This window comes from Papaver somniferum, chromosome 7 (assembly GCF_003573695.1).
Source record: "Papaver somniferum cultivar HN1 chromosome 7, ASM357369v1, whole genome shotgun sequence".
In the NCBI taxonomy this organism is placed as follows: Eukaryota; Viridiplantae; Streptophyta; class Magnoliopsida; order Ranunculales; family Papaveraceae; genus Papaver; species Papaver somniferum.
In genome coordinates, this window is record NC_039364.1 from 100,179,166 (window position 1) to 100,250,705 (window position 71,540).

Sequence of the window (71,540 nt, forward strand, 5' to 3'; positions counted from 1 at the left end):
CTGAAGAACGTGAAGACGTATCGACTACAATGAAGATATCACTTGAGGTTAGTGATACCGACTTGACTTGTTTCCATTCCTATCATTGCTTTCAAGTCGTTTAAAATTGGAAACATAATATGCGAGGTTATATTTAATACTCTAGTATTAGACTTGGTCATTTTATTATGATCAAAGTGTCAAGGAAGAATATTTGATTACGAAGTATAACGTTTATCTTTTGAACTTTGTATATGTGACATCGACATAATCTATGTAACTCGTTACTTGATTTGTACCAGATATAAGTGTGGTTTCATCCTAGGAAACTATGTTTAATTACATATGTTTAAAGGAAGTGCATATACAAAACGTATTTCATAATCGAAAAGAAATCAATTGGCGTTTTGGTCTGATTTTCAATGAAGATCTATTGGATGAACGATTCGAACCTAGGTAAAAACTTGGGTAGAACCGATCTTGACTTATATTGAGAGTTATGATAGAACTGATCTTTACCAATTTGGGATACATGGTAAGAACCGATCTTGACTTATGTTGAGAATCTTGGTAGAAACGATCCTCACCTATGTTGGGATATATATGGTAGAACCGATCTTAGCTTATGTTGAGAGTCTTGATAAAATCGATCCTTACCTATATCTAGAATCATGGTAGAACCGGTCCTAGATTTTGTTGGGATTCATGGTAGGACCGATCCCTACCTATATTTGGAGACTTGGTAGAACCGATCTTAACCTATGTTAGGAGTCATGGTGGAACCGATCCCAAGAGAAAAAACAATCTTTTAATTCACATATTACTTTATGGTTTTGTGTGAGTTTGGAATTAGGGTTTGCTAAATAGGAAAGTTCCAGATGTCGACATAATTTGAACATGAATATAATTCTTATCTTTTATTGTTTAAAGATATTCCTTAATACTCAAGTTGATCCCAAACCGAAATATTGAGAATCTTTTATTTAAGATTTTTGATTATATGTTTTTGATTTTCCAGCAATCAAAACATATATCTTAGAAAATTATATTAGTTAAGTGTTAAACTAATATAGATATTTTCTAATGACATATTTTGAAATCATATATTGGAAATTAGTTGGAAATATGAAAACCGAAATTAGGTACTTATTGCATATCTTGAGAATATTTTCAGTTTTGGAATTTCCTTGTGGTCCAAACAACCTTGGTCTATAAATAATTGAGTTTGAATTTCTTGCAAACTATCCTAAGAGCCAGGAAAACTTCATTCGTGTTGTTTATGGTTGAGCCGTCTATCCGGAGAGGAAAACACCCTAATTAGGCGAAATCTCTTACGACCGGTCGTTTAAAGACTTTTGTGGGATCAAGAATCTCTACGAGTACGGTTGGTGGGAAACCAGATAATTGCATTGTTATGTTAGTTTTTTATTATTGATTTGATTAACTAACAACTGTTTAAACTTTGATTTCCCCTAGTTTGATTATTCTTGAGAGCCTTTCTTCTGACATAAGGTCACTCAAATTAGATCGAAGTGTTGACGGGATCTTCAAAACTGTTTTTAGATCTGAAAATAACTTGTGATAATCCATTGTTAACAGACTCCGTTACGTGCGTGATCGATCATAAGTGGATTCAAGTTGTGTTGTGCAGGTACAATAGAAGGCAATTGAAGAATTAAAGACAATAAGATTTTTATTATTGGTTTTCGTATCTCGTGATTTGTGCACGCATATTGATCGGATGGGATCTGACTTAGATATATTTTATCTTTGATAGACTTGATCATATATTCGTTTAAATCGACAACTATCATTTGGTAGTATTTTTCAATATCGGAATCCGATGGTAATGAATCTGAATCTAAGTTATTGATTTGAATTGATCCTACCCGACAAAGAAGTTTACTAGTTAAAACGGAAGAACCTTTTCAAAACTCAATGAATCTTTTCTAAAAGATTATTGGGTAGTTACCAAACAACTTTGTTCCTTTACTATTTGGAAGATGATCAAAAGGAGTTGACTACTTAAGACTTTACATCGGTTAAGCAACTTAAGATAATGATTTATGTCTTGGGATTCACGTGTGCGACCAAACAGTCGTAGACGCAAGGATACCGAGGGAACTAAGTAAGTAGGGATAGATTACTTGGTCTCAACTATACGAAGTTGGATTTGTACTTTGTATAGCAAGTTAATTCTGATAGTATTCAAAACTAGACTAGGTCCCGGGGTTTTTCTACATTTGCGGTTTCTTCGTTAACAAAATCTTGTTGTGTGATTTACTTTTACTTTCCACATTACAATTGTTTTATTATAATAAAGTAAACCACACTTGTACGTCAAATCATAATCACTTGACATTGATCCTATAGTTAATTGGTCTTGTACCATAACTATTGTCAAGTGAATATCTTGAAGTTGTATTGTCTCGACTTTGTCCATAGACGGTCACTTAAGATATCGTATTTATAGGTTGAAACGAAAAGATTGTGGTGTACTTGGGTACCCTCGTCATTTCAGGTACGTTAGCTAAATCAATTATAGGTTCCGAAAAAACCTTTTTAGATTCAAGTCTTATAGGTTGGATCGCACCAAACACAGATTGTTAGATCTTTTCGTGTTTGCCTGCTCTGATACCAATGAAATGACGAGGGTACCCAGGTACCCCATAATTTTTTCATTTCAACCTATAAGTACGATATCTTAAGTGAACGTCTATGGACAAAGTCAAAATAATACAACTTCAAGATATTCGCTTGATGATAGTTGTGAGTCTTGTGACTACTAATTTTCCCGTAGTCTACGTAATATGAGCATCTCGTAGGATCATATATTAAGTAGTATGGATACCTTAGTTGATCTGATATTGTTGAGTAAGTAAAAGGTATGTTCGAAATGAGATCTACCCAGAAGATCAAACTGTACAAGCTTCTTCCAAAGCATACGGCTTTCTGGATGTATATAATGATATCTAGACAGATGGATCTTATATGAATCGTATGATGAAGTACCACATATACTAAGTAAGTAAAGATACTTCGCAAGAGCAAATGCTAAGAAAACAAAGATATCTTTGTAAAACAGAGATAAGTAAGCAAATGAGCTAAATAAAGAGATATCTCAGATGAACAGATAACTCATAAAACAGAGATAGATCATAATACAAAGATAACTCAGAAAACAGAGATAACTCAGTAAGTAAATCTCTAAGATAAAAGATAATGTAAGTGCATCTAAGTTACCAACACACAAGAGATTACGTGGTTCAGTTAATCTTAACCTACATCCATGGGTAAAGATGATATGTTTATTATTGATCTTGTTACATTTGAGTGGAAGAACTCACTTATAGAAAGTATGAAGCTCTAGAAGTAAGAGTACAGATATAGACTTTTCCCTAATTCCTAACTGTAGATGGAGAAAAACGATTTGCTGGTTTTTAAGGAATTGAGGAGACGACCGTACGGAGGAGACTCCTCGAACCGAGCGAAATGTTAAACCTCACACAGATGCACCGCTGCAAAGGGGGTGCTTTAGATTCGAGATATCAATCTGTAGTACTCTGGCCTAAATCAAGACAATGACCGTTCAAGAGTAAATTCGGTCACAAGAGAGGATGGGTTGATCTGTAGGAGGAAAGCTGAGAAATGTGTGGAATCAATGGTAATCAAAGATTGTGGGTGTGTGAATTCCGAATACGATAAGCTCTAAGTGATTGATATTTCTCAATTGAGAGTAGTTGCTCAATTGATGAGTTTATGATCTCGTTTTGTCGATGAGACGTGAGACTGATTATATTGTTGATGATTCAATCATGATTCAGAGACTTATTTATATTGTTGGAATTTTAGACACCATGATTCCATGAAGTGTGACAGTTGATGGAATCAAGGAGTGGGGAAGTGGAGATCGTGTTTGAAACCAGTTGTTCAACGTGTGGATACTTGGTCGATTTTCCACCCGGTACCTCGTGAATTCCTTCAACTGATTGCACGACTTGCTCACATTCCATCGTGTGTTTGAACACACGTGTCGTAGATCGCCAGACCAAAACCCTAAGTGATATCCCCCCAAAGTGACACGATTGACGTCTCGTGGTATGTTAGTCAATTGATGACTTCGTGGTTTGATGGGACGATTAGTCCATGTAGTTGCTGAGTTGAACATGATGTTCTGAAACTTATGAATTGAACATGTCATGAGACAGAGGTATAGTTCTTACGATGAAGTGAGCAAGTATTTCTCATTTGATGGATCGTTGAATGTTGATTGTTGAACCAATATTCCTTGGTTTGAGCAAATATTTATCATCTGAGTAAGTGTTGCTCGTGTGATGAATTGTGGAATATTTGATCGTCTGAGCATGTGTTGCTCATCTGATGGATTATTGGCAGCGTACCAAAAATATTAATTAGAATACTGGTCGTTGAACCGAGCATAATTAATAAAATTAATGACCATGAGGTCGTCGTAAAATTATTAAGGTTGGAATCTGGAATGATGATCCTTGGAATCAGAAACCCTAATTTGATCAATTGATGATCAATTCATGGTTCGTCAGAAGTTTAACCATGGGACGAAGGAGGGAGCGACTACATGGGACCGTGGATCAACCATGTAGTGTCCATATTCTCACGTGAGCAAATACAAAGAACTCCTAAAGATTTGACGATTTGTTGGTGAAAGAATGATTAAATGCTGGTTTAATCATTTATTCGAAAATGCTCGTCTGAGCCTTAGGTGAGAAATCCTAATTAGTTATGACGGAGTGAGGGACCGACCATGGGGTCATGAAACCGGCCCTGAGTAGTCACGTGACCTCCTGATGATCACTTCATGAAAATCCAAAGTGTTTGGAAGAGTCTTGGACCTAATACGTGCAATTGTGAAAATTAGGTCAAAACTGTGAAATTTGATGGGACCGGCTTCTGTAAGCCAAAGAGCCAATCTTGGTCGGTCAAGATAGCGCGCTCGTGTTCCCAAGGCGTCCGCGTCTCATTCCTGAGAATTTTGATACTTTCTGGCGTGCAATTGAGCATCCATTCGAGAAAATATGCCAAAATTAGGGTTTCGACGAAACTGAGGAAAACACCATGAGATGATGAAAAATAATTATAAAATAAGGAATGAGGAGGCGTGGGACCGCCGTGGTCAAGGCATGGTCGGCCGGTCATGACCACGGTCCCGTGGTGCCTTTTCCTTAATTTTATAATATTTTGATGATTTTATGAAAAATTCATGAATTTTGAGAAATTTGATGAATTTAGGGAGTTTCCATGAATTGAAGGAGTTTTCATGAGTTCATGGAAGAAAAAAATATTAAAATAATAAAAACAAGGGCGTGTGGGACCGTGAGAGGCATGGCCGGCCGGCTTGGGCTCGGTCCCACGAGTTTCCCTAATTTTTGTGTATTTTTTATGTATTTTTGATGAATTGAGGGAATTTTTCCTAATTTGAGAGAAATACCATGAAATCAAGGAATTTGATGAATTCAAGGAAAATTAATAATAAAATAATAAAACAAAGGGGCGTGTGGGACCGGCTAGGGCATGGCCGGCCGGCCAAGGCTCAGTCCCATAAGTTTTCATAATTTATTTTATTTTATTATTATTTGATAATTTGTGTAAAAATACCATGAAATCAAAGAGTTTTTTCATGAAATTAGAGAAATAATAATAATAATAATAAAATAACAAGGAACCGTGGGGTGTGGGGCCGGTTGGCCAATGGTCACACCCCACACTCCTTTTCTTAATTTTATATTATTTTTTATGGATTTATGAAAGTACCAAATGATGAACCTATGGTCGCACCCCATACACCTTTCCTTAATTTTTAATTATTTATTATTTTCTTCTCTATTTTGCATAGGTTTATCGTTTCGTTGTATTTTTGAAATACTCGTTCCTGCGGTGACTGTTAGTGTATCGTCGTTGAATACACCTTCACCATTTGAATCGGGGCTTACTTAGAGGTAGCTCAGACGCCCGGTTGTTGATTATTTACTACTAATTATGGAATCCAGTGGAGAATAATTCACAAAACTGAGTAATAAGATGTTTATTATTAATTCATAGGATCAGCTGAGGATTCGACTACGAATTCAGAATAATAAAGTGAGCATTACTATTCCATGGGATCGTAGATTCGACCATAGAATCGGAATAATTAAGATTTATCGATTACCATTTATGAGACCAGTTGTGGATTCGATCATGAAATCGGAGTAATGAGATAATATAGTTATTTCTATTCTATGAGATCAAGCCGTGGATTCTCTCATAAAATCAGAACAATTGTTATTGACATTTCATGGGACCAGCCGTGGATTCGACCGTGGAATAAGAGCGATTGTAATTAGGAATAATTAACTTTGTGGCTCTATACTAGCAGAGCAAGCTGTCTAGGAGCATTAATTATCCTGATACGAGCTAGTCGGTAAGTCATATCCTTTATATAGTCAAGGTAAACTCATTGTTTGTTCCTGAAGATGTTATCGCTCTATACTAGCAGAGCAAGCTGTCTAGGAGTCGTCCATCTCGTGATACTATATAGAAATAATCGCTGAAAGTATTCAGTATTCATGAGATATGTCGTTGTCCAGTCGTGAGACTACATATCCACACATACTCTGAGAGAAGGTACTCTCTGTTGAGAATTCGATGAGAGACCCGTGTCTCGATACTCACGTCTGATTGCTGAATCAGAGCTTCGTATAATTATGAGTTTGCGAATTTAGCCTTTGTCGAAAATCCACCATCTACACTAACCAAACCAATTATTCTTCCTTTCTCTTGATATGAGGATGGGTATTTATTGCTCCACATGCATCATGGATATCTTTGATGTCTCATGTTCCATCGAGATCTGATGGTCCTTGGTCAATATAGTACCTTCGTTGGGCGCCCACCATCTCCAATCAGACAATGCCACCTTAGCTTCCTCCATGTGCCATCGTGAACTGTGAAACCTCTGTACAAGTTGTACCTTCATTGGACGCGTACCTTCGCCAGTCATAGGATATCATGTACTCTGATCCCACATGGTTGACGACTGCGCCTTCGTACTAAAAGCTGTGCAGACTGCTCAGCTACCTCTGACAGACAGACACACCCACGTGCCTATGCTACAACCTATTGCTTAATAACTAAGCAATCTTGGTAGTGATTTGGTGTACTCCGTTGTAGCGTACTTTGATACTCCAACCTTTAACATTGCGCCACACGTTGATAGAGATAACTTCATAACTTAGCATCCGAAGGAGAGATGTAATGTGCGTTGTTGTAACATAATAAGTTACTCTACCTTTAATGTTGTGCCACGTGGCACAATAGATTTTTGGTACTCACGGTTTGCCCCTTTTCTTGAGGGTTGTTCGAAGAATGACCTTTAAGAAAAAATATTGATCCTCCTTCGTTTATTTTGTTGAAGATTTTCATCGGAGTATCAAATAAGTTTGCTGAGATACCTTCTAAGAATCTTGTTGGGGTATGCTTCAAGTAAATTCGCCAAGGTACCATTGAAGTATATTCGCTGAGTTACGATTGTAGTATTGAAGTAAATTGTCGAGGTACCCTCGAAGTGTCGAAGTAATTTGCTGAGGTACCCTCGAAGTATCGAAATAAATTTCCGATGAAGTATCAGAGACTCGAAGTATATTACTGAGGTACGTTCGAAGTATAGAACTATCGAAGTATATTACTGAGGTACCTTCGAAATATAGAAGTATCAAAGTATATTACTGAGATACCTTCTAAGTATTGAAGTAGTTTGTCGATGTAGAGAAATATCGAAGTAGTTTACTGAGGTACCCTCGAAGTACTGAAGTAGTTTACTGAGGTACCATAGAAGTATCGAACAAGGTTTTGATGCTAATATTATCACAAAAATATATGTATGTTTGTATGTATGCAAGCATGTATATATATATGTGTGTGTATATATGTATGCATGTATGTATGTAGGTATTTGTTTACGAAGTCCACGCCTTCGTTAATGAAAGCTGAGACTGGGATAGTGGTTTTCACCCGTTTTTTAAAGCGGAGCCTCCGCTTGCTGCTTAGGTATTTTTGCTACCTTTTGGACTAGCCGTCGCATGAGCAAGATATAATGAGGCTAGAAGGTACCCCCTCATAGCATGCAGCTAAGTTTTAGCTGAGTTTGAGATTACTGCTTAGGCATATACCTTTTAGTTTTTTTCTTTTGGCTAAGGTGTATTTCAGATGTCTCTTTGTTTACCTAGTATGGAGTTATTTCCTGGTGTACCTTCGTTGTTGTAACTTCACTCTTTGCAATGGAAGTATACCTTTTGGAACCTTTGTCGTTGGTTAAGCTTTTTGCTGTATTGTTATACCTACGTAAATAAAATGCGTACATACGCCATTTGGTATTTGTCACCTTTTTTGTAATGTGTGTTACAACATTTTCTTACTTTGTTGCACAATATTTATGACATAGTATGTCTAGTTTATTGCGCAATCAATCCATCGCTCGGTGCTAAGGTATGATTAAACTTGGTGGAACATTCAACATCCTAGAAGGATATCTTTGGCCAGAAGGTACCGTGGTGGCGAGGGTCCCTACGTGGGCAATAATTTTCCTGTAACCCTACGCGTTCAGCACGAAGGCTGCTTTACTTCGACAAGGTATCTCTATTTGTGGGATATATTGCTTATTATTTGCCTCTTAGTGGGATTCATTTTCCCCGAGGATCCGAGATTGACATATGTGCAGTTATTCATAGGATCAGCTGAGGATTCGACTACGAATTCAAAATAATAAAGTGAGCATTACCATTCCATGGGATCGTAGATTCTACCATAGAATCGGAGTAATTAAGATTTATCTATTACCATTTATGAGACCACTTGTGGATTCGATCATGAAATCGGAGTAATGAGATAATATAGTTATTTTTATTCTATGAGATCAAGCCGTGGATTCGATCATAGAATCAGAACAATTTTTATTGCCATTCCATGAGACCAGTCGTGGATTCGACCATGGAGTAGGAGCGATTGTAATTATGAATAATTAACTTTGTGGCTCTATACTAGAAGAGCAAGCTGTCTAGGAGCATTAATTATCCTGATACGAGCTTGTCGGTAAGTCATATCCTTTATATAGTCTGGGTAAACTCATTGTTTGTTCCTGGAGACGTTATCGCTATATACTAGCAGAGCAAGCTGTCTAGGAGCCGTCCGTCTCGTGATACTATATAGAAATAATCGTTGAAAGTATTCAGTATTCATGAGATATGCCGTTGTCCAGTCGTGAGACTACATATCCACACGTACTCTGAGAGAAGGTACTCTCCGTTGAGAATTCGATGAGAGACCTGTGTCTCGATACTCACATCTGATTGCTGAATCAGAGCTTCGTATAATTATGAGTTTGCGAATTTAGCCTTTGTCGAAAATCCACCATCTACATTAAGTCCCCTGCTTACTGAGGAAAGTTGTGTTCCTCAATCAGCATTAAATGGTGATTTTTCGTCCATAAATAATAATACCAGTAATTGAACTTAGTCGTAAGTTGAGACGTTACCTGATTTAGAGAGCATGAGCAAGCCACGACTTGATGAAGGCTTCAATGTCATGATTGGAGCGTCGTTTGATGAGCATAAATTGGTGTTGAACCGCTGGTTTGGACGACGAGTCCGTGGTCGGTTAGGATTCGCCGGTCGGGCCCAATAAGGAAATCCTTAGAAAATTAGGTTTTGGAAATAAAATTGATATAAAAGGGATTAATCCCCTTTTTTTTTTTTTCCTCACACACGACCAGCACCTTCATCACCTTCACGCCAGGGAAGGAGAGTTTTTCCGCCGGAGCCGATCGCCGCCGACCGTCGCCGCCACCGTCCGACCAGTTTCCGGCCGGCGCCGACCAGGTGAGCGAATGTTTTTTTTTGATGTTTGCTGTTGTTTACATGAAGTGATCATGCTAAAATCATATACATGTGTATACAATTGGTGTGAGTTTTATGAAAAACCCTAGTTTTTGTAAACGTATGTTCGTTCGATCGTTAGTTTTGCAAACTAACTATAATCCCTGATTTAGGAGAGATTTTTTTTAGTATATGAACCTAGGTTCAGTGATAAAACTTAGTTTATGAGCTTTCATGTGTACCAAGGTTCTATCATAAAAGAAGTGAATTTTCATGAAATCGGAATAATCCTTCGTTTTAAAGACAAATAACGATGACACGAAGGAAAATATGTATGATGAACTTGTGTCCAGTGATAAAATTTTGCTTATGAGCTTTCATGTAATACAAAACTTTATCATATGTATGAGATGTGAGCTTTCACAATATTTTTGAAATAAACCCTCGTTTTAAAGACAAATAATGACGATACGAAGGAAAAATAGTTTTTTTATATATATATATGCAGCCGTGACATATATTGTGCAAAATATGATGATATATTTTATTTGCATGAGTTTGTTTTCGTTAGATAAAATCCTTGAGAATTTATGTATGCAAGTTGCATTAATTGTTGTTTTCTTCGAAAAATCAAAACGTGGGTTTTGAGGATTCTTCAAAGATAGACAATATATTTATGATAGAATATTGTATTGTTATGAACTTCATAGGTCAGTCGTGTGAATGTTCACATTATGAAAATTGTGTCCGTGATTTCATGAAAAATCAGTTTCAGAAACTAAATAAAGTTTCGTTCGTTTTTGCAGTTTTCGAAGAGACGAACGATTTTGAGGTGTTAACTCTAGCATTACTATCACTATTGTTAGTGGAAGTATAAAAGGTAAGAGTTACCATTTTCTGTTGATGTTGTTTTGTTTACATAGTAGTAATCTTTGATCTTCCGGTTCCAGAAAATGTCGACCAACAATAACAGCAATTACGATTACTGGTATTCCTCTTCTTCCTCTGGCTCTTCTAATGAGGATTCGGACGCTCCTATAGCGAAATCAAAGGATAGGGTTACCCAGGAAGAGGCGAAGCCTAATGTTCCGTTGGGTGAGGGAAGAGTCTCTTTTGCTGAACTCAAAAAGAAAAGAGCTGAAGACAAAAAGGAGGATGCCCGTCAACGTGAAAAAGATCGCACCCGATGTAAGAGACAGAGGGTTGAGGAGAAGCGTCAATTCTTGGATGGGGTGCCTTCTGATTCTGATGTTGATGCTTCTGAAGGAGAGATCACATGGGAACCATCCGAGCATTACATTAAGCCTGATCGATATGAAAGAGAGCATCAGAGGACGATGAAGAAAATTGAAGCTGAAGCTGCAGCGGAAGATAACTCGGATTCAAATGATGACGTTATCTTCCGTCCACCGGACTTCACCAATGATCCTGACAGTGACTCTGAAGAAGATGATTCCGAGAAGGACAGTGACGATGAAGCTGAAAATTCGGATGAGTCCGACGAGTAGTTTTACTTTCATCTTCTTTAGACCTTAGAGCATTCCCTTCTTAGTCTTCATAGTGGATATCTTTCTTTTGACTGTTTAAGCGACTTTACTTCAATTAGACTTTTCTTCTGAATGATGAACATTTTGTTAACATCGATTTCTTCTAATCCATGACATGGACCAATGTCCATATATCCAAATTTATCATGACTTGTCGATCTTCATGAGAAGTAACATACCACACATATGAGAATTCATGATATGTACAAGGCCGCGTGGCCTATCCTTTGACCCGTGATGTTCAGTCCCCAGTGTGTTATTTTCCTCCGCGTCTCAGGTATCGATCTTTGAAGCCTAGGGTTTCAGTGAAACTCGTAACTGAGTTGACTATATGACTATCTCCTGATATATATATCTTCAAGACTCCAAATCTATGATCCACGCAAATATTTATTCCATTCCTGAGTCAGTTTCATCGTGCCGAGAAGTTTTGATCCTACCCTCTTGCCGTCATGTTGAGAAATAGCATTTGTTCTCAAGATGATCTTCAGTCAAAGCGTGAAATAGCAACGTCTATCTCAGTAAGTTGTACACTTCTTCTTCTTCTCGTTTCTTGTCTCTGTTCAATCGAGATTGTTGATCACAAGATAATGATTTGTCGTAGGACTGTAAGAAGAATGCTACTCCTCATAATGCAAGGCCTAAGCGGATTGTTAGAGCTCCTGCCCGGTATGGATCGGCTCGTGTTGAAGCTGGATCGTCTGTAAGTAAACCTGTGATTCTTGAGACTGTACTGAGTCGCGGGATTAACACTCCTTCGTTTCATCGTAGGCGGATGTATGTGTCGTCGTCGATGCTAGACGAAGAAAGAGTGGAAAGTCCGTGACCGTGGTTGAGGTTGAGGAAAGCAGTAACCAAGCATGTGAAGATTCTGTAGGATCTGTGGAGACCGGAGACGGTGTCCATGCTCGTGAATACCCAACCGCTGGACTTTTATTCGAAGCCCCATTGATTAATACCTTCCCAGACAACGAAATGGTCGGCGGATTCGTGATCCCCAAATGTCATGCGTCCCTGTACACCAAGATCTGGAAGAAGTATGGTCACATTGCTACCACAGAAGTGTGGAAAGGTTTTCTTCCAACCCTTTTAACCACGGTAGCGGGGCTATTGACGATCATCGAGGAAATTAATCATATGTACTCGCGTGACGTCAAAAACCATGAACTGCACCAATGGGATGAAATGATCTCGAATTGTGAGATATTGCGATTCAATGTAAGCTGGCTCCGTCGTCGTCTTGATATAATCAAAGTTCATAAGGCGCTAGAGGTTGTTGATGCAATTTCCATGAATGCAGCTTTACTGGATGAGGATAGGGGTGTAAATAATACCCTAAAATACTCGGCCTGCCTGTATCCCCCCGAGCCCGCCTGTACCCGAAGTAGCCCAAAGCCTGTTATGGCCCGTCATGGACCACCCGACCTGGCCTGGATTAATTTATTGGGAGGTCTCGGGCTTTGCGATTAATTATGATGCCCGGCCTGATACCCGACCTGGTGCCCGGCCTGAAAGCCTTCTATGTGCCATTAATCATTTAATATCCTCTTAAAAGACTTAAAAGTTACAATTTTATAATTGTCAATTTTGTGTCAAGAAAAATAAAATTTATAATTTCTTTTTTACTTATAATTAACCTTTTTAAAACATTAATGGTAATATATTTTCTTATTAGAAAGTTTATTGTACTCTAATTAATTATTTATTATAGGCTAAAATTAAATATTTGTCAGTGTAATTTAAATATAAAATAATACTATCACTTATGATATGCGATGTTGGAAAGGAAAGGATATTGTATTTATACCGTTCATTTGAAAATTTAAACTTAAAAAAAAAAAATCAAAATAGTGGCCTGTCCGGCCCGATCTGGCCTGCCCGTATAAAAAGCGGGCTTTGGGTAGCAAATTATCTACTTGTGCCCGGCCTGTCCGGCCTGAATTTGTTTACGGGCTCACAAATATCAAGCCTGGCCTGCCCGGAATGTCTTAGTTTTTGGGTCGGGCGGCCCGGCCTGCCCGAATTTACACCCCTAGATGAGGAGAGGATACTGGCTCTGGAGTCAGCAAGGGTTGAGAAAGCGGTCGAAGATTTGAAGGCAAAGGCCAAGATCTTTCAGAAGAAGCTTGACGAGGCTTCTTACAGGGATTATCCGTTGCTGGATGGTTTGCTCTGAGTGAGCGTTTGTGGTTGTTGTTTTTGAGTAAATCTGAGTTTCTAGTTAGGTGAAACAGTTGATCATGGTATGAACGAATTTTGCTCATTTATGAAATATTTAATGAACAAAGGAGCATTCGCATGCTCTTTGGAGGAATGAAATTACATTTTTGAAAATGCTTGAAATGATGAAGAGGTAGTTTGTTTCATGGATCATGCATAATAATCTTTGAGCCATTTGCCATTGATGATGTTTCATTCCTTTCCTCCATTGATTGCTAAAATTTTGTAGTATCTGCTAGACACTGCTTTGATAACAACATATGGCCCTTCCCATTTAGGAGAGAACTTAGGAGCGGACATGTCTTGTTGAATGTGCTTTGCCGTCTTTAATACCAAATCTCCTACTTGAAATGTTCTAGGTCTTACCATTTTGTTGTAGGCTCTGGAGATCCTCTGCTTGTAATCTTCCACATATTTTTCCGCCTTGGTTCTCCTTGATTCCATCATATCTAGCTTAGCGATTCTTGATCTGGAGATTTCAACCTCATCCCATTGTACACCACTGGATGCTGCAATCCTGGCTGAGGGAACTTTGATTTCTGCTGGAAGTATGGCGTCGGCTCCATAGACAAGGGAATATGGCGAAGTACCGATCGAGCTCCTTGGTGCAGTTCTGTAAGCCCATAGAGCCATGGGTAATTGCTCATGCCATGATCGAGGATTGTCATGAATCGTCCGACTGATAATCCTGACCAAAGTCTTGTTGGTACTTTCTGCTTGACCATTTCCTTGTGGATAGTAAGGTGTGGAGAAGATTTGTTTGATCCCATATTTATTGAGCAGATTCTCAACATCTTGATTGGCAAAAGGAGTTCCGTTATCTGTGATGATATGCTTAGGAACTCCGAATCTGCATATTATGTGCTCTTTGATGAAGGCGGCAATCGTAACTCCAGTGGTGCTTCGAAGAGGAATATCTTCGACCCACTTGGTGAAGTACTATGTCGCAGTGATGATGTATTCATGTTGTTTTGAAGATGATGGATTGATCCTCCCAATGATATCTAGTCCCCAGCTGTAGAAAGGCCACAGACTATTCACAGAATTCAACGGGAGACAGGGAGTGTGGATGAGATTACCATGGGTTTGGCATTGGTGACACCTCTGAACGTGTGCGGCTGCATCATCTTCCATGGTTGGCCAATAATATTTTTCATGAATTTGAAGAAATAGTTTCCTCTTTCCTTGATGTTCTCCATCATGTACTTCCTTCAGGATTGTAGGGATTTCATGTTCGGCTAAGCACCTCGGTAAATTTCCACCAAAGCTTTTGCGGTGTAAGATCCCATCGAGATAAACGAATCTCTTAGATTTCTTAATGAGTTTGACTGCTTGCTTCTTTTCCAGTGGTAGTTCATTGTCCCGGAGGTATTTGATGTAAGGCTCTCTCCAGTCCCCAGTGTGGTGGACCGTCAAAACCTCCAAGTGATGAGGAGGTGTTTGGCAATCAGGACAAGATCCTTGTAAAGCTCTTGACTGAGTCTCCATGGATGGCCAGTAGTACCCCATTCTTTGAAGCTTTCTGTAAAGTGTTACCACTAACGTTTGCCCACAGACTTCCTCATGTATGCGCTTGAGTTTTTCTTCCGCTTCGTCGCTCCCAAGACATCGTGATAGAGATCCATCAGGGTTTCGATAGTATAGACCTCCATGAAGCAAGAAGTAGTTCTTCAATTCCTTGAGGATGACTTGGCCTTCTGAAATAGAGCTTCTCAATTCATGAATGATGGGTGCTCGCCAATCGTTCGCTGGAATGTCTTCGATCTGAGTGAGCCAAGTCGAAGATATTGTACGCATCTGTACAGTGATCGTTTTCTGTGCTCCTTCAAATTGCAGCTTGGAGGCGAGAGTTGCTAGGAAATCAGCATGCCTATTGTTAGTCCGTCCAGTATGGATGATCGTTGCGTCAGAAAAATAGGTCAACAGTCGCTGAGCTTCGAATCTGAATGGAGCAAGTGTAATTTCTTTGAGAGAATATGTTCCATTCATCTGGTTGACCAATAATTTTGAATCTCCCTTTATCTCGAGGTGTGTTGCTCCTGCTTGCTTGGCCAAAGATAATCCTAATAGGAAGGCTTCATATTCCGCTGAGTTGTTGGTGCAGTGGAAATCCAACCTTGAACGAATGTGAGAAAACTTCACCAGATGGAGACACCAGCACTACGCCCGCTCCTCCGGTGTCACTACTATGGGTGGCAGATCCATCAAAGTATAGAAGCCATGTTTCTTCCTTGATGACCAAGATGTCTGGGAATTCGCCGGGCACTTTTTCATGTAGTGTTGTTGTGTCTTCCCTTGGAAAAAGCAGCGAGCAAGTATGCGACCGCTTGACCTTTGATGGCTTTAGGTGGCGTGCAAGCTATGTCAAATTCTGACATCTGGAGTAGCCACTTCGCTGGTTTCCCTATCAAGGATGGCTTTGATAGCAAGAACTTTATGGGATCAGCTTTGGAGATGAGTACGACCCTGTTAGATAGTAAGTAATGTCTGAACTTCTGGATTACATGTACCAATGCCAGGCATGCCCTTTAGGTCTTTGTATATCGGAGTTGAGCATCTATCATTGTGCGGCTAAAGTAGTAAATCGGTCGTTCGACGCCTTCGTCGTCTTCCTGAGCAAGGAGTGCGCCGATGGCGACGTCACTGGAGGCTGTGTAAAGAATCAGAGGTCTTACCTGCACTGGAGACCTCATGACGGCCGGTGACAATAATATCTGTTTATTTTATGGAAAGCTTCTTGTGGAAAAACTGTCCAGGTGAAGCTTGATCCTTTCTTCAGCAGAGGTGTGAACGAAGCAATAAGTTGAGCTAATCCAGTAATGAAGCGTCGAATATAATTTACCTTGCCCATAAAGCTCTGTAGTTCCTTCACGGTACGTGGAGGAGGCATGGTGGTAATATCTTTTGCCTTGTCTGGGTCGACTTTGATCCCTTCAGCCGTGACCAGGAATCCTAAGAACTTTCCGGAAGAAACTTTGAATGCGCACTTTAAATGATTCATTTTTAATTTGTATTCTCTGCACCTTTCAAACACCTGCCTTAGAACTTCGAGATGAGATGCTCGAGTCTTTGATTTTACCACCACATCATCAACATAGTCTTCTACTTTCTTGTACATCATGTCGTTGAATATGGCAGTCATGGCTCGTTGATAGGTGGCACCAACATTCTTTAATCCAAAGGGCATCACAGTGTAGTGAAAATTCCCAATGGGAGTACGGAACGCAGTCTTATTGGCGTCATGTTCATACATATTGATCTGGTTGTACCCACTATAGCCGTCCATGAATGAGAACATACCGTGACCACTGGTTGCATCGACGAGCATGTCAATGTTGGGTAGAGGAAAATCATCCTTTGGACAACATTTATTCAAGTTCCTGAAGTCGACACAATATCTGATTTGACCATTTTTTTTCTTAACAGGTACCACATTTGCTAGCCACGTTGGATGAAGAATAGGCTTGATGAACCCTGCTGCCAACATTTTTTGGATCTCGACCTTGATTTGCTCCTCGACTTCGTGTCTAAATTGTCTGGGCGGTTGTTTGACAACTTTGGAACCAGGGACGATGTGCAGGTGATGGGTGACGAGTTTGTCATCCAGACCCGACATTTCTTCGTACGTCCAGGCGAAGACATCTTGATATTCTTTCAATAATTTTACCAGCTCGGTCCGCTCCTCTGGTGATAGCGCTGAACTGATCAGGATTGTCCTTGGATCGTCTTCAGTCCCAATGTTGATTGTTTCAAGATCGTCAGTGGTAGAGTCAGTGTCGTCCTGTAGTTATCGTGGGGGATCTTGGACTTCTTCTTCAAGTGATAGCTCACTCTGACACGATTCTTCATGGTGGGGAGACTTTTCATCGTTCTCCCCGATTAATTTCTAATCTTTCCGTCGACGATAAATGACTTTCCCTTCTACGTCTCGATCGGTCGTGAAGTTTGTCCCTGGAGTTGAGACTTAATCATTATGGCGTTTAGTCGGTGTAGTAGGTGACTTGATCATTTTAGCAGCTGAGGATGACGGATCGTTATCAGCCTTCTCGATAGTCTTCCAGCTTGGAAGTGGAGTACTGCGAATCCTGCTTGGAGGTTCCGGGACGCCTTTTTGAGATTCAAGGAACTCAGTATCATAGACGGGAGCATAAGGAGATGACGAAGCCGGAATGCGAACGATCTTGTTGTCGAGCAGGGCCTTCATGCATTGATGGTATTTTGAAGGAACCACCTTGTTATCATGGAGCCATGGGCGTCCCAGTATTATGTGGTAGTCAGGTTCTTGCTCCATCACATGAAACTTTGCTTTCGATCGAATCGGCCCCACCCTCAAATCTATGTATGCATATCCATATGTATGGCTTTGACTTCCTTCAAATCCTGTCATTAGAATGGGATAGCGAACAATTTTACCTTTTGGGAATCTTGCCATCCTGAGAGTCTTCATAGTGACAATGTTGGTAAAAGCACCAGTATCAACAAGAGCTCTTCTAAATTCGATGCCTTTGATGAAACCAGTGACATACAATGCTAGGTTGTGTCCTTCATCCGTCATGCGATCTTCTTCTCCAAAAGAGATGTTGTCGATCGAATTCCCATGCACTAGGGAGACTTCTTCAACTGATGGTGTTGGTGGCGTTATTTGCACGCTGGATGATATCTGGTTGAGTGCTGAAAATGTGTCTGTGCGCTGATCCCTGGAAAAGTGTAGGAGTTCACATAGATTTTCAATCAAATGTGTGACCTCTTGTTCCACCGGCTTCTCGTATGTGGTGAAGCTGTTGATTTGAGGGTCAGATGACGTTTCAGTCCCCTGTGTTGAGGCTTCTGGAGCGGAGATACCGCCTAACTCGGATGTTAATCTGATGAGAAAGTCGAGGATGTGGTTTATCGTCTCCTTCATCAGGTCCATGTTCCTGGTATGGACCTCTAGGATTTGAGCCAACTCTGCCAAAGTCGGGATCCCTCTGCCTTCCATGACGCCAGGTGTAACATGAGGAATGTTGCCGTTTGAAATATTCTGATCTGAATTAGTTGAATTAGTCCTAAGACCAACCATCTTGTGAGATTGTTAGATTGCAACCGATAGAATGATCTCCCACTGTGGTGGCCAATCTGTAGATGGGGAAAAACGATTTGCTGGTTTTTAAGGAATTGAGGAGACGACCGTACGGAGGAGACTACTCGAACCGAGAAAAATGTTAAACCTCACACAGATGCACCGCTGCAAAGGGGGTTCTTTAGATTCGAGAGATCAATATGTAGTACTCTATCCTAAATCAAGACAATGATCGTTCCAGAGTAAATTCGGTCACAAGAGAGGATGGGTTGATCTGTAGGAGGGAAGCTGAGAAATGTGTGGAATCAATGGTAATCAAAGATTGTGGGTGTGTGAATTCCGAATACGATAAGCTCTGAGTGATTGAAATTGCTCAATTGAGAGTAGTTGCTCAATTGATGAGTTGATGATCTCGTGTTGTCGATGAGACGTGAGATTGATGATATTAATGATGATTCAATCATGATTCAGAGACTTATTTATATTGCTGGAATTTTAAACACCATGACTCCATGAAGTGTGACAGTTGATGGAATCAAGGAGTGGGGAAGTGGAGATCGTGTTTGAAACCAGTTGCTCAACGTGTGGCGACTTGGTCGATTTTCCACCCACTACCTCGTGAATTCTTTCAACTGATTGCACGACTTTCTCACATTCCATCGTGTGTTTGAACACACGTGCCGTAGACCGCCAGACCAAAACCCTAAATGATATCCCCCCAAAGTGACACGATTGACGTCTCGTGGTATGTTAGTCAATTGATGACTTCGTGGTTTGATGGGACGATGAGTCCATGTAGTTGCTGAGTTGAACATGATGTTCCGAAACTCATGAATTGAACATGTCATGAGACAGAGGTATAGTTCTTACGATGAAGTGAGCAAGTATTGCTCATTTCATGGATCGTTGAATATTGACTGTTGAACCAATATTCCTTGGTTTGAGCAAATATTTATCATCTGAGAAAGTGTTGCTCGTGTGATGAATTGTGGAATATTTGATCGTCTGAGCATGTGTTGCTCATCTGATGGATTATTGGCAGCGTACCAAAAATATTAATTAGAATATTGGTCGTTGAACCGAGCATAATTAATAAAATTAATGACCATGAGGTCGTCGTAAAATTATTAAGGTTGGAATCTGGAATGATGATCCTTGGATTCAGAAACCATAATTTGATCAATTGATGATCAATTCATGGTTCGTCAGAAGTTTAACCATGGGACGAAGAAGGGAGCAACTACATGGGACCTTGGATCAACCATGTGGTGTCCATATGCTCACGTGAGAAAATACAAAGAACTCCTGAAGAGTTGACGATTTGTTGGTGAAAGAATGATTAAATGCTGGTTTAATCATTTATTCGAAAATGCTCGTCTGAGCCTTAGGTGAGAAAACCTAATTAGTTATGACGGAGTGAGGGACCGACCATGAGGTCATGAAACCGGCCCTGGGTAGTCACGTGACCGTATGATGATCACTTCATGAAAATCCAAAGTGTTTGGAAGAGTCTTGGACCTAATACGTGCAATTGTGCAAATTAGGTGAAAACTGTGAAATTTGATGGGACCGGCTTCTGTAAGCCAAAGAGCCAATCTTGGTTGGTAAAGATAGTGCGCTCGTGTCCCCAAGGCTTCTGCGTCTCAGTCCTGAGAATTTTGATATTTTCTGGCGTGCAATTGAGCATCCATTCGAGAAAATATGCCAAAATTAGGGTTTCGACGAAACTGAGGAAAACACCATGAGATGATGAAAAATAATTATAAAATAAGGAATGAGGAGGCATGGGACCGCCGTGGTCAAGGCATGGTCGGCCGGTCGTGACCACGGACCCGTGGTGCCTTTTCCTTAATTTTATAATATTTTGATGATTTTATGAAAAAATCATGAATTTTGAGAAATTTGATGAATTTAGGGAGTTTCCATGAATTGAAGGAGTTTTCATGAGTTCAGGGAAGCAAAAAATATTAAAATAATAAAAACAAGGGCGTGTGTGACCGTGGGAGGCATGGTCGGCCGGATTGGGCCCGGTCCCACGAGTTTCCCTAATTTGTGTGTATTTTTTATGTATTTTTGATGAATTGAGGGAATTTTTCCTAATTTGAGAGAAATACCATGAAATCAAGGAAATTGATGAATTAAAGGAAAACTAATAATAAAATAATAAAACAAAGTGGTGTGTGGGACCGGCTAGGGCATGGCCGGCCGGCCAAGGCCCGGTCCCACAAGTTTTCATAATTTATTTTATTTTATTATTTGATGATTTGTGCAAAAATACCATGAAATCAAGGAGTTTTTTCATGAAATTAGAGAAATAATAATAATATAAAATAATAAGGAACCGTGGGGTGTGGGGCCGGTTGGGACCAAGGCATGGCCGGTTGGCCAATGGTCACGCCCCACACTCCTTTCCTTAATTTTATATTATTTTTTATGGATTTATGGAAGTACCATGAAACCGAGGAGTTTCCTCGAGACGAAGGAGATTTGATAAAATGAGAGAATTTTCATCAAATCATGGAAAATAATAAAAATGCATTAAAAATATAAAACTGGCGTGGGATTGACCATGACACGGTCGGTTGGTCGTGTGTCCTTGCTCCCAGCACCCTGGTCGATATTTTTAATTATTTATTATTTTCTTCTCTATTATGCATAGGTTCATCGTTTCGTTGTATTTTTGAAATACTCGTTCGTGCGGTGACTGTTAGTGTATCGTCGTTGAATACACCTTCACCATTTGAATCGGGGCTTACTTAGAGGTAGCTCAGACCCCCGGTTGTTGATTATTTATTACTAATTGTGGAATTCAGTGGAAAATAATTCACAAAACTGAGTAATAAGATGTTTCTTATTAATTCATAGGATCAGCTGAGGATTCGACTACGAATTCAGAATAATAATGTGAGCATTACCATTCCATGGGATCGTAAATTCGACCATAGAATCGGAGTAATTAAGATTTATCTATTACCATTTATGAGACCAGTTGTGGATTCGATCATGAAATCGGAGTAATGAGATAATATAGTTATTGTTATTCTATGAGATCAAGCCGTGGATTCGATCATAGAATCAGAACAATTGTTATTGCCATTCCATGGGACCAGTCGTGGATTCGACCGTGGAATATGAGCGATTGTAATTAGGAATAATTAACTTGCGCTATAAGGGATAGGCCGCTAGTTCTCTCATGTGGCTCTATACTAGCAGAGCAAGCTGTCTAGGAGCATTAATTATCCTGATACGAGCTTGTCGGTAAGTCATATCCTTTATATAGTCAGGGTAAACTCATTGTTTGTTCCTGAAGACGTTATCGCTCTATACTAGCAGAGCAAGCTGTCTAGGAGCCGTCCATCTCGTGATACTATATAGAAATAATCGCTGAAAGTACTCAGTATTCATGAGATATGACGTTGTCCAGTCGTGAGACTACATATCCACACGTACTCTGAGAGAAGGTACTCTCCGTTGAGAGTTCGATGAGAGACCCATGTCTCGATACTCACGTCTTATTGCTGAATCAGAGATTCGTATAATTATGAGTTTGCGAATTTAGCCTTTGTCGAAAATCCACCATCTACACTAACCAACCCAATTATTCTTCCTTTCTCTTGAGATGAGGATGGGTATTTATAGCTCCACATGCATCATGGATATCTTTGATGTCTCATGTTTCATCGAGATCTGATGGTCCTTTGATCAATCTAGTACCTTCGTTGGGCGCCCACCATCTTCAATCATACAATGCCACCTTAGATTCCTCCATGTGCCATCGTGAACTGGGAAACCTCCGTACAAGTTGTACCTTCGTTGGACTCGTACCTTCGCCAGTCATAGGATGCCATGTACTCTGATGCCACATGGTTGACGACTGCGCCTTCGTACTAAAAGTTGTGCAGACTGCTCAGCTACCTCTGACAGACAGACACACCCACGTGCCTATGCTACAACCTATTGCTTAATAACTAAGCAATCTTGGTAGTGATTTAGTGTACTCCGTTGTAGAATACTTTAATACTCCAACCTTTAACATTACGCCACACGTTGATAGAGATAACTTCATAACTTAGCATCCGAAGGAGAGATGTAATGTGCGTTGTTGTAACATAATAAGTTACTCCACCTTTAATGTTGTGCCACATGGCACAATAGATTTTTAGTTCTCATGGTTTGCCCCTTTTCTTGAGGGTTGTTCGAAGAATGACCTTTAAGAAAAAATATTGATCCTCCTTCGTTTATTTTTTTGAAGATTTTCATCGGAGTATCAAATAAGTTTGCTGAGATACATTCTAAGAAGCTTGCTGGGGTATCCTTCAAGTAAATTCGCCAAGGTACCATTGAAGTAAATTCGCTGAAGTACGATTGAAGTATTGAAGTAAATTGTTGAGGTACCCTCGAAGTATAGAAGTGTCGAAGTAATTTGCTGAGGTACCCTCGAAGTATCGAAATAAATTTCCGATGAAGTACCAGAGACTCGAAGTATATTACTGAGGTACGTTCGAAGTATAGAAGTATCGAAGTATATTACTGAGGTACCTTCGAAATATAGAAGTATCAAAGTATATTACTGAGATACCTTCTAAGTATTGAAGTAGTTTGTCGATGTAGAGAAATATCGAAGTAGTTTACTGAGGTACCCTCGAAGTACTGAAGTAGTTTACTGAGGTACCATAGAAGTATCGAACAAGGTTTTGATGCTAATATTATCACAAAAATATATGTATGTTTGTATGTATGTATGCAAGCATGTATATATGTATGTGTGTATATATGTATGCATGTATGTATATAGGTATTTGTTTACGAAGTCCACGCCTTCGTTAATGAAAGCTGAGACTGGGATAGTGGTTTTCACCCCTTTTTTAAAGCGGAGCCTCCGCTTGTTGCTTAGGTATTTTTGCTACCTTTTGGACTAGCCGTCGCCTGAGCAAGATATAATGAGGCTAGAAGGTACCCCTTCATAGCATGCAGCTAAGTTTTAGCTGAGTTTGAGCTTATTGCTTAGGCGTATACCTTTTATTTTTTCTTTTGGCTAAGGTGTATTTCAGATGTCTCTTTGTTTACCTAGTATGGAGTTATTTCCTGGTGTACCTTCGTTGTTGTAACTTCACTCTTTGCAATGGAAGTATACCTTTTGGAACCTTTGTCGTTGGTTAAACTTTTCGTTGTATTGTTATACCTGCGTAAATAAAATACGTACATACGCCATTTGGTATTTGTCACCTTTTGGTAATGTGTGTTACAATATTTTCTTACTTTGTTGCACAATATTTATGACATAGTATGTCTAGTTTTTTGCACAATCAAGCCATCGCTCGGTGCTAAGGTATGATTAACCTTGGTGGAACATTCAACATCCTAGCAAGATATCCTTTGGCCATAAGGTACCATGGTGGCGAGGGTCCCTACGTGAGCAATAATTTTCCTGTAACCCTACGCGTTCAGCGCGAAGGCTGCTTTACTTCGACAAGGTATCTCTATTTGTGGGATATATTGCTTACTATTTTCCTCTTAGTGGGATTCATTTTCCCCGAGGATCCGAGATTGACATATGTGCAATTATGCCTTGGCTTGCCTCATCATCAATTCTGACGGTGGGTGTCATTTCTAACCCTTCGTTTTTGTCGTCAATTCTGACAATGGGTGTCAGTTCTAACCCTTTGTTTTTGCATCCTCGGGTGGATGTATTGCTTATTATTTGCCTCTTAGTGGGATTCATTTGCCCCGAGGATCCGAGATTGACATATTGCAGTTATGTCGTTCCTTGCTTCATCATCAATTCTGACGGTGGGTGTCATTTCTAACCCTTCGTTTTTGTCTTCAATTCTGACGATGGGTGTCAGTTCTAACCCTTTGTTTTTGCATGTTTGTTTCATTTCACACGCATTAAAAGCTATATTCCAAATCCAAGTTTTATATTGATTTCTATGTATATAAGCATACCTTAAAATTGTATTACCTTCACTATGTATTTGTTGTTTTTAATTGATGTTGTGGAGGCGCCATGATTGTTGTATGTTTGCCCCCTTTTTCTTTTGAAAGCTGGTTCTTGCAACTTTTGAAAGGAAAATTATTTGCATTTATGGAGCCTTCATCCATGTAATTTGAGGTTTCCTCCTCGTCTTTGTCAGCTACATGTTCGTGTTGGGTACCACAGGGTACTTTGCTTGTAGTGAGATGCCCCTTGTAGGCTTCGTTATGGTTGTAGTGAGTTGCTCTTGTAGGCTTCGTTCCTGCTTAGAAATACAAATTTCTTTGGCGCCCTGTGTATTCGAAGGGTACCCTCTAGGATTGAATTGTTGCTTCTTTTTAGTATTGAAGAATTACTTCTTGCAACGAACTGTCCCTTGCATTAGTCTTTGGCACTTCGTATGTTCCTCAGGTTGGAGAGTTGGGGTATACATATGTATACAGACTTCGTTCTTTGTTGCATTTGAGTTGTGCACTTGTGGGTATACAAATGTATACAAGCTTCGTGCGTTTCTAGACTGGGAGCATCGCACTCGTTGGTTGACAGGTTGCGTCTTCTTATGCATCGTCGTGTGACTCCTCGTAGCTGAGTATGGTTTGTAGCCTCGTTGAGTATGCATACACTTACGTACACGAGCTTCGTTGACTTGTACATTTGTAGCTTTGGATTGAATAACCCATTCTTCGTAATGGTGAGTCTGCCTTTAACAGGCTTCGCTCACATGCATGCTTGGTAATGGTGAATCTGCCTTTAATGGACTTCACTCCCATGTATGGTTGCAAGTGGTAAGTATGCCTTTAACGGGCTTCTCTCCCCTGCATACCTTCGGATTCAGACTTAATTTGTAAAATACAATCATTGCCGATGTATTTGGATCCAATTAACATGACCTCCACCTTCGTCTATAGGTATGGTTTGGGAGGATTGACCTTTGTTGATGATGTTGATGCTACACACTTATAATATGTCAAAGAGTTGTTGCTTGATGAATTTCGTCTGACTGTGTATACAAAGCTATAAACTTTGAGCATGTAATGTCTTCCGATGACATTACTTTTCCCCCAGAAATTCGCGAAGTTTTAAGCTTAAGAATTTCAGAGGAACAAAACTTCGTCCTTCCATGCGAGTCGTATTTTGAACCTTGTCCTTACGCTTCATCTTTGTCCCTAATTGCTCATACTCAGATACGCACGAGCCTAGGACAGTCTTCGTAATTGTCTTTGGTTGTTGAGAATGTATATATACATTCGATCCAAAGATAAGCTTCATATTTTCCCCTGTATGCTCGCACTTAGATACGTACGAGCTAAGGGAAGCCTTCGTAATTGTCTTTGGCTGTTGAGATTATGTATAAATATACCCGAGCCAAAGATAACCTTCGTGTTTATCTTTGTCCTTGATCGTTGAGAAAGTATATGGATACGTTCGAGTCAAATGACAGACTTCACATTTTTCTTTGGTTATTGAGAACATATATGGACACGTTCGAGCCAAAGATAACCTTCGTATTTTTCCCTAGCAGTTCGTACTTTGGTACATACGAATTAAGGACAATCTTCTTTCTTGTCTTTGGCTGTTGAGAATGTGTATAAATACATTCTAGCCAAAGATAAGCTCCATCTTTGCCCTTGTATACTCATACTTAGATACGTACGAGCCAAGGGAAGCCTTCATAATAATCTTTGACTGCTGAGAACGTGTATGGACACGTTCGAGCCAAAGATAACCTTCGTATTTTCCCTTGGATTCGCGTACTTAGATACGTACGAGTCAAGGACACTCTTCGTAATTGTCTTTGGCGGTTAAGTATGTGTATGAATACACACGAGCCAAAGATAAGCTCTGTCTTTTACCCCTGTCTTCGTTTACTTAGATACGTATGAACCAAGGATAGCCTTCGTTTCTGTCTTTGGCTGTTGAGAATGTATATGAATACACTTGAGCGGAAGATAAGCTCCATCTTTTCCCCTGGATGCTCGTACTTAGGTACGTACGATCCAAGGTCATCTTTTGTAATTTTCTTTGGCTATTGAGAATGTATATGAATACGTTCAAGCCAAAGATAAGCTCTATCTTTGCCCCTGGATGCTCGTACTTAGGTACGTACGATCCAAGGACAACCTTCGTAATTGTCTTTGGATGTTTAGAATGTATATGAATACATTTGAGCCAATGATAAGCTTCATTTTTGCCTCTGTCTTCGTTTACTTAGATACGTACGAGCCAAGGACAGCCTTCGGTTTGGTCTTTAGCAGTTCATACTCAGATACGTATGAACCAATGGAAATCTTTGTTTTAATCTTTGGATGTTGAAAAGATCCAAAGATGAGCTTCGCCTTTGCCCCTGGCTTCTCGTACTTAGATACATATGAGCCAAGGGCATCCTTCGTAATTGTGTTAGGCTATTGAGAATGTGCATAAATACATCCGAGCCAAAGATAAGCTCCGTATTTTCCCTTGTATACTCGTACTTAGATACGTACGATCCAAGGCAGCCTTCATAATTGTCTCAGGATATGTATAAATGCATTCGAGCCAAAGATAAGCTCCGTCTTTGCCCCTGTATACTCGTACTTAGATACGTACGATCCAAGGACGATCTTCGTAATTGTATTTATCTTTGTCCTTGACTATTGAGAAAGTATATGGATATCTTCCATCTAAGATAGCCTTCGCCTTTTTCTTTGGCTGCTGAGAACGTATATGGACACGTTCGAGCCAAAGAGAACCTTCGTTTTTTGCCCCTCGCAGTTCGTACTTAGGTATGTACGAACCAAGGACAATCTTCGTAATAGTCTTTATCTTTGTCCTTGACTGTTGAGAAAGTATATGGATACCTTCGAGCCAAGGATATCCTTCGCCTTTTTCTTTGGCTGCTGAGAACGTATATGGACACGTTCGAGCCAAAGAAAACCTTTGTTTTTTGCCCCTCGCAGTTCGTACTTAGGTATGTACGAACCAAGGACAATCTTCGTAATAGTATTTGGTTGTTGGGAATGTATATAAATACATTCGATCCAAAGATAAGCTCCATCTTTTCCCTTGGATGCTCGTACTTAGATATACGATCCAAGGACAGTCTTCGTAATTGTCTTTGGCTGTTGAGAATGTATTTAAATACATTCGAGCCAAAGATAAGCTTTATCTTTCCCTTGGATGCTCGTACTTAGATACATACGATCCAAGGACAGTCTTCGTAATTTTCTTCGCATGTTGAGAATGTATTTAAATACATTCGAGCCAAAGATAAGCTTTGTTTTCTCTCCAAGGTTTCGTGATTTTGACCTTCGTATTTCTGTTTCCTAAGAGTAAAGAGAAAAAAGGATAGGATACGTTCCTAATAGCCCCATTAAGGAAATTAAAAAAAAAATAAAAATTAAAAGTTTAGTATAGAAATTAACAGAGATATGTTTGCTGAGTTCGTATTTAATAGAACTATCCAATGTTTGAGACTTAGTTCCTAAATGAACCTCAGATTCAAAAACGGCAGAGAGTACTGCAAGTTGAGTAAAAGAAGGCGTATGCGAAAGAAAACGACCCTCGGCTCATAAATAACCTTAGGGATTTTACTCCAAAACTTTATACTGAGATTCCTCCGGAAACGGGGGTATCCAGATCCAGAGAAGGTTTGCTCAGATCTTAAAAAACGACAGAAATAAGCTGAGTAAAAGAAGGCGTATGCGAAAGAAAACGACTCTCAGCTCATAAATAACCTTAGGAATTTTACTCCAAAACTTTTACTGAGGTTCCCTCGAAGATAAAGGTATTCAAATCCAGAAAGGGTTTGCTCATGAGCAAGCAAATAATAATAAAATAATAGCTTTGTAATCTTCGAAAAGTGTTTTTAGTGGTGTTTCACAACCACTTTTTGTAGATCCGTAAGATCTCAAGCTTTTTTCAAGGTTTAATACTCGAAAAACTTGTCAAAGAATGATAAATCTTTACTAGAAAGTAAGATCCAACTCTCTTATTCTTAGATCCGATCTTCTAACGAAGATCTAAAGTAAAAAGATGATGAAATAGCAAAAATAACGAAAATCAAGAGCTTTTCGGTCCACCTCGTTTCTAGCGCCAAACTGTGACTACTAATTTTCCCATGGTCTATGTAATATGAGCATCTCAGAGGATCATATACTAAGTAGTATGGATACCTTAGTTGAACTGATATTGTTGAGTAAGTAAAAGGTATGTTCGAAATGAGATCTACTCAGAAGATCATATACTAAGTAAGTAAAGATACTTCGCAAGAGCAGATGCTAAGAAAACAAAGGTATCTGTGTAAAATAGAGATAAGTAAGCAAATAAGCTAAATAAAGAGATATCTCAGATGAACAGATAGCTCAGAATACAGAGGTAACTCAGAAAACAGAGATAAGTCAGTAAGTAAATCTCTAAGAGAGAAGATAATGTAAGTGCATATAAGTTATCAACACACAAGAGATTACGTGATTCGGTTAATCTTAACCTACATCCACGGGTAAAGATGATATGTTTATTATTGATCTTGTTACATTTGAGTGGAAGAACTCCATTATAGAAAGTATGAAGCTCTAGAAGTAAGAGTACAGAGAGAGAAAGCCTTTTCCCTAATTCCTAACCAACCCAATTATTCTTCCTTTCTCTTGAGATGAGGATGGGTATTTATAGCTCCACATGCATCATGGATATCTTTGATGTCTCATGTTCCATCGAGATCTGATGGTCCTTGGTCAATCTATTACCTTTGTTGGCCTCCCACCATCTCCAATCATACAATGCCACATTAGCTCCTTCACGTGCCATCGTGAACTATGAAACCTCCGTACAAGTTGTACCTTCGTTAGCCGCGTACCTTCGCCAGTCATAGGATGCCACGTACTATGAGCCCACGTGGTTGACGACTGCGCCTTCGTACTAAAAGTTGTGCAGACTTCTCATCCACCTCTGACAGACAGACACACCCATGTCCCTATACTACAACCTATTGCTTAATAACTAAGCAATCTTGGTAGTAGTTTGGTGTACTCCATTGTAGCGTAGTTTGATACTCCAACCTTTAACATTGCGCCACACGTTGATAGAGATAACTTCATAACTTAGCATCCTAAGGAGAGATGTAATGTGCGTTGTTGTAACATAATAAGTTACTCCACCTTTAATGTTGTGCCACGTGACACAATAGATTTTTGATATTCACAATAGTTATGGTACAAGACCGATTGACTATAGGATCAATGTCAAATGATTAGTATTTGATGTACAAGTGTGATTTACTTTATTATAATAAAACAATTATAATTGCGGAAAGTAAGAGTAACTCACACAACAAGATTTTGTTAACGAGGAAACCGCAAATGCGGAAAAACCCCGAGACCTATTCCAGTTTTGAATACTCTCAGAATTAAGACGTTATACAAAGAACAAATGCAACTTTGTATAGTTGAGACCAAGTAATATACCCCTAGTTACTTAGTTCCCTCAGTATCCCTGCGCCCACAACCGTCTGGCCAACACACGTGAATCCCAAGACAGAAATCACTACCTTGAGTTGCTATACCGATGTAAAGTCTTAAGCACTCAACTCCTTTTGATCATATTACAAACAATAAAGGAACAAAGCTGTTTGGTAACTACTCCGATAATCTTTTAAGAAAAGATATGTTGAGTTTTGACAAAGGCTCTTTCGTTTAAACAAGTAAACTCCTTCGTCGGGTGAGATCAATCAAGATATGAAATAATCAGATCTAGATTCACAATTATCAAATTTAGATACTAAAGAATACCACCAAATGATAGTTGTCAATCTATACGACTATTTGATCAAATCTATATCAAATATAAATTAGATCTTATTCGGATCCCAGACGATCAAGATGTGTACACAAATATCACGAGATGTGAAAACCAATCAAAAAACCTTCTTGTCTTCAAATCTTCAATTTCCTTCAATTGTACCTGCACACAAAAACTTGATTCCACTTATGATCAATCACACAAAAGAACGAAGTCTGTTAACAATGTATGATTACAAGTTGTCTTCGGATCTAAAAACAGTTCTGAAGATCTCGTCGATACTTCGATCTAGTTTGAGTGACCTTATGTCAGAAGAGAAGGCTCTCAAGAATAATCAAACTAGGTGCAATCAAAGTTTCAACAACCACTAGTCAATCAAATCAATGCAATTATCTAGTTTCCCACCAATTGTACTCGTACAGCTTCTTGATCCCACATAAGTATTTAAACAAGCTGACGTAAGGGACTTTGCCTGATTAGGGTACTTTCCTGTCCGGATAGTCGGCTCCACCAGAAACAACAAGAATGAAGTTTGCCTGGCTCTTATGATAGTTTGGAAGAAATGTAAACTTAACTATTTATAGACCAAGGTTGTTTAGACAACAAGAAAATTCCAAAACCAAAAGATTCTCAAGATATGCAATAAAGTACCTAATTTATGTTTTCATATTTCCAACTAATATCCAACCTGCAATTCCGAAATCTCTCTTTAGAAAATATCTAATACTAGTTTAGCACTTAACCAATATAGCTTTTCAAGAGATATTTTTTACTGCTGGAAAATCAAAAACATATAATTCGAAAATCTCAATTAAAAGATTCTCAATATTTCGGTTTGGGATCACTTTGAGTATCAAGGAATATCCTTGAACAATTAAAGATAATAATTATGTACATTTTCAAATTATATTGACATCTAGAACTTTTCTATTTAGCAAACCCTAATTCCAAACTCATACAAAACCGTAAAGTAATATGTGAAGTTGAAAATTGGGTTTGCTTTTGGGACCGGTTCTACCATGACTCCCAATATAGGTAGGGGTCGTTTCTACCAAGTTTCCCAATATAGGTAGGATTGTATCCACCATGATTCCCAACAATATATAGGATCGGTTCTACCAAGATTTCCAAAATAGGTAAGGATCGGTTCTACCATGATTCCCAACAAAAGCTAAGATCGATTCTACCATGTATCCCAAAGTAGGTAAGGATCGGTTCCACCTTGACTCTCAACATAAATTAAGATCTATTCTACCTGAATTCCCACCTTAGGTTCGAATTTATCATCCAACAAATCTTCATAGAAAACCGGACCAAAACACCTATTGATTTCTTTTAAATTACGAAGCAAGTCCATATATGTACTTTTTTTGAACATATGTAATGAAGCATAGTTTATTAGAATTAAAACACACTTATATCCAATACACAATCAAGTAATGAGTTACATAGATTATGTCGATGTCTCATTTATGAAGTTCAAAAGATAAACATTATACTTCGTAATTCAATATACTTCATTGACACTTTGATCATACTACTATGACCAAGTATAAATATAACCTCGCATATTATATTTTCAATCTTAAAAGACTTGAAAGTAACGAAAGGAGTGTAAACAAGTCAAATCAGTATCACCCTAACCTCAAGTGGAAGGATGATGTCTTCGTTTTAATCCATACGTCTTCATATTCTTCAAGTCTTCAAGGTAATACTTGTATGTCTCAACAGTCCTAGACTTTATAGTCTAACCTAAACGAAGTTGACTCTAGTAATTTTAATAAAGCGACTCTAATTGAGTTTTGATACTAAAATATGTCAACCAAACTTTACATACCAACGCTTGGTGGGTTCAACCGAGCAATGCTCTAACATCCTTGATTGTTAATTTTGAATGGAGAATAAAGGAACTTGACATCAGTAATGCCTTCCTCCATGGTGACTTAAAGGAGGATATCTACATGAGTCAACCCCCAGGTTTCCAAGACCCATACCATCCAACATACTTCATGGTCTTAAACACCTAGAAATCAATCACTGATCCAATTTGAGTACCTCTACGGGATAGACCTCAACAGAAAACCCTAGGGCTTGGTATGAGAAGCTTCTTGATTCTTTGGTTGATATGGACTTAGTGCCTTCATTAGCAGACTCTTCTTTGTTTATTCATAAATTAGGCTCTAATATTACAATCACTTTCTCTCATTGTGATGATGTTATTGCTCATTTTTCTCTTCAATTTTCTACCAAAGACTTAGGAGACTTAAAATATTTCTTGGGATTGGAAGTCGAGAGAAACAAAAAAGGTCTTTTTGTTTCTCATACTAAATATGCTTTAGAACTTCTTGCTAAAACCAATCTGGTTGGAGTGAAGCCTCATAGTACTCCATGTCTTGCTTCTTTTAAACTGAATCCTAATGATGGTACAACCCTCTCTAATCATACCGAATATAAATCCATTGTTGGCTCTCTTCAATACCTAACTTGGACTAGACCTGAAATATGTTTTTCTATAAATCAAATATGTCAGTACATGCATTCTCCCACTACTTCTCATCTTGCTGTTGCAAAGAGGGTGCTCAGGTACATCAAAGAGTCATTAGAATATGGTTTATTCTTTAATCAAGGTTTTACAGCATACAAGGCTATACTGATGCTGATTGGGCTGGAAGCCTTGGTGAAAGAGGTCCAACAGTGGTTTTTGTGCGTTTTTTGGTGGTAATCCAGTTAGTTGATCTGCTAAGAAACAACGGACTGTTTCTAGGTCATCCTTTTTTTGGGTAAATCCAAATTGTATCAGTAAACAAATATGTACAAAAAAGTGCAAACCTCATGTAAGAATAGAGGTCCAAAGACCCCAAAAACTTACAAATTATTCAAATCTAAAACATGCAACATTTGGGTATTCAACAGAATTGAGAAAAGTAGGTCTTCCTTCATAATTCAACTGTTTTTAGGTCATCCACTGAAGCAGAATACAGATCCCTTGCTTCTATTGTTGCTGAAGTTATTTGGTTATGTCACTTGCTTAAGGATCTTCACATATTTCTTCCTACATCTCCTATTATATCTTGTGACAACAACAGTGCAATCTCTCTCGCCTCTAACCCTGTTTTTCACAGCCAAAACTTTGGACTTTCACTTTGTTAGAAAACTAGTGCAGTCTAAAAGTGACATATCTCTAAACTTTGAAACAAGTTGTAGATATTTTTACCAAAGGTTTGACTACTCCAAGATTTAAATTTTTGAAGGACAAGTTGAAAGTAGTTTCACCACTGCAACTTGAGGGAGGAGGGTAGTGACAAGAGCTATTTTTCTTTTTTATTATCTTACACGTGTATGTCTTGTGATTGGTCTATTCCTGATTTGTAATAGAAATTTTCTATTTCTATTATATCTGTCTGTTATTTTGTATTTAATTATTTAATTTTCAGTCTGAACTTTTTTCTAGTTACTTAGAGCATCTCCATTGGAGTATGAGTATTTATGAGATGTGGAGACCTAAAATAAAAATATTTAATAACATAGAATCCAAATAAAATATTTGTTTTGATAAGCATCTCCAGTGGTAGTTGTATCCATATCCATTTTGATATACTTTTCGCTTATTTATAGAAACAAAATCTAAAAAGTTAACTAAAATAATAACAAAAGGATGACATGGGTATTGATGGGAGTCTCCAAAAACCCATATTCTCCTTCAAACTCTAACTTCCACGTCATATTAAATTTTGATTATCCAACCACCACTGGAGAGGTTTTTTTATTGAGAGTTTCTAAAATCTTAGGTGGCATCAATATTTTTTAAAACCCATACTCCATTGGAGATGCTCTTACAGTTGATAAAAATTCTCTTTCCTCTGTTGACCGATTTCCATTAAAACTATAACTTCCACGTCATATTAAATTTTGATTATCCAACCACCACTGGAGAGGTTTTTTTTGTTGAGAGTTTCTAAAATCTTAGGCGGCATCAATATTTATTTAAAACCCGTACTCCATTGGAGATGCTCTTACGGCTGATAAAAATTCTCTTTCCTCTGTTGCCTGATTTCCATTAAAACATAGGTTTTTAAACCTGGCGAGATTGGGGTATACCCAAATTAATTGGGTATACCCATTTTATTCCCATCCAAGATAATGTGTTAAGGGGTGTCTAAAAGATGCTTAAAGACCAAATTGTCCCAACTATTTTCAACCAAATTTAAACCATGCCGGCTGAAACCTGAAACCTACCAAAAAAAAGTTTCAAAATCTCTTTAAAATTTGGTATGTTTCAAAATATCTACATGATGAAATCAAAAAAAATCAAAAAAATAAATAAATCAAAATGCAAAAAAAAAAAACATACGGGTTTTGAGATTGGGTATGATATTGTACCCAATATCAAAACCCTTATGATTCAACATTTTTGCTAAACGTCGGTAGGGTATTTTTTGTCGACCTTGCCGACTAATGCTGGTCGGCAGCTTTCTAGGTTGAATATCGTGTCGACTTTTCATCTCTGAAATTAGCATTTTACAGGGTCGGCACGGTATTCATCCTTGTACCTTGTCGCCTATATTTTAGTCGGCAGGTTATGAAATTAATACCTTTCCGACTAATCATGCATTTGTAACACCTTTCTCTGTATGTCAAACAATCCTATAGTCGGCATGGTATTTTTTGTCGACCTTGCCGACTATAAGGTAGCCGGCAAGGTAAAAAATCAATAAGATGTCAACTAGTGAAACATTTACAACAGTCTCCCGTGTGTTAAAAATAATAAAGTCGGCATCTTCTTCATTCACCGACCTTGCCGGCGGGATATAGTTGGCATGTTATTCATCCGTAGACCTTGTCGGCTAGATATAGTCTGATACATGTGTATCTTTATCTCTCCGGGAACTAGTGATCCTCAAGAAGGATTGAGGATAGAATTTTAATTTAAGGAAGGAATACTGATTTTCAGGCAGTATTCTTAGATAAGGAATATTCCTAGACAAGGTAATATTCCTAGATAAGGAAATGTACCTAGAAAGGGAATATTTCCTAGATAAGGTAATATTCCTAGATAAGGAAATACACCTAGACAAGGAATTCTTTCTAGAAAAGGAATTATTCTTAGATAAAGAAATATACCTAGAAAAGGTATTATTCTTAGATAAGAAAATAGATTCCTAAGAGGTTTTGGAAACCTCTAAAGCTATAAATAGAGATAGCTCATAGCTAAGATTTCTAGAGTGTGGTTTGTGATATAGACACACCTAGATCAGAGAGGGAGGTTTGTGAGACAAATCACCTAGAGATAAGTTTGTTAGGCAATTAATTATTGAAAAAGCAAGTTTAGAAAAACAATTAAATATTATTTACTGTTTAGAGAGATTGTGAGCGTAACAAAGAGAGAATTGTAATAGTTTTCTTGTTCATAATCTAGAGAAGATATATTTCTTCGAAATTACTACTTGTGTTCTGTTTTCTAAGTTTCTCGTCTATTATTATTCTGAATTCCACCTCTATAATAATAGTCACCAGGGTACAGTGATCAACACGTATCATTGTCGGCATGTTCTTCATTCGTCGACCCTGCCGACTTTTCATAGTTTCAAAACTGGAAGTGTTGATTTCTTCTTTAATTTTGAGTATGATTTCATACATTAGCTTTGCAATCCCCTTTTTAGAAGTGTTTGGGTAGCATCTTTTCATTTTCGTTGCAAAAAAAGTTCTCAAAACAAATTTTTTCATCAAAAATCTTCCCACATGAGTTCAATCAAAAACAAAATTTCATAACTTAAATTCATAAGTTTTAATCTACTTCATTAATTCATCTAAACTCAGTTAATTAATCTAATCAGAATTTTTAGTGTTAATTAAACAAGAGTATGTTAGCCATTTAGAAAATACAAGATTAAAGAGTAGCCTATTTTACTTCAAAATAACCTGACTTTTGTCTCATTAGGTATACCCCAATTAATTTGGGTATACCCAATCAAACCAGGTTTTTAAAGAAGGCAGGAATTTTAAAGAAGCGAAAGAAATGTTAGAGCATGTTTGACTTTTGGTTATTGTTATTGTGACGAACTGATATGGCGAATTTTGTAATAATTTGTAAAATCCAGCCCATAAAAATCGTGTTTCGTGACCGAATAGTTGCGAATCATTCGGGAAAATCGCCGAATTGCTAACCAGCTCAGCGTTACAACTCAAATGATAATTTCTATTAATCTCTTCACCCAATTTTAAATTTTTTCAAACTAGGGCTTTTATAAGCTTAAACTCTCGGGAAAACCTCATTTTAAAATTTTACCCGAAATCGCCAATTATTAGTTATCTTCTGGGACATTTTTGATTTTATATGACTATACTGCAATGAGGGGAATCACTATGATGAATTCATTCTTACAAGCCTCTTCGGCTGCCGTGTTTTCGAAGACTATAACGAGGAACTCTTTACTAGGGTTTTCCAATTCTTCTTCATCTTGGATAACAAGGGTAAACTATGCTTGTGTTAAAACTACTAGTTTAGATAATATGTTTATGAGATTTGGTGTTCAATATTACTCTTCAGCTGTGCGAAAATCATCTTCCCGAAAATCTAAGAAGTTAGGTCCTGAAGCAGTAGTAGTGGAGAAAGAAGCTTTTTATGTTGTTCGAAAGGGAGATGTTGTTGGTGTTTACAAGAGTTTAATTGATTGCCAAGCTCAAGTTGGTTCGGTAATTCTCTCATTCAGTTACTATGCATTTGTTTATGTTTTAGAGCTCCACGTTTGTTTTATGATTCTGCATTTTGATTCCTTAGTTTAGCGGGTAATAGGAATACAGCTTATGGGCAGAACAACTTGGTCAAGTTTAGATAACAATGGAACCGATGATCAAGCAGTGTCTCAAATTGTGCTTAGTTTTGAATTTAATGTGCTCTTGTAACTGGTAAGCAGTTATGTGTTTGTTTTTGTATGAATCTGCTAATTTCTATGTGATTGTGATAGGTGTGTGATCCATCTGTTAGCGTGTTTAAAGGGTATTCTTTACCTAGGGAGACTGAGGAATATCTTTGTTCTCGCGGTCTACGAAATGCAGTCTATACGCTCAGTGCTGTGGATGTGAAGGAGGATCTGTTTGAGAAGCTGGTGCCTTGTCCATTTGAGGTGCCGTAATTGAACTGACTTTCCCTTTTTGTTTTGCCATCTCAATTTTTAGGATCTTATATTTGATGACAACACATCTTTATAAATGGGAAGACATATTATGCATTTTATGAAAATTATGATTCTTATGGATTGTGTATGCCTAGCATAGTGGTTCAGCGTTGTCCACATTGTGAACTTCAGATGGGTGACGTATTGATGCTCTTGAAGAAAGGCGTTGCTGAGATCTTTATTTCTCTTGTTGCTATATTCGTTCTGTTTTGAACTGCTTAATCTTGTTTCTAACTGGTATGTTTTTTTGCGGTGCTAAAGGGGCATGTGGAACCATGCTTGCTGTATGGTGTTGGTTTGGATTGTTTTGTTCTGATGCACATTTTATCATTTTAAGATTATCCTGGAAATACAACTTTACCAGAAAATACCGACATTCTTGATTTACAGAGCACAGATTGCCTTCTTGTTTGAAAAATTCGTCTAATTTTGTTTCAGCAACCACCTTCTCAAGGTGATGTATCAGACAAGTCTTTGCCACCAAGCAGTATTGATGTAAGTTGAAGGTCAAAAATAAGTCTATTGGTTTCAGGGCTCAGTTATTTTTCTGTATTTGGCACTCTACCATTCATAGGCTTTAACTCATTTTCTACTTTTATCCGTTCTTTGCAGGATAGAAATGGCTCAACCATTCAGATAGCGGGTCCGAGCACGATAAGCAAACAACCTACTGCAGAAGAGGAACAAGTTGGTTTTTGCAAAGTGCTATTTTGTGTTTCTAAAGCAGTATTACAGCATGGAATTGACTTTTTCTGTTTTATAAGCAGGGTTCTTGTTTTGTGGATTTCGACGGTGCTGCAAAAGGAAATCCTGGACCAGCTGGTGCTGGAGCAATACTTCGATCTGAGGATGGGCGTGTGGTATATCTCACTTGGAAACTTTTACATTGGCAATTAACAATGTACTGCTGTCTTTTTGTTGTTGCTAAGAATAGCTCTCTGACTCTGTGTGTCTATAAAGCTCTATCGATTGCGGGAAGGTGTGGGTATCGCAACCAACAATGTGGCTGAATATCGGGCGATGCTTTTAGGGGTGAAGTACGCCCTTAAGAAAGGTTTCAAGCGAATTTCCGTGCGAGGGGACTCCAAACTCATATGTATGCAGGTTCGCAATCCCTTTCTCTGTGGGTGGTTAAATTAAACATACATCTATTTACCGAGTAGTTTATATATCTGTTATTAGCATGTCACTTGTTGTAAATGCAATTTTTCTGTTTCTTAGAAGTATCTTTTGACCTCAGTGTATGTATTTAACATTACTTACACCAAGAGATGGTTCATGGGTTGAGGAGGTAAAAATTGTCTTGTTGCTTCATGACCGAATTTCTGTACCTATCGTTCCACTATATTCTATTATGAACTCACTTCCCACCTTTGAATATATCGTGTTTTATATGAGAAATTCCAGTAGTTTAATACAGCTTATTCAAGGGAGGACAAACTTGCATTTTTTGTAGGTTCGACTGAGTTTAATGATCATTCATTGCTTAAAGTGTTTCGCTTTTACGAAGTGCTTAGGATGCTTTACTGGAACAGGTACAGGGTCTTTGGAAAACCAAGAGTGAGAACATGAAAATCTTGTGCAAGGAGGCTAAGGAACTCAAAGAGCAGTTTGATTCGTTCAAGATCCTCCATGTTCTAAGGGTATGTGACAAAACGACTTCTTCCCATGTCAGTCAAATAATGATATCTAGAGGAAATAATAGCAGTTTCTAATATTTTACCGAAACCATCTTAGGATCTCAACTCTGCAGCTGATGCTGAAGCCAACTTGGCTGTTCTCCTAGCAGGTTAGACAACTTAATGCAGTTAAAAACTTACCATCAGTTTAGTCTGATTTGCAAAAATACGTAATAATGTTTTTGTTCTTGTCCAGAGGGTCAAATTGAGGAGGATTGCCAGTAATCAAACTTGGATCCTGTGATGCTGCTCTTTTTAAAGGATCGCTGACATTGTGCCACCTACTTGTTGTTTGGCTCAGTTTTTGGCAGCCTTACAACAGATTAGTCCAATAATTCACGAGCAGGACGATACAAAATTTTGATGGAGATCAGGACACTGTTACCCCCCGGCTAAGGAAACTTAATTCAACTTACGTACATTTTGGTAGCTGATTCCAGGATTTTGAAGGTTTATGTATTGTATATGAAAAAAGAAAAGAAATTGTTTCTCATAGATATCATATGATAGTGACCGGTAAATTGTTACAGTTTCCCATTTAAAGGTACAGTTTATGTAAGGTGATATTTTCCTCGATACTCTTCAGTAAGTTCAATAAGATGTGAAAGAGTAATGCAGGCAATATTACATTCTGCTCTTCAGTAGCTCTTGATGTTGATGTTATGAAATTCACCAGGCAGAGAGTTGGTAAGAAAGAGGTGTTTGAATCAGTGGATTCTATCTATTCTTTAAGCATATATCTTGTGGCCTCCGAACATAATCTTGCAGGCCAATAAGACAGTGAACAAGAGAATGAACTGGAGTTGCCATTTTAGAAGAAATGTTCAATACTTATACCGAACCCTTGTCTTGGCTCCTAAATTCCACTGAAATTTCATTCAATTGCCTCACACCATTGATTTTGTTATAGTGAAAAGCATCTCTACAGGTTTTGATTTGTCTGTTACCAACTGATTTTACAAGGAATCCAGTTTGTCTTCATCATCTTATGAGATTGGAAGATGAAGCCTTATGGTCACTCTTCCATAACGTAGTCACTTAATGGTCCATTTGGAGTTTCAAATGGAACAAATCCTATGGGAATTTCGACGCTACTTCAAAGTGAGTGAGTTAATAAAAAACAAAAAACAAAAAAAGTGAGTGAGTGAGTTGTGGCAAATTAGAGGAAATTTGGCGCTACTATGGTAGTAGACGAACCCCAAAACAATGTCTTGGATATTACCAGCCACCTATTTTAACTACAGTAAGTCTCTTGCTCAAGTAGTACCTCCTAACCCTCTGTGGATAGGGAGGAAGATAAAACATTACCATCAGATAGAATAGAATAGATAGGAGGAAGGGATAATCCGTTTCCTTGTTATTTTTCTCCAGAGAAGAGCGATAATGGCAGCAGTTTCTACACTACATTCTTCAATTTGCAGAACCAATCCTCTCGGATATTCTATTCCTTCTTCTTCATCAGTTCCTTCAGTTCCATTTCTTGGTTTTCGAAGAAGAAATGGAGTTGCTGCAGGTCTTACTTGTCAGTATTTCCCTAGAATGAAATCCTTTGGTACTCATAGTAGCACCACAAGGATAAGAGCTGTAGAAGAAGAAACCCTAGTTTCAGAGACTGAGCCAGAAGCTGCTTCTACCACAGTAGAAGAAGCTTCTCCCGTCTCTGTTCCTGTCTCTCCTTCTGATTTGCTCACCATGTTCTTTCAGGTAACTTCCCTCAAATCCCTAATTAATAGTATGTTAGTTTTCCTTCTATAATGCTTCACTAATTACATAAATGAACCAATTCTGGTCCGGAAACCGATTTCGTGGATGAGCCCTAACATGTCTGTTAGTTATTTGAATTTGTGCCCATTCAGTTTTTTGTGTTACTGTAATTTCTCGGTCTTCTTTTTAATTCCAACATCTTGTCTTGAAAATGTAGGCTGAAGGGACAATGAGTGAAGCAGATGTCCCTAAAGTGATTACTGCTTTAGAGGTACGTAAAATTCTCATCTTACGGTGTATTTCTTGTATCTGTATTTGGGAAAAATTTGTTAGAATTTGTGGTGGGTAGCTTGGTTTATTTCTTATGAAAGTCATGATGTGGCATAGTCGTCTTGCAACTCAAAAGTTTCTAATGCGGTCTATGATTTCTTCAACAAAATAAAGGTTTTGGAAGGGTGTTGGTAGTTTGGAGAAAGGGTTAGCACTTAGCACTAAAATGACTTTGATAAAGAGAATGGAGACTGGTGGGCATAGTATAGACTTAGAAAACAAACTTTCATGGTATTTTGAGTATGGAATACAAGTGCACTCTCTTAATGGCTTCACATTAGGGAGCGGAAGATTCTGTTTCATTCTAATGTATCTGTTTATATTTATATTCTAATGTATCCTATGTGCTGTTTATATGTGATGCAGACCACATTCTACTTGCATTCCTTAGAGGAATTCTTAGACAAGGTTGAACATATGCTTGTCTAGTTTAACTTTGGCAGTTGATTATTCTGTTTGTTTTTCAGGAAGTAGAGGGTGTTAGTGATTTGCAAGTTCGGATTGTTGAGAGCATTGCAAGTGTTGAGGTATGTTATGTAAACTTACTTGCTGGATAAGCCGAATTAAATTCTTTATCTATTTGGTATTGTCATGCTATATTTCCCCCTGATATATAGCTATGCCGAAGGAGATTGTATGTTCGAAGCATGTGTGTATTTTTTAACCAAGAATATCCTCTTCAATATACTTTTGCTTCTTTCTTGTTGGGGGTACAATGTCATGACAGACTTACTCGTCAAACTAGGAAAGGAGAATGGCATTAGAAGTGTAGAAATCTTATTTGAATAAGATGGAAGCATATATGCTCAAAATTTGCAATATCGAGATATTGTTTTCAGGTTTTTTTAGAGAGCGATTATAACTGATGTATATACCATTTGCGGGTCTGTTTATGTTAGTGTGAAGTCAGGTTAATAACCATGGTCCAGGCTCATTAATAAGTATCTATTCTTCAGTTCGTAGCTAGAAATTATAGCCATAGGCATAAAGTTGGAAACTGCTTGAAAAAAACACGAACAACATATAGAGCTCTTTCCTTTACAAGCCTCTACTCATGTCTTAAAGGATACATGTGTCCATAGTTCAAATGCCTTAGTGACAAACATAACAAGCTCAGGCCATAATCTACCGCCATTCTTACTGACTACATGCTCTGTCCCTAATGATTAACCGATCGTGTATTTACAAATCAGAAAATTCACCGATCGTGTATTTACAAATCAGAAAATTCACTAGCAGTAAGACCCGCATATATTAGTGAATGATAACTTTGACTTTTTTTTTCTTCTGCAGTTATCAAAGCAGACAACAGTTCAAGCTACAGGAGTCGCTTCAAACTTAGTAGAAATTATTCAAGGATCTGGATTCAAGTTACAAACTCTGAATTTGAGCTTCAAGGATGAAGAAGATAATGTTGAATAGAATTTTGTACAATGTCCTAGTTTATGTACCTTTTTGAAATTCTTTTTATCCCGAACTTTCAACCCTAGAAGTTTGTATGAACATTTTGTGTATTGCCCACTCAACCGATTGTTACAGGTCTGCAGCTAACTTTTTCTTCTTCCGGCCAACATTCCGGATAATACCGTTACTTCAAACTCTTTGAAGTTACATGTGACATCTGTTACAAAATACAGTTTTTTTCCGAAAAATCACCGACATAAGGTTGAGATATGTTCAAAGAAACGGAAAAAAAAACCCACTTAAAAACAAAATGCGGTTGTATGTGTAGCGTATTATTCTGTAGCGGCAGCCTAGATTTTTGTCCCTGTACTTCCGAGTTCTGACCTCCTCCTCTTTCACCAGTACTGGTCCTACTGGAGACTCGTTTTCTGTTTTGAAATAAGCAAACAAGAAATCTTGCAACAGAGGAAAAGAAGAAAGAAAGAAAGAAAAGAGAAATAAATTGTTCTAGAAGATTCTCAATAGAGAAACCCTAACATTGTGATGCAATGAAAATGGCGATGCTGATGATGATGTTGAGAAAGAGAGTAATTCCTTCAACTCCGTTTTCTTTGAGATGTTGTTTCTCTTCTTCTTCTTCTACTAGTTTACCATCTAGAGCTGATTTTGTTGGAAAAGGAGGGGTTTCTAAAGATGATTGCGTTGCTCCTGTTGCTGCTGTTTCTGATGGAGCTTTAGTAGATGAAGCAGTTTCAGAATTGCAAGCTGGTTTTCTTCAACCTCGTGTTGTTGTCTACGATGGTGGTTGCCGTTTCTGTCACAATGGTACATCTATCTCCCTCATTCTCTCTGTGTTCTTATGCTGGTGTTTGTCTATTTTTCAAATTGTTATCCGTTTCATTGTCTGTGACCAAGATATTCGATCATTTGTCTGTTCATAGTTTTGCTTATCATCATAATGTTTAGGGATTATTTTTCACTGCCAATAATTTATTCAATTTAGGGCATTTTGACAGGGCTTTGACTTTTCCACCATTCTGAACTGTTTTCATTTTAGAAATCATAGCCTTTTTGCTATGCTAATTTGTGAAATGGGGAACTGTTGAGATTCTGTCAGCATTATTTGTTCTGTTGTTTTTATAAGATTCTAAGTTGTAAATTGGTTTCAAGCTTAGTTTCTAAAACCCCTAATTCCCCTATTTTTGTCTGATCAAACAATGGGGTTAAACTCCAAATTCATGTTTAGGCTTTCATCTGGAATCCTTATTATATTTAGGGCAAAGTTCATTTACTCACATTTTTTGGATATGTTCTTAGCAAGTTTTATTGGAATCAACGGTATACTGCATCTTGTTATACTGGACCTGATCTGATGGTACAGGGATAAAGAGGTTGATCAAGATTGACAAGTTTAGGCAGATCAAATTCTGTTGCCTTCAGTCTCAGGTAGCTGAACAGTACATGGACTACTGTGGTGTTGATCGAGAAAGTGTTCTTCGTCGGTTCTTGTTTGTTGAAGGCCCAAATACGTTCTCCCAAGGTTCCACAGGTAAGATGGTGTGATAAGTGTTTTCCTGCATACTGTTCTTTATCTTCTAAGCAATGTCTGTCCCTTCTTGTTAAGTTTCTTACACAGATGCTTATTGTATTCTTCTACTCAAGCTTAGGATATCACAACTTTTAAAATCAGATTGAAAACAGTGATGCTAGTGGTTTCAAACCTTCATTTTCCTTCATACACTTTTAGTTGGTTATACAAATTTAGCTGTTCAAATTTGACTTCGCGTCCGGTCAAGCTAGATTGTTGATCTTTTGTGTTATTCACATTTGACAAGGGAATTTAAGTGTTAATATTATATTTGCATTTCCACAGTGTGATTAGTATGAGTCTGCTTATAGACGTTCTAGGTAGTGCTTGTGAACCTTAAAAGTGTAGTTGTTTTGGCCACTTCTAGTTATAGCCTTGGTGGATCTGATGAGTTAGAACTAGCATATATTCCGAAACCGCTAACATAGATTTGATGGTAGTATTACCAGTCAATACTAACATATGAACAAGGAACCTTGAAACCTTCAGTTGCTTCTATTATAATGCCATCTCATGTCTACATTTGCAAATACAAAACCTCCTATCTGCTATTCCGATTCTTTAAGAGGTGGACGATACATGCACACACACACTTACAACATGTAGTAATGAGTGTCTCTTACAGCTCCAGTTCTAATCACTTCCTGACATGGTTTTGCAGCTGCATTGCGGGTTGCGTCTTATTTACCATTGCCGTACTCAGCATTGAAAGCTCTGATGATTATTCCAGCTCCAGTGAGAGATGCAGTGTATGATTATGTTGCCAAACACCGCTATGATTGGTTCGGGAAAGAAGAAGATTGCGAAGCTTTGCAGGATCCAGAAATACTTCAGCGTTTTGTTGACAGAAAAGAAATTTGGGATCGGTGTTGGGAGAAGTACCGCGAAGATCAGTCAGAGTAGGCATTCTGTCAGTGTTGTGTAGTTAAAGGGCTAAAGAGGTGTTGGGTCATATTTGGAGGCAGCTGATTTTGTGTTTTGACTAGGTCAGAGTAACACATTTTACAGGTGGTAGTACTGATCATTTCAGTCTTTCTGAGGGATGAAAAAAATAGTAAAGATGCTTCATACGTAATACTCGTTTTAACAGATAAAATTTGTTACTAAAACCTTACTATATTTTACACTGAAATAAATCGAAGAGTTGGAACAATATATGATCTCACTGATTGTTTTCGAAATTTCTTGCATGATACAAAATGACCTCCTGTAAAGGGGACGAGCGAAGTAAAACTCACCCTTATCTGTTAATTGATCATACAGACTCGCATTCACTGTTTATGCCGCTTGCTGACCTGAATATTAATGGGCTAACCCCTCAAATAGTAGGAAACAGGTAGATTTCTTTATAGCTCACGTCATAGATATTTCAATGGGTGAAATGGTTTTACACCTGCATTTGATTGCTTCCTGTATACCATTACCATACTCAGCCTCAAAAGTTCCGGTGATTATCCCTTCCCCAGAGACAGATGCTGTTATGACTACATTGCCAACCACCGCCATGATTGGTTTGTGAAGGAACAAAATGCCAATCTCTGCAAGATCTAGAAATACTACAGGGTTCTGCAGGCAGGAAAGATTTCTGGATGGGTCCTAGGTGTTGGCAAAAGAACCATAACTCATCCTGGCTAGGCACTCTTTTAATATTGCCAGCAGCTAGAGGGCTCAAGGAACAAGTGTCGGGTCACATTTGGATGCAGCTGTTTTTTGTGTCCGCTGTATGTCACAGTAATCACAAACAGCGACTGTAAAGATTGTGCTATACAGACTTGTTTGAACATATAGAAAATTGTAATTGTACCTACCTGTATTTATGCTGAAATGAGTTGACAAGATAAAAATTTATCAATAATGTCTCCTTCATATGCATACAGTGTTAACATAATCTAGCCTGACGAGCTCATTCGGCCCATGATATGGATCATTTATCATATTCTAACCATGGGAAGAACATGACCCATCTCCAAAACTACAAAACTAAACAAGATTGAACTACGTATATAGTTCAGAACTACAAAAAGTGGAAGATGAATATCCTGCTAAAGAAGACATATTTCAACTAGTTATCATCACCATCATCCTCACCAGTCCACTTGTTCCAGTCCTTATCCACATGTTTTTGCGCCCAGACAACTGCTGCGCGTGCGGCTTGTGGAGCACCAGGAAGTCCTCTTTCAGTCAATGTATCAGCCATATCGATAAAAGGGATGACTAAAAGTGTGCCCGGACCTCCATACTCAGTATGTAGAAAAGTATTGAAGATCTGTTCGCATATAAGTGACAACAAAGAACATTGAGAACCCTTTAACCACCTCTTTAGAGCTCAAAAACCACAATGTTCATTACTTCGCAAACAGAACAAATCTAGTGTTGCATATACAAAACAGCTTACGATATCAGAAGTACAGACTCCAAATTATGGGTATGTTCTACTAGGCTAACATTTAAGCACTATAATCAAATTGGAATCGCCGGGACTTATTCTCATACTTCATGTCAGTAGTTGGAGTCCACTGACCCTATCTCAGTATTTCTAATTCTCTAATTCCTAGTTACAGGAAAACAATAGTAGTTGGAGTCCACTGACCCTATCTCAGTATTTCTAATTCTCTAATTCCTAGTTACAGGAAAACGATAGGCTGAGAATTGAATAATACCTCAGTACAGATTCCAACAACTTCTTCAATAGAATCTCCATAGATATCCTTCTTTGTGAGTTTCTTAATCAGATTAGCCCTAAATTTCTCAGTTTCCTGAAACCCAAAACATAAAACATAGAATTCTTAATGGGTTATCAAGGAATCACTGTAAAGAAGGAAAAAAGAGTGACAGAGAAGACTTACAGCTTCTGCAAATTCAGGTATGGGGTTTGGAAACTTGTACTCAGAAGCTCCATTAATCTGCTTATTCTTTGAAGAGAAAAATGAGAATAGAACTGAAGGAGATGGTGATGTTGTTGTTCTTTTAAGTGTTAATGGAAATGATAAGGAAGATGAGGATTTAGAGATGGATGAAAAGAAGGAAACAGATGTTGATGATAGTGAAAAGTTTAAAAAAGTTGAATTTTGATTTGAAGTAATTGGAGTAACAGATGAAAAAGCTGCTGCTTTACTCATTGCCATGTCTCACTAAAACCCTTCAATCTCTATTTTTCTTATGTCTCTCTAAAACCCTCACTCTCTATCTCTCTCTATCTTATCTGTAAAAGATAGAATTGTAGATTCCATGTTGAACTTATATAGAAAGAGGAAGACGGGGGTAAAATGTTTTTCAGATGGGCAAGGTTCAACCTCTGCTTACCTAAAGAGTCCTTAAAAGGGGCAGTTTCCAAGATCGGATTAGGTGCAACGTGCAAGGGCTGGGGTTCCATGTTTTGCTAGCCGGTTGCCAACCAAAAGCGCTTATGCTTCTCCAGGAGTACAAGTAAATATGGTTCACAAAAATGTTAGTACTTTTTACCTTCTAGGCATTGTTTACAAAATCAAAACCCCAATTATGATATCCCTTCTCTCCCTTCTTGTTATAGAGAGACCGCCTAAACGGAAGAAAGGGGAAAAATGAGGAAGAAAAAAAAAGTGGAAATAGACTACTATTAACAGACAAGAAGAGGACTAAACTGGAACAGGAGTACCAGGTTATGACAAGAATCAAACTTGTCTCTTTACTACATAAACTGACCTGAATAACTAGTTTAAATATACATTATTTTTTTTTCAGAACCATACAACAAATATATACATACAAGTACATTTTACATTTCTACTGGTACTAAAAAACAACAGCCGAAAAGCCAACAGACTACTATTAGAGACACAAGATCACAAATTCCTCTCATGTGGTTCAAGCCAAGGAAAGCCCAGGAAGTCGAACACTTCCTTTTCTGTATTGAGACTCAAACTTTTAGTTGCTCGAGCACCCTGCATTTATTTTTCAGAACTAGTGAGGAACAACCATGAGAAGGAAGGGGGGAAATGCCTCTAAAGAAGAAATGAACTTAGTAACCATGCTAGTTATGATAATTATACCTTTTTCCCATCTGAACCATGAGTAGCCAAAAACAGCCCTGTATCGTCGAGTCGGTATCCCTTGGATTCAGCAATAATCCTCAACCTAAATCCATTCAGCGAAAAAAATCAGAATAAAGGGGCAACTGATCCCATCCCACAAACATGATACTATGTTTTTGAAATTCAGTAGGCAGCAAAAAAGAAAATAGTTATATTCACCTCCTGTTTAAGACATCATTTCCCGTCCACGCTATTAGTCCAAATGCATATATATCCCTCGGGTAAACCTAGAAAAGGATGATGGTTATACATTACAGAGAATGATTTCAGTTACCAGATATGGTCATTCAGTTTTTCTCATGTAAAAACTATATGATACCTTCAAGTCTATCCTGTGCCGCGTCTCCCGACCAGGATATGTACAAAGACCAAAATATGTGTCGACCCCTGAATCAGTACCCTGCATGAGTAGCAAAACAAAAAAAAGAACTCAAGATTAAATTGGGATTATCACACCAAATTTACAAAACCCATGAGAGCAGAATACAGCGGTACAGGCACATCACATAGGATCCAATGAAATATGAAGTTTGGAAGAAAAAAAAACTGAAAGTCGATAATCGGATTATGCATTAATCTCAGATTCAGCCATACAAGGGTACATTCTATTGACAGATAATTCTTTGGTACGATATGGCTCGGTTAGATCTTGAACCATACATCAAATTTCACTATAGACATGTGTACACGTAATATTTTTCTTTCAAGTAGGAATATGTTTTCCTACAGGTTTTTTATATTCTATATCATTGATATTTACCATAACAATGAACCATATATAAGCTGAGATAAGAGATGCTAATACCTCTAAGCTGTGGGTGCTGAAGATCAAATCCTCTCTTAAGAAGTTCAGATCCTTCAGATGCTTTACATATTTAGCAAGAAAACCTTTATGACTGCAGATATTGGACAAAGTGGGTTAGCTTTACTAAACCAATAGGACAACCAGAACCACAAAAATCTGGGAGAAACTAGATAGACGGGAAAGTGTAAAAAATGCAATTATGTATGGACATATTTACTTCGAGAGAAACATCAAAGTAAGGAAAAACATTTTCTTGTGAAGCGAACTTGACCTTGTCCCATCAGGGTGTGTAATTACAATGTCCATATCCCCACAAGTAGCTTTACCGCGTCTAAATGATCCTCCGCAGACAACGCTTACCTGCAACAAGATGACAATAAAAAAATGGGATCATGACAGTCACCAAGGAAACAAATATACATGCTGATCAAAGGCTCCTCACTACAAAATATCACACTTGAGAAGCGTCGGAACAATTGTCTCTCACCCCAGGTAAAACTTCTTCACCAGCTTTCTGAAGTAGATGCTCCATATCTTGAACCTATGACCAAAGGAGAAATAAAACTTAATAGAGGCCACATGACTATAAAGTTTATAATGAGTTTGAAGTCAATACTACAATTCTTCAAGTTCTAAGAGATATATGTTTATCAGACCTCCTTGCGAGGAATCCTTTTCTTGATATCTTCGAAATACTCCAACCCTACCCTCTGTGAATGTGTCAGTGAGTCCTCATTCTTCAGATCATTCAACGTGCGGTGGCCTTTTTCATACAGTTTAAGAGCTGTAGCTGGACCAATACCCCAAACTTCCCCAAATAGGTTGATTGTCCGCACCTTTACAGATTTGGAAAACAATAGATTTTAAAGTGGTCTACCAGATTCATGAACTAATGAATTCGACTAAGATACAGTGACAGTGAAAAGTTCTTCTAAGAACCTGTAAAACACCTTTTCATCGGTCTCAAAATGCTCCAGCTTCGACAGCTTTCCAGTAGTCACAATCTCATGAATCTGTTTGCATGAAATCATAAATCAGTACCGAAAATTTTGAGTCGCCCGGTGGAAAGAAAGCATGCAACACTGCTCCCGTTTCTGTGTGCATAATCTCTCAACAAAGACAGATTAAGACACTGAATTATGAAGATAACAAGTTATAGCATTTAAAATCCGACTAAGGGAACAATCTCTTACATGATCCTGCATTGATTTCCCAATTGTAGGCAAGTGTTTGACCTGGTCCACACTTTCAATTTTAAATGGCAACTTTTCAATCACAGGAATAGCCTTGTAATAGCTAAATGACCTACGATCCTCTCCTAATGCTGTTAATTGATACCAATATCATGTTAGATCCTTGAACGAACAAACTGTAGAACAGGTTTAGCATATACATATAGGGCTAAAATAGAGCACATTTACACCTCTATAGATGTTGATAAGCTTTCCGAATATCTCAGTGATGTTCCTGTTTAAATCAGGAGGAGCATATGGCAGTGACACCTGCAATTAATAAATTATTGAATAAAAGTATTTGTCGGACTGTCAAAAAGCTATAGATACAGAATTTGAGTAATGATAGTTTACATCCTTATTGGAGTCTCCACCAGAATTATTTGTCCCATCTCTTGTTTTCACTCCATGACTCTCATTACTAACTGCTGGTGAAACACTAGCATGCTCAGGCGAATGTCTGGCCTTTTTATCACGTGGTGATTCATTATCATCAGATTGGCTACCTTCAGACTTATTTCTGACACGGTCAATAGATTTAGGTGATTCATTATCCCCTTCTGCTTCAGTTTTTAGACTGTACAACTCTTCAGAGACCTTTTCTCCTAATTTCAAGCTTTCCTCCAACCACTGGTAAAGAAGCACACTCTGAAACCGCATAAAGTAAACCTGATCAACATGGATTATTATAAAAAAAAACAGCTCTTTAAATCAACCGCTCCTACTTTCCAACATCACATTTTATATTAGCCAGTTGGAATTTTGGTCTGAGTTCAAAAGATCTAATAGGCACCTAAATATTGATGTAATAGCGAACATAATTCAAAGAGTTAAATTCACAGTTTAACATGACAAGTTCAACATCCCTGAGCATTCACATGGGCACATAGCAAACCTGAAAATGAAAAGAGAAAGTGCTTAGGAATGATATGGAACTCACTCCTTTAAAGGGCATCAAGCTTTCTTTACACACTTTCTCAAGAAGTGCTTTCGAGCTCATAGCTAAAATATGAGTGACCCTCTTTGAAAACTGATCCTCAACTGTCCCTTCCATTTGCACCAACTTTTGCTTCCAAATCTATGTGCAAAAGAACATCTTTATTACATTGCTGATGTTAAGTAAGAGTCTAAAATAAATATTTCTTCTTGGACGTCTTACTTCAGATGTTCATCTTTTTATTGAAACCTAGAGTGGAATTTGAAGGCAAAATAGAAAATTCAAGCATTTGGGCCTTTGGATTTGTTCTTATAACTGATAAATGGCATTTCCTTATACCAATACAGCAGTATGTAATTGAGGCTTAAAAACTGCAGAAATGAGAGTCAAGGAAAAAAAAAAATAGAACCACAATCCAGATTTATTGAAATATTTAAGCAAAACCAGCAATAACCTAATATCAAATAAAAAAGCGGGACATGGGTTTTCAAGAGAATAGAACATATCATATCACTAACGAAAAAGTATTTTATAGAAATGGAAGAGAGACTCAGACCTGTAATCTTCGAGGTTGAACTCCAATGTCGACTAAGAAAAAGATCAAACCATGGAACAGACCACCACCACCACCGCCATCACCAACAGATTCTTGGTCCACTGCAGAAGTTAGCCTCTTCTTTGGGGTTGTTGCTCTCTTTGGCGCCATTTATCAACTAATAACTGTCTCCGGAAAACAGCGGCTGATAACTTTTTTTTGTCTCTAATGTGTGATTTTTCTCTTTCACAGCAAAAGCGGGAGCGGTGGAGAAACCAAAGTACATGTAAACGGTGTTTTCCAAATTTGACTTACGCGGACATGATAGACCACGTGTCAGTAGGATGGCCATGAGGCCGGTATCTTAATCCAAATCACCAGATTCACCACCCCGTTCGTAACAAAAAAAAAATACACATCCACCACCATCACCATTCACCAATATGAATTGCGGCTGTGTACACATATATCTCACTATCGGACACGTGGATACAGAAAGGTACGTGGAAAGCATGCAAGCCAAGACATCAAAACACGATGCGTCGCGAAGCACCAAATAAACCCCTAGGAGTTGCTTTATCTCATCCCAGAAGAGGAGCTAAGATCAACGGTGGGGAGAAAGTCAGCTGACACGGACTGACAGGGGCAGAAGACACTTGTCTGACACGAGCAGACCCCTCAACCACCCGCATTAAACACTCTGAGCAGTGCACGTGTCGACCGACCTGTGGAACGAGCGAAGATGCCTCCGCGGGATCTAGGGGGAAACGCAGACCTCTGCGTGATGGACACAAGACACTAGAAGATAAGGTTCCAACGGTCTTCAGAGATGGGTCCCACATTCCTACCTTATAAATACCCAATCTCCACAAAGGGGGAAGGGGATCGAAAAACATCAGAGGAGAGAGAGAGAGAGAGAGAGAATAGCAAAGGTAAGGAATCCCATAGTGGAGAGAAATATGTAAACCCCAAGTCATTCAAACTATTCGTGTAACCGTGAATAATATAGCAGAACAACAAAACCCGTGGACGTAGGCCTTAGTGCTGAACCACGTAAACCTTGGTCTTATTTACATTTCAGCACTTTGCATTTATTTAGTTCCGCATGCATTTGCTTATATATGTTGTTTTCCTTTTATATTTGTACCCCATGCATAATCGCTACGCATGGGGAAGTTGGAGGAGGCCATGATAAACCCGTGGGTTTTGAGCCAATGAACCCACATCCGGGTATCATCATCGTAATCTCTTTAGACTTTAACAATTGATTGCGGGCATTCGGACCCCGCGTAGTTCGTGTGTCCACAATTTGGCGCTAGAAACAGGGACTTCGTCCCGGTAAAAGATTTATCTTGTCCTGTGATTTCATTCTAATTTGGCATACGATTGCTCCGATTTTATCAGCTCTGACTGTATAGATCATTCGTCAACAGTATTATATTCAAAAACCCACCTTTTGCCTTCGATAAGAGTTAGTGTTCCAAGCATGGGTTATTGTCCTAATCCGTCGGATTTACAATTTTCATAGTTTTTTTTATATACTAAAGATCGCCTTTAATAAACCCGCTTTTGAAAAATTGTATTTCGACAACTAACCCGCTTCACGCGGATATTCCCGTTTCTGTTTGAATAAATTTATACAGAGAGAACGTGTTGTGAGTAAAGAAGGCGAGTTTACGCTAGATTTCGTCAACAAAAAGGCACGTGATGGAGAAGACGCAGGAAGCAGGAAAATCCAAAGCTTTGTCAAAAGAAACACCCCGGACAACCCCGATCATCACCCGAAGCAAGCAGAAAGGAGATAAAACTAAAATGACCAATCGAAGGCAGGATACACTGAAATCACTTCACCCATGAACGCTAATTCTGTTGCAATGGCGGCTCTCAGAGCAGCAACGATAAAATACGGGGAAGCCGCGGTAGTCCCGAAGGCTGCGGAGGCTAGCAATACCTTCGCCATGAGTCAACTTAACCAACCAAGGGAAAGGGTGGATGAATCCAGAACATTCCAACCCGCGCATCTGCTAACCTTTGGAATGCCGCTAACAAATAACCAGAATCAAACCATACCGGCGGCTCGGGCACCGCAGAGGGGCGCTCACTCCAATTTGGAAACACCAGCAACAGAAGTTGAACCCCTGCCACCTTTGTACAGACCATGGAGGAGGGCGGCGCCACGGCTGTAGCGGCACGTGCGGGGACTCCCAATCAGGGGTCCAACCAATCACACCAACTAATGGCTGAGCTCGAGGAACTGAGAAGGAACCAACAGGTTTACGCAGAAGCTGTAGCACTTTTGGCCAGAGAAAATCAAGATTTAAAGGAGCGGATTGCTCTAAGCACAAAGACCAACCAACAACTTGATGAAGCAAGCTCCAAAGCACCAGAGCCAAACCAAGACTGCAGAGTCGTCCTAGCGACTGAAACGCGACAAGGAGACATAGCGTATCCGACCCGGATTATGACGATGGAGAATCAAACGGAAATGATCTGAAGAATTTAGAACACCAACGCGCAATGGAGGAACTGCGAGATGAGATGATGGCAGAGATCAGGCAATTGAAAAATAAACAAGGAGGGGGAAGGTTAGAAGAGGTTATGAGAGAAGCTAACTCCACGCCCCTGACGCATCGCTTGGCCAACACCCCTATTCCCCTGAAATGCCCTGTCCCGACGTTCGAATGCTATGATGGGTCCAGCGACCCTGCTGCACATGTTCGGTACTACAACCGCGTCCTAGCAGATGGGGACAGAACGACGCCGTACTCTGTAGATACTTCCCGTCAAGTTTGAAGGGATCGGCGTTATCATGGTTTGATAATCTGCCACCAAACTCCATACACTCATACGACCAACTGGCAGAGAAATTCTTAAGAACATACATGTACAACAAGACTGTAAACACTGGGATGGATAAGCTTTTTCACTAGCAATCGGCTACAAGGAAACCACGAGAGAATACACAAACAGATGGCATAGGATCTGCCAAGCCATAGGAAGCGTGGACCCAGTGGTGCATCAATTGCTATAAGTGGGGCTTGGACCGAATGAGTCCCCTATTTGTTGAAATTCACGGGAGCGTGCCCAAGACAGAAGGCGATCTCCGAATAATTATCGAGAAGCACGCTCGACTTGAAGAAATTCAACGGGAAAACCCGAGGGCATATCCGCAGAGGTCTCACCGCACCAATTCAGCAGAACAAACCAATGGGGCCAAAAGGGGTTCCTCAGATGAGAGACCTCACGAAGATAGAAAGGAACGGAGGGATGAACGAAGAACAGGCGACCGAAAATTCGAAGACCAAGTTTACACGAAACTCAACGCTAGCTATGCTCGTATCCTGCGGGATCAAAGGGAGGGAAAACTTAGAATGGCCATGGTCTAAGGGAAAGCAGCCCCCAAGATCCGAAAGTCTAAAGATTACTGTGAGTATCACTGTTTCAACGGACACCAGACCGAAAAATGCAAGAACCTTAAAATAATGATCAAAAATTAATTGATGCGGGAGAGCTCAAACATTACATACGGAAGGAGGTTACCGAGGACAGATCCAAACGAACCAAACCAGTCCAACTTCCGGAAGAAAACCGAACAATCAACACCATCTCGTGTTCCGAAGCCACAGGACCCTCGCTCACAGCACAGATTGGAAAAAGGTTACGGAAGCAATTCGAAGATCGCTGCGAGTTATATAAGGTCGATGGGATAACAGTGGACGAACATGAAAAATGGATGGAATTACCTGTCATCTTCGATGCCGAGGATATCGAAGAAGATATGGAAGACCATAACGATCCCTTGGTCCTGACATTACCAATAGCGGGGTAACCTCAAAAAATCCTCATAGACGGGGGAAGCTCTGTGAATGTCCTATTCTATGACGCATTCAAGCGGATGAAGCTCCATGATGAACAGTTGATGACCTCTTATCACACCATCTACGGATTCAATGGAGCGGCCACGAAGCCCTTGGGAGACATTGTGTTACAGGTTAACGCAGGGCCCATGAAACTGGATACCCGATTCAGTGTGGTGGATACCCCTTCCCCCTACAACGCCATTATTGGACGACAGTGGGTACACAAGCTCAAAGGAGTTGCGGCAACATACCACCAGTACCTAGATTTCCAACACCTGAGGGAATTATGGAGATCAAGGGAGATCGAATCGCTACACGAGAATGCCAGGCCACTCAGGATCATATCAACAACGAGCAAGAAGAACAGCGAAAAATCCGAAGAGTAAGAAATCAAGAAACCACGCAAGAGAAAGCCGTAGAACTATTCCTTAAGGAAACCACAGGAAAAGGCTTGACGAAAGAGGTAATGTCCGAGGCTCGGAAACAAGTACCTCAACAATCAACAAAGAGCAGAAACACGCCAAATAGCAATTAAAGAGCGCCCCAGTCCTCGGAAACCCAAGGCCTATGTTCACACCCGTGGAACCCACTAAGGAAATCAACATAGGAACGGAAGAAGACCCAAGAGGGTCAAAATCGGGACCATCATGGGCGAAGGGAGAGAACATTCCTTAACCAAATTACTTAAGGAATATGCGGATGTGTTCGCCTGGAAGTTAGGAGATATGCCAGGGATCGACCCAAAAGTAATCCAACATGAACTACGCATCAAACAGGGCACACCCCCGTTCAGGCAGAAAATACGAAAAGTGGCTCCAGAATATCATGAGGCGGTAGAAACAGAACTTCGGAAGCTACTAGACGCAGGATTTATCAAGGAAGTCAAGTATCCTACCTGGATATCCAACATGGTCATTGTTCCTAAGAAAAATGGAGGGGTTAGAATATGCATCGACTTTACTAATCTCAACAAGGCGTGTCCAAAGGACAGCTATCCCCTGCCGAGCATAGATCAACTGGTTGAAGCAGTTGAAGGGTACGAGGAGCTGTCGTTTATGGACGGATACTCTGGTTACAACCAAGTAGCCCTGGCAGAAGAAGATCAGCAACACACAGCATTCTATACACCACATGGCCTTTATTGCTATACCAGAATGCCTTTCGGGCTCCGAAACGCAGGGGCAACATACCAAAGGATGGTCGATGCTATCTTCAAACCATGGATTGGAGGAACCCTAGAAGTCTACGTGGACGACATGCTCGTCAAAAGCAAGCTGCGTAAAATCACCACCAGGACCTGAGGAATATTTTCAATGCAATGAGACAATCACATGAAAGTAAATCCGGAGAAATGTACTTTCGGTGTCACCTCAGGGAAGTTCCTCGGTTATCTGGTGACGAAAAGGGGCATCGAGGTAGACCCAGCTAAGATTCAAGCCATAGTAGAGATGCCGTCACCAAAGAATCTAAAGGAAGTGCAGAAGCTCAATGGGTCCATAGCAGCGTTGGGCAGATTTATTGCACGGTCTTCGGACAAGTGCAAACATTTCTTCAATATTCTTAAGAAAGGGAGCAGGTTCGAATGGACCGCCGATTGCGAGGAAGCATTCCAAAAGATCAAAGAACATCTAGCTTCGATCCCTATCCTGCAGAAACCTGACCCTGATGAAGTTTTGGCACTGTACATAGCAGCAACGGAGGACGCAGTCAGCGCGGTATTAGTCAAAACCAATACAAAGATAGAACAGCCTATCTATTACGTCAGCAAGACACTCAATCCCGCGGAAAGAAATTATACTAAGATTGAACAACTCATCCTCGCACTGGTATGGGCTACCCAAAAACTGAGAACCTACTTCCTAACTCACTTCGTCAGGGTACCATGCAAGCACCATTGGAAGCAGTCCTCAAAAGCACAGGAAAAGTGGGCCGAATAGCCAAATGGAACACCCATCTGGACCAATTCAACATCATTCATGAAATTCAACATTCTCAGAAGTCCCAAGTTCTGGCAGATTTCTTAGCAGACCTCCCTCTAGACAACGACGAAGAGATCAAGGGAATACCAGAAGCCGAGGAAGCAATCAAGGATCCAATGGATATCCTCGAACCTGCGAGTCATAGACAATGGGAAGTCTTCGTCGACGGATCTAAAAATAAGGAAGGGGCAGGAATAGGTATTGTCATCATCACCCCAACTGGAGAAAGGATCATACAGGCACTTAGATTGGAATTCAAAGAGCATACCAATAACATTGTTGAATACGAAGCTGTCATACATGCCCTACGTATAATAATAGAGATGGGGGTAACCGATGTAAGGCTGACAAGTGATTCGCAGCTGGTCATACGGCAAATCGCGCTCGAATATAATGTGTACGATGACACCCTTTCAGCTTACATGGCATTGGTCCAAACATTGGCTTCACAAATCCCGAACATTAAGTTCCGGCACTTATGCAGAAGGGACCTCAGGCATGCGGATGCCCTAGCATACATATCATCCATGTTGAGGGATAAAAATGCCGAAGGTATTAAAATAGCAAGGGTATACGAGCCTTCGATTGCATCTCAATTCTCCTTCGCTACCAATCAAGATACGATGGAAGAAATATTGAAGACCAAGTAGGAGAAGACATCCATAACGACTTTGATGAAGAAGACATCTTGTCAAAAGCAAATCAAGACGAAGATTTCAGCAATGAAGATGACTGGAGGGTGACAATACATGCCTTCCTCGACAAAGGAAGCCTACCTGCGGATCGGAAGCAAGCTAGAAAGACGCTCTCCAAAGTGGGAAGATACGATCTTCGGGACGGGGTCCTATAGAAAATCTTTCCTCGGACCATTACTACGCTGCTTATCCCGAAAAGAAGGGCATCGAATTCTAAAGGATATCCATTATGGTGACGCAGGGAATCATAGCGGTATGAGATCACTAGCTGACAAGGCAAAAACGCAAGGATATTACTGGCCGACCATGATACAAGATGCTGCGAGGATGTCCCGACGATGCGAAGAATGTCAGCGCTTCGCGAAAAAAATCCACGCGCCGGCAACATTGTAAACTCTGTCGATAGCCCGTGGCCATTTGCAAAATGGGGAGTAGACATCGTCGGGCCTTTCATCGAAGGATCCAGGAAGAGACGATTTTTGATAGTAGCCACGGACTACTTCAGTAAATGGGTGGAGGCTAAGGCCTTGGCCAGGATCAGAGACGCGGATGTGTTCACTTTCATATTCCAGAACATCATTTGCAGATTTGGTATACCTGCTGAAATTGTGTCTGATAACGGCAAGCAATTACAGGGAAAAAATATAGACATGCTCTTCGACACCTTTAAAATAAGAAAGAACAAGTCCACCCCCTTATACCCTCAAAGCAACGGACAAGCGGAAGCTACCAACAAGACCCTCGCCCTTATACTCAAAAAACAATTAGACGAGCATAAGGGAAGATGGTGCGAACAACTGCACAATGTCTTGTGGGCATACAGGACAACACGAAGGTCCGCTACCGGGAATCCCCGTTTCTTCTTACTTATGGAGCTGAAGCAGTCATACCTACAGAAATCCTCATGCCAACCACGAAGACTGAAGCCTGGGAGAAAAACCTAACAACAGATATGATGTTAGAAAGGTTGGACGACTTGGAGGGAAGAAGGGAAGTAGCATTGCAAAAGATGGAAAATTATCAACGAAGACTAGCAAGGGAGTACAACAAAAAGGTAAAGCTACGAAATTTTGTAGAGGGACAGTATGTGTTGAGAACAATCCCACGATATCAGCAAGAAAAGAAATGGGGAAAGTTAGCACCTACATGGGGAGGACCGTTTATGATCCACGACATTGCGGGTAATGGTTCTTACTACCTACCTGTAATCTAAAAGGTGAGGTCCTCCGGCATCCTTGGAATGCTAAATGGCTCAAACCATACTTCCCATAGAAGCAACGCAGATTTGAATCTGCTGGGAATATACCAGAAGAAGAAAGGAGCCTCCCCGCCCAACATGTTTCTATCTCTGGAAGAGGAATTGCAGACCTCAACTTATCAATTAAACAAGCTTTCAAATTATCAAGTCTGGGAATCTACCTACAATATTGGGGAAAGTAGTTAATCTACAATCTCTCAGGGCTCCCCCATCAGTGTCCATAAGTGTAGGACCAGGGGGAAGGCACCCAGCAGAAAGAGATACCCAACCAATCTTAAGGCAACGGGTCGACGGAATGGGTGCGTACATATTTTACGCCCCATATCCTAGAACGTTGCCCCGGCCCCCACCGTCTGGGAATCCTCTGGCCCAGGATTTGCCAGCGGGGTGACAGGTCTCAAGACGATCACGAAGGTACCTTCCTTTCGTATCGCACTCAAAAACACTTAACTTTTGTTTTGATTTTTCACAAACTTAAAATACAAAAACATTGTAGGTATATCAAGAAGAGATTCATTTCATAAAGGGTGATTACAAGAAGTGAACGGCCAAAGCCAAGGATACACAATCAAAAAACATTCCTTTTACATCGTTACAAAAAGCACAATTATGCCGCGGACCCTACAGAACGCTGCCATCTCTACCTAGGTGGCGGTCCCGTCATCCGGATTTTCCGAGACTTGATGGGACGCTCCCACCAGAAGAGGGGCCCGAGGAGCTGGGCAATGCAGCAGGAACGGGACGACGAGGGTAGTTCTTCACGAGACCATGTTCATTCCTTAGGCCAAGCTCATCCTCTCCAGCATCTTGTTCGTCTCCTCAGCCAATTGACAACGAGCCTTATGTTTAATAACTGTTGTCCGCTGTTGGGCTTGGGATAATAACGAGGATAGCCGATTCACTTCTCTGGAAGCAGCACCAACGGCCTCCTCGCGGGTGGCTGCTAAATTCTTGAAGTGATTGGTTTGTTCCTTTGCTGTGCTAAGGAAGATTGAGCCTTTTCAAGTTCTTCATTTGTGACGCGAAGCGTTCCTCGAGCCCTGAAAAAGACAACACCACGGAGTTAGCGTAGAAAACAAACAAGATCACACTCGATGAATTGGGATTATACCTTCGACACAAGCCGAAGCCTCTTCATATTCATTAACAACCGCATCTCGCGCTTCATCAAGATGATCATATTCCGCGGATAATTTCTTATAGTCTAGTTGAAGGTTGGTGAGAGTAAATTGACAGGCATCTAATTCTACCTGCTTCATCGAGTCCATATGACGAAGGTGGTCGACCTCTTTATTTATCTCTGAGACCCCTTTGCTGAGTCTATACATGCACACTTCAAGATTCCTCTCAGACTCAGCAAGACGGGCTACATCGGCACGAGACGCGGAAAGAGCATTGCTGAGAGCATAGACTTCAGCACGAGCATCATCTCGTTCCCTGGCAAGACCAAGCATATTATCTTGGACCCCTGAAAGAGGAATGGACCGCGCCGTCTGTAATTCTTCTTCCAATAGCTGAATCCTAGATTCCAACAAGGAAGTACGCTCGCGGGATTCCCGCAGATTATCACTGGTCCACAGCAGTGTGCCATCAAATAAAGCACGATCATGGTTGTACAGATTTTGCATGTCGACCATCTGAACATGCCGCGCGCGCCATACTTCAGCCCGAGCATCCCATTTCCTAGCCTCACTCTTAATCTTCTCAACCAAATCTCTAATACGAGATTTTTGCCGAGCTCTTTCGTTTCGAAGCCATACCAGCTCGGGGATGCCACCCACTGGACATAGGGTGGGGAGACTCAGACAGAACAACTAAGAGAAAAAATGACGATAACGGCGAGGAAAAGAACCAAACCTGTGAAAGTGGAAACTTGGCTACGAGTTTGCTCTAACTCAGCGCGCACTGCAATAAGTTCTGAACGAAGATCAGCCTCTGCTTCACCCAGTCTTTCTTTTCCTTAAGGCTTTTCTTCAGCTCTTCTATTTCCACCTCCGCCGCAGATAATTCCTTTTCCCGATGACGAAGCTTAGCCTCGAGCTTCAGAGATTTTGCTTTAAAGAACTGATATAGCACGTGGTTGCAATGCTCGCTCCTCATCATCTACACATCAAAATGACAAAACATTATTCAACCGAAGCGTCCTATTCTCACGAACGAATGTACGAAAATTTACCTCCAGCACACGCTGTTGCGGGAAGCCATATTGATACCCGTCGGCAATAGCCATCATATCGGCAACAGAAGTAGGAGGCTCCGGCACGAGGGTAGCTTCGGGAACGGTCAACCTTTTCCCCAGGCTTCAGACACCTGCGCCTTCGAAGACATCTCCATCATGCGACGGGTATACGCGGTTGATTCCTTTTCCCCAACAACCACAGGAGCAGGATGAGAGACAAACAGAAGATTCTTCTCCTTAACCAACTCATGATGGCATCCTCACCCTCAGACATCGGCGACTGGGGAAGACTATCGGCGGGCGCGTCACAACAGATTTTCCTTTGACCGACTCGACCCCCTCAGCAGGAACGTTGGCATGTTCTCCCCGCCTACATGCACAGCAGGCTCCTCCGCACCAACACCTTCTACAGCAGCATCACCATTACCATCACCACCAAGAACATCCCAATTGTCATTAGGGGAAAGTAAAGAGAAGTCCTCGGGAAAATCGAGGGCTTCGTCAAAGAACTCCCCGTGGAATACATCCGATCGAAAGAAAATTCTTGAGAAGTGGGAGGGTATCCATACATCACCCAGGGACGGAAACATCCTCGATGACAACATCATCCGCCACTACACCCTTGTTCCTTCCTCCATCACCGGGGACCAGCGAAGACCTCTTCTTCGGCATTGATAGGGGAGGTACCAGTACGTTCCTCCCCATCTGTAATCTCGTCCTCGCAAACTCTTCGTTCACAGGACTAGTAACTTCTTCTTGGGCCTCAACCTCACCCCACCATAGTAGAAGACTGCTTCGGCCTAATCTTTCTTCTTCAATACCTGAAACCGACACCACAAAGGAATTATTCTTCCCGTCCGATGGAAGTTATAAAAACGAAACACAACTAGAATCTGCGTACCTGAGCAGCTGAGATATTCTTCGAGGGAGTATAGCACCGGAACCATCCTCCTCGTCTCCCTCTACGACATCCAGGGCATAAGGAAAATTCATGCCCGCAAAGTTCAGACGCCAGGGGCAGAAATCTCCATAGCGAGCGGGAGGAGATTCGCGCGGCTTACTATTCTCGGTTGGCCGCCATCCGCGGGAACCGGGAATCCAACCGTAAGCCCACGGACCTACTATCTCAATGACAGTGGCGTGCCACTCGTAGTCATGATCACGCTTGATCCTTTCTCGCGCGGGGAAGAGTTTCCGACGATTGGACGCCTCCGTGCCAGGAACATACTTCAGCTTGGCATCGCTGACCTCATTTAACAGACGAATCTCGCCTCGAGGAGCAGGAAGATTCCGAAGGCTGACACTCCACGGCTTGCGATTCCTGCTATTGACGTAATCACCGAAGGAGTTATTAAATTCTCAGGAGTGTACCATTCCTTCTCCAAGGGATTGGGGACGTAGCAAGTCATCGACGTTTCCCCCTTACTCCGCAGATAGCATTCCTTCAGGGCGCGGAGATAATTCCCCGATAATTGGGATACGGAACGGCTATGAGTATTTGTGGAAGAACCCTCACGACTAGCGAGCACGTCGTAGTAGAAGGAATCACCCGATTTGTACAACGGCAGCATCAGACCAGCCTCGAAGGCCCCAACCGTCGTTAACAAGTGAAATTCATCGAATTCGTACTTAGAGATCAGCTCATACGTAATATCATCCTCGGGGGCATAAAACGAACCCCGAAGGCTTGGAGCTCATGCTTTCTCCTTGAATATTTCAAGATCGATATGCTTGAAGGTTACTTTTCTCCTGCTCAGAAACACTGCGTATCAAGGGAGCAGCCTCTTCCTCCTCGGCGGGGCCGGATGAACTAACAAACGCTTCAGACGCTTTTCTCTTCACGGGGGGATTCTTTGAAGATCCAGCCGCAGGAGCTACGCCCTTTGTATTCTTCCCTTTCAAAGTTGGAGAAGACCGTGGATGATGCTCGGGCACTAACGAACGTAAAGGAGGAACGTCAAAAGCAACAGCGCGGGGAGCCTGCGTACTCCGAGTCTCTTCACGAGGACGCACCATTGAGTGATTAAATATCTCCGTGAGCCAGACGGAATTATTGGAGGAATCTCTTCCCGAGAAGACGAGGCTCTCGCTCCGGAAGACACTCGACTCCGACGAACATCATCTGAGACTCTCGACGCTGAGGAGATCTCGACAACCTAGAATCAGGAGTCTCATAGGTAGGCCGTGGACGGTCAGACATGGCTGCGGAAAGAATAAAATCAAGAACAGGTTACACACAATAACCAAAAATCAAAAAACACATTCATAGCAATACAACCACGACAACAAGAACCCTAAAATTAGGATACAATCTCAATACTCCACCCTCGAAGTAATGGCTGCCTTAATTTAAGATGAAGAACAGGGGCAAACTAGTATGCAAGCATCAGAAAGAGTTCTTCATCACAAACAAGGAACAACAAATAGCAGAAAATTCACAATTCAACAGTATGCAAGCATCAGAAAGAGTTCTTCATCGCAAACAAGGAACAACAAATAGCAGAAAATTCACAATTCAACACGGCATAAAACAGTGAAATCAAGAAAAGAAAAACTCACCGGCAAAAAAACAGCAAGTAGAAGAAACGAACAGGGGAAGATCCCAGGTGCAATAAAGACTGACAGAAGATAAGATCACAGGTGCAATGAAGACTGACAAAGAATTTAAGGTCACAGGTTTAATGAAGGCAGGTAGGAAACTTAAAGGAAGAATGAACTGAGAGAGTGTTTAGGAAGAATGAAATTAAATTTCCTCTCCATCCTTAAAATACCCGAAAGAAAAGAGGAAATTAAGGGAGAAATAGGAAAACGTGCCCGTTACATAAGCAGTTAATGCACGAATAAAAGACGTGCCCAAGTATCTAGGAGAAGTTATTAGGAGTGAGAAGGATATGCGACGATAGTTTTTCTTCAAGGCACCCTTTAGTCAATTAAGCCTGAAGAAAAGGGGCAAATTGTGTACACATATATCTCACTATCGGACACGTGGATACAGAAAGGTACGTGGAAAGCATGCAAGCCAAGACATCAAAACACGATGCGTCGCGAAGCACCAAATAAACCCCTAGGAGTTGCTTTATCTCATCCCCAGAAGAGGAGCTAAGATCAACGGTGGGGAGAAAGTCAGCTGACACGGACTGACAGGGGCAGAAGACACTTGTCTGACACGAGCAGACCCCTCAACCACCCGCATTAAACACTATGAGCAGTGCACGTGTCGACCGACCTGTGGAACGAGCGAAGATGCCTCCGCGGGATCTAGGGGGAAACGCAGACCTCTGCGTGATGGACACAAGACACTAGAAGATAAGGTTCCAACGGTCTTCAGAGATGGGTCCCACATTCCTACCTTATAAATACCCAATCTCCACAAAGGGGGAAGGGGATCGAAAAAACATCAGAGGAGAGAGAGAGAGAGAGAGAGAGAATAGCAAAGGTAAGGAATCCCATAGTGGAGAGAAATATGTAAACCCCAAGTCATTCAAACTATTCGTGTAACCGTGAATAATATAGCAGAACAACAAAACCCGTGGACGTAGGCCTTAGTGCTGAACCACGTAAACCTTGGTCTTATTTACATTTCAGCACTTTGCATTTATTTAGTTCCGCATGCATTTGCTTATATATGTTGTTTTCCTTTTATATTTGTACCCCATGCATAATCGCTACGCATGGGGAAGTTGGAGGAGGCCATGATAAACCCGTGGGTTTTGAGCCAATGAACCCACATCCGGGTATCATCATCGTAATCTCTTTAGACTTTAACAATTGATTGCGGGCATTCGGACCCCGCGTAGTTCGTGTGTCCACAGTGGCGGTAAGGTGGCATGGGGAATCGGAAGTGATTAATATACCCGGGGAGAAAAAACTGTCAGATTACATCGTGTGGGAGGGGTGGCGGGTCCAATTCTGTTCTTACCGATTCCAATGCTGAGAATGCAAGGCTGGAGCCGTTCGATTCCCTTCGGAACAAAACGAGGTGTAAAATTTTGGTGTGTCTACCATTTTTTATGGGGAATACCGATATAGATCACCGTGCATCGTGCATATTCATAAAGAGTTGTCATTTTTATGAAGACCTTTTTCTTTTTTTTTGAAGGTTACAAACAGAACAAAACCAACAAAAAAAACAAAACTACAAAATAGAAAAATCGTCATGTTGTCATCTGACAGATGCGTAATACAAGGGGGAGGAGAAGATAACCACATAACTAAAGAGTGGTTAGACATTACATAAGCAGCTAAGGAATGTGCCACAATATTGGATTCTTTTTTGATAAAACTAAACTCAATGGAGTTAAACTGACCTAAGACATCCCGATCTTTGTGATATACCCATTTAATTTTCCATGAGAAGGTAGAATATATGTACTTCAAAGTGTTTACCAATGTAAAAGAACCCTCTTCAAGGATAACGTGCTGGAACCCACGATTGATAGCCAACGCAATACCCATTAGAGCATCACACGCCTCAGCTTCAATAAGTGTGATGAATTCCATACCCTGAGACTGACAAACTTTAAATTTAGAATTACTATCCCTAGCAATAACAACACAACCATATCCTTTAGGACCTGCAGCACCATCAAAATTGATTTTTATCTTGGCTAAGGGAGGTGTCATCCATCTACCATTCTGAGATTCCAAAATATCGTGTTCAGTGGGTGAACATTCTCATCCTGACAACTACTGTCCATGTTATGCCAATATAGAGTTTCTTTTAACATTGTGTACAGATTGGTTCTTCCCATGTTAAAGTGAACTTCATTTCTAGTTTTCCAAGTAAACCCATATAAAACAATCTCTCATCTTCAATCCTGAATAACCTCCTCCTTCATTCATCAAGTTCTCAATATGGTCTAACAGAAAGACTGGGATTCTCACTAGTTTTAAATCCCACAGGTGAAGCAAACATAAAAGATTGTGTGAAATGACAATAAAGAAACAGATGATTCGCAGTCTCAACATCTTGATGACAAAGTTTACATTCAGGATTAATTTCTCTAATAATCTTCATCAATATGCTTCCTAATGCCAATCCATTATTCAAAAGTCTCCAGATAAATAAATGGATTTTCGGGGGAGAATCTTTATCATTCACAATTTTTTCTAGAAGATGTTATCGTTATTACTGGTAGAGGAAGAAGGTAATCTATTATGTTGAGTTTTTAGGAAAGATTTAGTCGAGAACATACCATTAGAATAGTGAATCCACATTAATCTGTCCACCACCGACTCTACCTGGTCACTAAGAATATATATATTTCCTTGATATTGCTGACCTCAATATATAGGAGAGAACAATTGCTCTAATTTATCCTCATCCCATCTGTTAGGATTTTTAAGAATAAGGTCACTTATTTTGGAAATGGAAATATTGACATCAGCAATCAACACTGGGGTATTGACTTATAACTTTAGCACCCATGGATCATTCTGGACATGAATTTGCTCATCATTCCCCACTGCCCAACAACATATATCCTTCATAATGGGTTTGCAGCTCAGCATAGCTGTCCAAGTTGATGAACACCTGTAAGGCTTCTTAGCATTCCAGAAATTCTCATTATTCAAGTATTTAGCTCTCATAATCTGGCACCATAGACAGTCAGAATTAGTCAAGAACTTCTAGACAAGTTTAGCAATCATGGATGTATTAAGGTATTGCATGGATCTGATACCAAGACCTCCCATCTCTTTAAATTTCTCGAAATGACTCCATCTAATAAAATGAAGTTTTCGTGCTTCTCTAGCATGACCCCGCCAAAAGTTTCGCATTGTTTTAGTCAGCTTCTCCAGAATCTTCTTAGGGATAAAGAAAGTATTCATAAATTATGGTGGTATGGTACCTAAAACATGCTTCATCATTATAGTTCTTCCTGCATACGAAAATAAATTTCCTTTCCACCCTGCCAGTTTTGAATCAAACTTATCAGTTAAGAAGTCAAATGATGCATTTATGTGAGCAGGTTTAAACAAGTAATGACCAAGATATTTATCAGTAATGCACATCTGTTGAACTCTCAGCATATTTGAAATCTCCATTCTTTTAAAAAGACTGACTCCTTTACTGAAATGGATAGCCGACTTTTGCATATTCGTTGATTGACTGGACCAGACAGCATAAATATTCAAAATATGTTGTAAAGTGCTAATTGTCTTGTTTTCCAGTGTCCCAAATAGAAGTAAGTCCTCTGCGAATATCAAGTGAGAAACCACGAGGGCGTTTCGACAAATTTTATAACCACCATAGAGAGCATTCTGTTCCATAGTTCTCATCAACCATGAGATCCCTTGAGTGCATAAGATGAATAAGTATGGAGACAGGGGACATCCTTTTCTTAGCCCTCTTTCACTAGAGAAAAAACCTCCAACTTGACCATTTACTAATATAGAAAATGAAGTAGTACATACACATTTCATTATTATCTCACGAGTCTTACCAACAATTCCAAAGGATCTAAGACAGTGACCGAGAAATCTCCAACTGACTTTGTTGTAGGCCTTACTTATATCGATTTTGAGAGCAAAGGACCCTATAAATGATGAAGAAATAGACATCTAGTGAAGATTTCTTGAGCAACAATAATATTATTTATAAGCAATCTGTCGGGAGTATAAATGCAGATTGAGCAGTTTTAACTAGATTACTAAGATGCATTTTTAATCTTTGGGCTAAGATTTTTGTTATCACTTTATAGAGGATATTAATGAGGGTTATATGCCTGTAATCCAAAGGAGTATATATATAAGGGTTCTTTACTTTGGGAATCAACATAATATTAGTATGGTTCATACCTGGAAAAGAAACAATTGTGAAGCATTCCCTAAAGAATTGAACCACGTCAGTACCTATGTGATCCCAACATCTTTAAAGAATAGGGCAGACATCCCATCAGGACCTGGAGATTTTAATATTTTTCATCTTCTTAAGCACATTCCAAATTTCTTCAGAGGAGGGAATCACAACAATATTGTTGTTACTGATGGTATCAATATTTATAGGGGCTTGGAACAAAATGTCATACTTGTCTTCTTATGGATCTCTCTTGAATAAATAGGTGAAGGGGTAGACGAGACAAGCAACAACGCCATCAGGGTTTGTAACCAAGCTACCATCTTGGAGCTTTAAGGCAGAAATCTGATTTTTCCTCCATATTTGAAGTGTCGGGATCTGAAAAATATGCGTATTTTTATCCGAATGAGGAATTTGTTTGACCTTACTATGTTGCTCATAATACATATGTGGAAGATGGTTTAACTTATCAATTTGCTCACACAACATCTTTTCTGTTAGAGCACTGCTCGGTCGAACTCGCAAGCGTTGCTATCTCAAGCTTGTTTGTCAAGTTTAGTTTTCAAAACTATAAGTCTTGATTTCCAGTCTACTTATAGTTATGTCTCGGATTAGGATAAAATGTGTAGTTGAGCTTTAGACTTCACGGCGTTCATCGATTGAAGACGAAGAACTACTAAGGGGAGCTTGTGGAACTTCATCAACAAAAGGTATGTGGAGACTTGAACTCATATATCACTCAGAATTCTAATCTATTCTGTCTATTATTGAGACAAAGTCGTATAGATATATAGGTTTTACATTATATACATTTGATATTTTCAGTTGAGTTTAACTCGCTTATATCTTTCTCGAAATATATGTTGGAAAGCTTTTTGATTTAACCACGTTCATCATTATTCTTGAGGAAAGACAAAAGATGATCATATGAAAATCACCTGGTAACATCTTACATGATTTGTGTGAGACAATCATTTGATGTAGACTCAGAATGTTTCGTATTGATCATTCGATCACTTGAAAATTGCTTATAAGCTAATAGTTTGTGTGAGACAACTATTGTCGTCTTCTAAGAATGTTTCAATAATTGAAATGGGAGTTAAGAGATAAAACCCATGCGTAGATACATTACAGTTTGTGTACTTAGTGTACGAACTGTTTTGACGGAATTCAGGACCGGAAGTTTGCATACCCGTTCGCAAACTTATTCAACTGTTTAAGTCAGGGTACTTAAGTTTGCATACCAATTCGTAAATTGATTTAACTGTTGAAGTCCGGGAACCAAGTTTGCATACCCGTTCGCAAACGTTTCAACTAAGTTCGGTCTGGAGCAAACGTTTGCGTACCCGTTTGCAAACTGGCGGCTTGTGACAAATATCCGGAACTTAAGTTTGCGTACCCGTTTGCAAACTTAAGTGGTTCAAGTTCTAAAATCGGTTAAATATGATTTCATACTCATGAACATATACATTTATATATTAAGGAATGCAATCTTTGCAAACCGTGGCTAAAATGTGAATGAATTGATTCCTTTGAATCAATCTGATTCAATTGTGTCTTACATACTTCTATAAGAATATAAACAATTGAACAACTCCATGAGTAACACAATTAGATTCATTTGATTATCAATTGACCTAGAAGTGTTAAGATGAACATGGTTAATACAAAAGTGTTCATATGGCTAACTTCGGTTAACTGTTATTGAGCCAACTGAATATACACGTTTAGGTACGGTTACTCATATCTAAATGAAGGTATATTTCATTTGTGTATAACAAGATAAGACCAATCAACGGTGGAAAGATATTAGCTTGAATCTTAAATCAGGTTTCATCTAACGGTGAATATTGATTGCTTTGTTCCAAAGTTATCAAACCCTGATTTGAAGACTATAGAAGGGAGAACTCTAGAAACTGGGAAACCTAATCCCCACACCTCCTGTGTGATACTAGTTGCGACTAGAGTCGATTCTCCTTTAGCCTAGGTTTTTCCTAAAACCATTATAGGTTATTTAAGACTTCATTGGGGTTCTGAAGCCAGATCCAAATATTTAATTTCTTTGTAGTTGCGTGTTCTGATTTTACTTTGTTCTATCGTATTGAGTGATATCTTCTCTAAGATTTATCCCCGATAGGTAAGATATAAAACGTAATCACAAAGCTCTTCGTCTAATTCTTCGTGATTCCACAATAACTTGTTCTACTACCATATAGTTAAGTTATTGTGAGGTGATTGATATTTCTAGGATGTTCTTCGGGAATATAAGACCATATTATCAATTGGTTCATGTTCACCTTGATTTATCAAAAGACGAAACAAAACTTCGTAGGTATTTCTGTGGGATACAGATTTGTTTATCAAGTCTTCGACGTTGGGTCGTAACAACTCTTAGTTGTGGGTGAGATCAGTTAAGGGAATCAAGTGTGTAGAATCCTGCTGGGATTCAAAGGCATAAGGAACGCGAATGTACCTTAATCAGTGTGAGATTGGCTATGGCTCAAATACATTCCAGTCCGAAGTTAATTTGTAGTAGGCTAGAGTCTTTAGCGGCTTAATACAGTGTGGTGTTTAAATCTGTACTAGGTCCCGGGGTTTTTCTACATTTTCGGTTTCCTCGTTAACAAAACTTCTGGTGTCTGTGTTATTTCTTTTCCGCACTATATTTGTTTATATAATTGAAATATCACAGGTTGTGAGTAGTTCAATCAATTGGTAAATCCAACCCTTGGTTGTTGATTGAAATTGATTGACACTTGTGTAGGATCAGAATCTTGCAACAATAGTGCCTCAGCGAAATTATCAACAACACAACAGCGTCGCAGAACAATTTCAGAAATAACATAATAAACAACGTCAGCTAAAATCATGAGAAA

At 39.6% G+C, this 71,540-nt stretch overlaps 5 protein-coding genes across 6 annotated transcripts; 3 read left to right on the plus strand and 2 right to left on the minus strand.

Moving 5' to 3' along the window:
• The first annotated feature begins 36,661 nt into the window (after positions 1-36,661).
• LOC113297962 lies at positions 36,662-39,936 on the plus strand. 2 transcript variants are annotated; one of them, XM_026546586.1, is made up of 9 exons: positions 36,663-37,131; positions 37,404-37,562; positions 38,052-38,108; positions 38,226-38,300; positions 38,381-38,473; positions 38,574-38,717; positions 39,149-39,256; positions 39,351-39,402; positions 39,489-39,936. In XM_026546586.1, exons 1-9 carry the CDS (start codon positions 36,787-36,789, stop codon positions 39,515-39,517), a joined length of 1,062 nt encoding a protein of 353 aa, XP_026402371.1. In that variant the 5' UTR covers positions 36,663-36,786; the 3' UTR covers positions 39,518-39,936. The 2 variants fall into 2 exon arrangements, 1 of the variants encoding a protein (XP_026402371.1); XR_003333923.1 differs by lacking the exon at positions 39,489-39,936 and having other exon boundaries at positions 36,662-37,131; positions 38,574-38,709.
• A 625-nt stretch (positions 39,937-40,561) lies between these two features.
• LOC113297964 lies at positions 40,562-42,874 on the plus strand. The gene is made up of 4 exons (XM_026546588.1): positions 40,562-40,996; positions 41,214-41,267; positions 41,794-41,853; positions 42,620-42,874. Exons 1-4 carry the CDS (start codon positions 40,676-40,678, stop codon positions 42,746-42,748), a joined length of 564 nt encoding a protein of 187 aa, XP_026402373.1. The 5' UTR covers positions 40,562-40,675; the 3' UTR covers positions 42,749-42,874.
• Positions 42,875-43,018: 144 nt separating this feature from the next.
• On the plus strand, positions 43,019-45,471 carry LOC113297963 (uncharacterized protein YuxK-like). The gene is made up of 3 exons (XM_026546587.1): positions 43,019-43,555; positions 44,112-44,279; positions 44,980-45,471. The coding sequence occupies exons 1-3, from the start codon at positions 43,279-43,281 to the stop codon at positions 45,219-45,221; spliced, it is 687 nt and encodes a 228-aa protein (XP_026402372.1). The 5' UTR covers positions 43,019-43,278; the 3' UTR covers positions 45,222-45,471.
• A 656-nt stretch (positions 45,472-46,127) lies between these two features.
• LOC113297966 (protein PLASTID REDOX INSENSITIVE 2, chloroplastic-like) lies at positions 46,128-47,587 on the minus strand. The gene is made up of 3 exons (XM_026546590.1): positions 47,165-47,587; positions 46,979-47,074; positions 46,128-46,584 (listed from the first exon to the last, which is right to left on the minus strand). Exons 1-3 carry the CDS (start codon positions 47,441-47,443, stop codon positions 46,381-46,383), a joined length of 579 nt encoding a protein of 192 aa, XP_026402375.1. The 5' UTR covers positions 47,444-47,587; the 3' UTR covers positions 46,128-46,380.
• A 346-nt stretch (positions 47,588-47,933) lies between these two features.
• On the minus strand, positions 47,934-52,141 carry LOC113297965 (DNA polymerase lambda-like). The gene is made up of 14 exons (XM_026546589.1): positions 51,919-52,141; positions 51,366-51,503; positions 50,780-51,073; positions 50,617-50,695; positions 50,387-50,517; positions 50,144-50,206; positions 49,850-50,029; positions 49,681-49,734; positions 49,465-49,553; positions 49,194-49,284; positions 48,708-48,788; positions 48,548-48,615; positions 48,347-48,431; positions 47,934-48,238 (listed from the first exon to the last, which is right to left on the minus strand). Exons 1-14 carry the CDS (start codon positions 52,066-52,068, stop codon positions 48,140-48,142), a joined length of 1,602 nt encoding a protein of 533 aa, XP_026402374.1. The 5' UTR covers positions 52,069-52,141; the 3' UTR covers positions 47,934-48,139.
• Positions 52,142-71,540: the final 19,399 nt, after the last annotated feature.

Excerpts from the sequence above, each read along its gene's own strand:
- LOC113297962 (XM_026546586.1), top strand. The coding sequence starts at position 36,787 with ATGAGGGGAATCACTATGATGAATTCATTCTTACAAGCCTCTTCGGCT. Across the intron at positions 38,109-38,225 it reads TGCCACCAAGCAGTATTGAT|GATAGAAATGGCTCAACCAT; the intron begins GTAAGTTGAAGG and ends CGTTCTTTGCAG. Across the intron at positions 39,257-39,350 it reads AGATCCTCCATGTTCTAAGG|GATCTCAACTCTGCAGCTGA; the intron begins GTATGTGACAAA and ends AAACCATCTTAG.
- LOC113297964 (XM_026546588.1), top strand. The coding sequence starts at position 40,676 with ATGGCAGCAGTTTCTACACTACATTCTTCAATTTGCAGAACCAATCCT. Across the intron at positions 41,268-41,793 it reads AAGTGATTACTGCTTTAGAG|GAAGTAGAGGGTGTTAGTGA; the intron begins GTACGTAAAATT and ends TTTGTTTTTCAG. Across the intron at positions 41,854-42,619 it reads AGAGCATTGCAAGTGTTGAG|TTATCAAAGCAGACAACAGT; the intron begins GTATGTTATGTA and ends TTTCTTCTGCAG.
- LOC113297963 (XM_026546587.1), top strand. The coding sequence starts at position 43,279 with ATGAAAATGGCGATGCTGATGATGATGTTGAGAAAGAGAGTAATTCCT. Across the intron at positions 43,556-44,111 it reads TTGCCGTTTCTGTCACAATG|GGATAAAGAGGTTGATCAAG; the intron begins GTACATCTATCT and ends CTGATGGTACAG. Across the intron at positions 44,280-44,979 it reads GTTCTCCCAAGGTTCCACAG|CTGCATTGCGGGTTGCGTCT; the intron begins GTAAGATGGTGT and ends ATGGTTTTGCAG.
- LOC113297966 (XM_026546590.1), bottom strand. The coding sequence starts at position 47,443 with ATGGCAATGAGTAAAGCAGCAGCTTTTTCATCTGTTACTCCAATTACT. Across the intron at positions 47,075-47,164 it reads TACCTGAATTTGCAGAAGCT|GAAACTGAGAAATTTAGGGC; the intron begins GTAAGTCTTCTC and ends TTTGGGTTTCAG. Across the intron at positions 46,585-46,978 it reads TTGTTGGAATCTGTACTGAG|ATCTTCAATACTTTTCTACA; the intron begins GTATTATTCAAT and ends ATATGCGAACAG.
- LOC113297965 (XM_026546589.1), bottom strand. The coding sequence starts at position 52,068 with ATGGCGCCAAAGAGAGCAACAACCCCAAAGAAGAGGCTAACTTCTGCA. Across the intron at positions 49,735-49,849 it reads AAAGGATTCCTCGCAAGGAG|GTTCAAGATATGGAGCATCT; the intron begins GTCTGATAAACA and ends CTTTGGTCATAG. Across the intron at positions 48,239-48,346 it reads ATGGTTCAGATGGGAAAAAG|GGTGCTCGAGCAACTAAAAG; the intron begins GTATAATTATCA and ends AAATAAATGCAG.